We start from the raw sequence: 72,089 nt of genomic DNA on the forward strand, positions 1-72,089 counted from the left end.
CATCTGGAAAACTTCTGGAACCTAAGTAAAAGTTAACACGTAACCGCGTCAGATCCGTTGGCATTTATTAGCAAAAATAACTCTGCGATTCCTTTTCAAAATAGCAAATTTTGTCACAGCTCCAGCAAGTCAACTTCGACTTTTCAGTCAGACTAACCTTATTATAACCTTGAGATATACGTTGTCTTTTCGCCATCGTTACCGGGGAACCTTTTACATTCCACCACATTATCAGCAGATGTACCAGCAACTTCATTACCCTTTGACTTTAGCCTCTCCGAAAAGTCATTAAAGTTATTCATTGAAACCCTATCATGTACTCATCTTCATCCTGTAACAATAATTGCCATACCAACCATCGGGAATCATCAATCTCGAATCTCGCAGCGTTTTCACTTCAACGGTTATATATGTACATATAATGTCTATCTCCTAGACTTACATACTTGAATGTGAAGTTTCTGAAAAACACCCTAAACTGCGAACTAGTTCCCTGAATTTTGGAAAAATGCTTATAGAGCAGCAGAAACTGTAGACAACCGTAATAGTCAAAAGTTTGATGATAAAGAATAGTGTGTTGGCAAAGCTCAGAAAAAGAGAAGGTTTGGAACTGGAAAACGGATTGAGCAAAGTATGGAGGAGGCTGTGGACAAATTACCTTGACTAAATCTGCCTTCAAAGAATCCAAATGATTCAGTGTCTGCTGAAGTCTTTAGCAAATATCTTACTCCTTACTTTAAAACTCTTACAGACAATATTCTTCATCATCCTCGGATCTTAGATATTTTAAGATATCATCATATCTTTCATTATAAATATCCTCCATATTTCGAAAGATATTTTCATAACTATTCTTATCTGAAATCATTTATCTCCTCGCGTTATCTGTATCACATCGTAAAGAAAACTATTTTAGTTTCTAAATTTTGAAATCTTTGAGTTTAAAGTATGAATGTTTTTGATGTAGTGTTGGGAACTGAAGCATGAGTTAGTATAATATAATGACACTTGATCAACATGATTATATTACAGTAAGTCATGCTGAGTTTCTAATGGAACGTGATGATTCACAGACCAAAACGTCATCATGTGCCCTGTACATGACTCTTACATTCTACCTAACCTCTAAACATATCAAGAAACAATATTCTTGATGATTCGGTCTTTTTCGGGATATTCTGGTAATTTGACAAATCAAGATCGTGCCATTACGATTCCCTTCTTAGAACATTAACTATGTTCATTCCGAAATTCATATCTGCGAATTCTGGACCATTACAAGCGGTGCTTAATTGCAAGAAGAGGAAACGAAAGAATGAAGCTCCAAAATGGAAATAAGAGTATAAATCGCAGCAAATAAAATGGAGCATTAACTGTGGATGACAATGATTATAGAAGACAGAAGCAGGGACTTCGAAATATAAAAGAGGATATAAAACCTAACAACAAACCAGAAATTACAAACCGTATATATCGATGCATATAGCAAAATAAAGACACGGGAGAACTAAAAACACTATAAAACCAAGAGTATAGTAGAAGTAAATAGATTCTTCTGGCAGCAGATGAAAAAGAAGAATGACAGATATGAAAGTTAGGAATATATCAAGAATTAGAATTGGATGGAGCATATTGACGAATGTTTTAGAAATATGAATTGGGAAAGAAAGTATAGAATATGGGAGTGTGGAAACAAGGAAACGAAGGGGGTGAATTTATAGCAAAAAGTCCGACAGAGCAATCGGGACAGATTATCGCATCCAATCAAAGCGGATCCTAATTTCCTTAATTATCAAAGAATCAAATCTTATTAAAAAGATTTTTCTCCAAATCCCTTGAACTTTGGAAATCAATCTTGTCTACGTCAAAAGATATGACGAATCTACACTTACTTATTTCACTCTTTTGTGATAACTTCACTCGTACTCTTCACAAAATCAAATGGTTTTATCTATATTACTCAATGATGATAAAACTCAAACTTTCAGCTTACATGCGTCATGAAAACATACTTATTGTCAGCCATGACCATCCCAATCAAAATTTGGGACGAAATTTCTTTAACGGGTAGGTACTGTGACAACCCGGAAATTTCCGACCAAATTTAAACTTAATCTTTATATGATTTAATGTTTTCGACACGATAAGCAAAGTCTATAATGTTGAAATCTCAAAAACTGTGAACTGTGTTCATGTAATCAATTACCCTTTAACTGTGCTCAACGATTCACGAACATTTATGTGTGTATATACATACATACATACATATATATATATATATATATATATATATATATATATATATATATATATATATATATATATATATATATATATATATATAAGATATAGTTATATTAATTGAAAACGTTAACAAAGTATTAGATGTATAATATTTTACATGAACGTATTTGTTTCGATATATTTTTAATATATTTATCGACGAAAATTAAAAGATAATATCAAATGATTGAATTATCAGATACATTGTGATATGATTAGGGGTCTCGGTTGTGAGGTCCACGTTGATTTGAGAAATCATCCCTTTTTATCGGTATGCGGAATAAATGGTAAAATAATTTACAAGTAAGAACAAATGGGTCAATTAACGATAACTGGACAAAAGTTAGTGGAGGACTAAACTTCATAATGTCTAATTGATTTAGCTTCAAATGTACAAAAACATTTTTCGATATAATAGAATTTGATTAATAAAATGTCTTTGTTTAAATAACGTAATTTGAATATACAATAAGTTGTAATATTAATTATTAGAATTTAATATATAAATAACCTGCAACATATATTTAAAACATGTTGATATTATATATATATATATATTTATATATATATATATATATATATATATATATATATATATATATATATATATATATATATATATATATATATATATATATATATATATATATATATATATATATATATATATATATATAACTATTTTGTAAACAATAATAGCACTCGTTGATTGATTCGATTGATATTTAAGTAAATCTGATTGTTCGAGAAATTGAAATATAGTTGTTATAATAATATTATTACTTTCATTATTATTATTAAAATAAATATTAGTATTAATAATGTTATGATATAAATATGAAACTTGATATATATAAATTGTTATATTATTATTAATATTATTATTATCATTAATAATATTAATATTATTATAATTAGTATTATTATTAGTATTATGGATAATATTATTATTACCATTTTATAGTTAGTATCATTATTATTATCTAATATTATTATAATTATTACTAAAATAATCATTTTTAGTGTTATTATTAATATTTATTATTAGAAAATAATACACTTTATTGACATTAATAATATTATTATTATTATCATTTTTATTATTATTATTATTATTAGTATCATTATTATTTATTATTATTAATAATATAATTATTCTTATTATTAATATATTTAATAATCACTAGCATTAATATATAAAATATAAAATTAAGAAACTCGTACGAATTTGTTACAAGTATCAATCAAACTGTATTAATCTTTGTCTTTTGTCTCTAAATTTGTTATAACTCGTAATCAGATCACAATAACAACAAAATCTGTAGAAATTGTAATCAACCTTTATTTATTTATATTTATTTTCTCCTGTCCTTGATTGAGAAAAATCGACTAATTACAGTGTTAAGTTAATCATTCCACCTTCTACCATCAATTAACGAATACAACTGATACAAATTGTTCAATTGTGTTAAATTAAACATATTTTTAAAAAAAATCCAATATGCTCTGTACGCGTAATATTTTTGCCAAAGCTCGATTTCATAACCAATTCCAAAATCTAGAAATGCAGTCTTGTTAGTAATCTCTTACACAAACTATCTGTGAAGTTTCAAATTCCAATTCTTGATATCGAGTACGAATTTTTGAGTCAAAGTTTTGTTTCAAAAAGTCAAAAGAATCGTTCATCGCGAAATTCGAATTCGTGTTTGTGTTTCAAGGTAAATTGATGATTTCAATAGTTTCTATATATGATTTACAAACTATTTTATGTTGTAATCATAATCTATTGTGTACTCAAATTCAAAAACTATATTTTTAAAAAAATACCGTAAGCTGCTGTGCAGCTGTTTTAATTTTTTTTCGGTTTTAGATAATTTAAAGACTTATATAGATCGTTTATATATTGTTTGATAGTCCTAAAAACGTTTTGGTGAATGATTATTATGTTGGTTTAATCCCGGGTCGTTTTGGTTTTAAAGATGATGAAGAAGAAAAAAATAAATCGAATAATAATTGGTTATAAAGAATTAAGGGGCTATAATATCAGAAAAATAGAAGTGGCAGAATGGTTATGGGTGTTTGCGGGTGAGCGAGAGGTCGGGGGTTCGAGTCCGGTTCGTGGCAGTTTTCTTTTTAAGGCTCCTTTTGAGGTAGTTTTCATATCAAAATTAGTATCGTTATTATTATTATTATTATTATTATTATTATTATTATTATTATTATTATTATTATTATTATTATTATTATTATTATTATTATTATTATTATTATTATTATTATTATTGTTGTTGTTATTAGTTATTGTTATTATTGTTAAGAATATCATTATTATTACTATCATAATACAAGTATTATTATCATATTAATATCATTATATAAATATTAATATCATTGTTATTATTATTATTATTAGCATTAGTACTTGTATTATCATTTAAAATTATTAGTATTAACATTATTAGTATTATTATTGTAGTAGTATTACCGTTACTATTATTAGTATGATTACGAACATGTTAATAACATCTATATTATAAAGATAATAATAAAAGTTGTTGTGGTAAAATTCTAGAATATAGTTATGAAATTATATGAATACAGATGCTGTTATGAATATGACTATGAAATTAAGTTATAGGAACTATAGTTAAAAGTTAGGAATTAAACACGATATTTATGATAAATCTGATTATTATTACTAATACTGTTATTATTATCATTACTAAGATTATCATTATTAATAGTGTTATTATTATTATCATTATGATTATTACTAAAATTATTATTATTTTTTCATTAAAAACTATCATTATTATTATTATCAGTATTGTCTATACCATTATTATTAAAAATAATTACGTTTATGAAAGTAAAAGTTTTGAAGATATTATTAAGGTTATAAGTATATTTTAATCATATTAACAATATTTATATAAATATTCATATATAACAAGCTAGGTATTTTTATTAAAATACTAATCAAATATATATTAATATAACTATATAAATATTAAATATCTTGAATATATACACAAACTAAATACATATAATATATAATTTAAGATATAATATATAAACTTATTCGATTACAATTATGTGTATTAATAAATATCCAAATGATATAGGTTCGTGAATCCAAGGCCAACCCTACATTGTTCAGTATCATCGTATGAATATTTTTACTACAAAATATTGTATCGTGAGTTTCATTTGCTCCCTTTTTAAATGCTTTTGCAATATATATTTTTGGGACTGAGAATACATGCGCTGCTTTTATAAATGTTTTACGAAATAGACACAAGTAATCGAAACTACATTCTATGGTTGGATTATCGAATCGAATATGCCCCTTTTTAGCTTGGTAGCCTAAGAATTAGGGAAATGGCCCCTAATTGACACGAATCCTAAAGATAAATCTATGGATCTTGACATGTCCCATTCGGGTTACGAATGCTTTAGTACTTCGATTATCATGTCCGATGAGAGTCCCGGAATGATGGGGATATTCTATATGCATCCTGTTAGTTCGGTTATCAAGCGTTCACCATATGAATGATTTTTATCTCTATGCCGTGCGAAATTCCTGATATGAGATTATGTTTATGAGAAATGGAAATGAAAATCTTGTGGTCTATTAAATTATGGAAATGATTGATTACGATAAACTAATGAACTCACAACCTTTTGGTTGACACTTTTAAGCATGTTTATTCTCAGGTATGAAAGAAATCCTCCGATGTGCATTTGCTCATTTTAGAGATATTACTTGGAGTCATTCATGACATATTTCAAAAGACGTTGCATTCGAGTCGTTGAGTTCATCAAGATTATTACTAAGTCAATTATAGTTGGATATATTATGAAATGGTATGCATGCCGTCAACTTTCGATGTAATGAAAGTTTGTCTTTTAAAAACGAATGCAATGTTTGAAAAACGTATCATATAGAGGTCAGGTACCTCGTGATGTAACCAAATGTAATGTATTCATATAGATGGATTAGGACGGGTCTTTACAGAGGTGATGGAGATGCGCTTGTGGAAACAGAAGGAGAGGAAGTTTCTATATTAGTGGAATCAGTCGTGGGTGATGAAGAGGTAGTAGGCAAAGGTGAAGTATTAGGTGGTGATGCATGCATATTAGGTGGTGATGCATGAGTAGTGGGGTTAGGTGAGTTAAATAGAGGTTTAAGAATAGGACAAATAGAGGTTTAAGAATAGGACTAATTGGCATATGCTCATGAGTGCCACTAGTTGGGCTTGGTGGCCCATTAGGTGAGGATGAATGGGGTGCAGTGTAGTGACCCGAACTTTTTCATGTTTATATATATTAAATGAAATTGATATTTATATAATTAAGTATTTCCAACATGTTAAGCAATCAAACTTGCTAAGACTTGATTAATTGAAATAGGTTTCATATAGATAATTGACCACCCAAGTTGACCGGTGATTCACGAACGTTAATATTTGTAAAAACTATATGATGACATATATATGGATATATATATAGTTAACATGATATTATGATAAGTAAATATATCATTAAGTATATTAACAATGAACTACATATGTAAAAACAAGACTACTAACTGAAGGATTTCGAAACGAGACATACAGGTAACGATTATGGTCGTAACAACATTTAAATGTATATATATCATATTAAGATATATTAATACATCATTATATCATGATAATGTAACGATTTAATATCTCATTAGTTATAATAAACAATGGGTTAATAACATTTAACAAGATCGTTAACTTAAAGGTTTCAAAACAACACTTACATGTAACGACTAACGATGACTTAACGACTCAGTTAAAATGTATATACATGTAGTATTTTGATGTTATGCGAGGTGTATACGAAATAGTTATATTTTTACCACGAAATACTATTAAATACGATACAATTTTACACAAATTATTTATTTATTTATAGAGTGGATATACCTAAATCTTGCTACAACACTATAGGCAGTGTACCTAATCATACAGTAGTGTAGTTTTTAGTAAGTCCAGTTCATTCCGCAGGGAGCTAGCCAAGTTAAACGCTATATTTATTTTAAACTATATTTGTAAATATATATATATATATATATATATATATATATATATATATATATATATATATATATATATATAAAAGTAGTATTATTATTATAAAAGGGGGGTTTTTACCGTTTAATGACCGGTTTGTCGATTTTATGTCTTAAGTCGCAATTAAAACCTAATGTAAAATATTAAAAATAAATATAACTTAATTTAAAGCGTAAAGTAAATGACGATAATAAAAGTGCGATAAATTAAAGTGCGATAAATAAAATGATGATAAATAAAATTGTGATAAGATATAAAATAAAGGAATTATGCTTATTTAAACTTCCGTAATCATGATGTTCGACGTGTTGATTTTAGTTTATTACCATGGGTTAATTGTCCTTTGTCCTGGATTATTTGATATGTCCATCTGGTTTTTGTTCATAACAGTCCATCAGTCATAAATATAAAGTGCGAGTGTCCTCGTTAAATTATCCTTATACCCGAAGTTAAATATTCCAACTAATTAGGGACTTAAACTATAATAAGGTTTTAATACATTGTTAATGATTACACCAGGTTATCAACTGTGTGCAATCCAAGGTTTTAATACTTTATTAACAATTACACCAAGTGTCCTTGTATGTAATCCACACCTGTTTTAATGATTCCATTGCCTATTAATCCATCCCCGTGTCCGGTTAAATGAACGATTATTAGTATTTATAAATATCCCGCCCATCGTGTTCGATCGAGTGTAAATGGTTATTTATAGATACGTCAAATTGTAAATCTCTATATTAAATTAACGAACTATCATTCAGTTAAACAAATATAAAGCCCATTAATAGTCCATAGTCCAATTTTCACAAGTGTCGGTCTTTTGTCCAAACCCCAATTATGGTACAAAGCCCAATAACCCCGTCTTTAGTATTTAGTCCAACATCATGATTACTTTGATTTAAATAAGCATAATAATAAATTAGCTACTAGACATTAATTTAAAAAGGTTGAACATAACTTACAATGAGTATTAATAGCGTAGCGTTACACGGACAGAATTTCGACTTACAACCTTAAAACATTCGATAACATAACCTTATTATTATTAATCTTAAATTAAAATTAAAATTAAAATTATAAATATAAATATAAATTGAGAGTAAGAAGTAGAAAAAGGATGTGTTTTATCGATCAGAATGCGCGGCCTTTTATAGGCCCACGTTTCACTGTTGAGCTCCGCGAGTGCGGAGGTTTTCTTCATCAAAGCTCCACGAGTGCAGAGGTCTGGAATCCAGCTCATAGATTAAATCCAAAACGTGGGCTGCGTATAATTATAATATATAATAATATATATAATTAATTATATATTATATTATATTCTTATGCATAGTTGACTTGTAATTTTTGGTCCATTGCGTCGCGCGCTGAAAGTTGGTTCATGTCTCGGTTCCGGATTTTCGAACGCCTTTTCGTACGATTTAATATCTTGTACTTTGTGTTTCACGGCTTGTACTATTGTAATTTTTAGACGTTTCTCATCAATAATTTGAACCACTAGGATTGTACTTTGTACTTTTTAGCTTTTTGGTCATTTGCGTCTTCAATTCGTCGAATCTGTCTTTTGTCTTCACTCATTAATATTTAAACGAATATCACTTGTATATAGAACAATTGCAACTAAAATCTTGTCTTTCTTGAGGGATAATGCTATGAAATATATGTTCGTTTTTAGCATTATCAAATATTCCACACTTGAGCGTTACTTGTCCTCAAGCAATATAGAACTTGAATATAGCTTTACTAGAATCACTTCTTTATTCTTCACACTTTGTACATCAGTGATTTCTATACGGTGGTATGAACAATGGTAGTAACATTGTGGTTTATAGTCCCACACGACTATGAAAATTTAGATCCTTTAAGGAAATTGGATCTTTTATGAAAACATTTGATCTTTTTGAAAATTCAATCTAGCTTTTATCCTAGATAAGTTTTCCGGAATAACCCTTCACCGGTGTTTGCAAAATATTTGTGGGTTTAGTGGGTTTCAGATTTGAAAATTTTAGCTCAAAACTTGCAGTTTTGTGTCACCCACTTGCTAACCTTGTATTAGGAAAGCGACACATCCAGTATAATTGCTCCGTATATTACCTTTTGGTAAACTACCGTCCGGTTGTAAAGGAAAGTGTTGAACAAGTAACTGTTGAGGCAATGTCCCGTGACATGCTTTTGATTATGGTCTATAACATGTCGGATGCAATTACTATCCTTGGTAGGAGCAATAGTAAATATCACCCTATAGTTTTTCGTCTGGCACAAGGTCCTGTCTTTGACCATGCTATGCAACCACCGTTCTTACGGTTGACACCCGATTTGGTTCAGGTGACCTAATGAATTCCAGGTGAATTCCTAGGATTTTACGTTCAATGGTAATGAACGCATTAAAAATGGGTTTTCAGGAAGCAAATCGGTTTGTAATTTGATCAAAATATTTTCTCGTTCAAGCTCGAGTTTAGATATCATTGAAATTTCATGAGTTTGAATTCTCAATCTTTAAGGTCAATCTCAAGGATTGAGTAATATCAGTCTTAAAAGTTGATTTTTGATCTTTAAGGAGATTAACCTTTCTGGGAATCTGATTCATTAGTCTTATAAGCTGATTTGCACGGTTCCCCCCATTATACGAGACAGATCTTCTCATGGTTAGGATAAGTCTGACCACATGGCGACCCTGTTTGATGCTGAGGTCCGTGGATTTCCAACTAATTTTCGAGAAAACATTTCAAGGTTTTTTGTAGACTCTACAACTGGTCTGGACGACAATTTCCTGACCTAAATCAAGAAGCGCGTGTCTTTTTCTCTCAGAAGACTTTACTTCCTTTTAAATTCCATTTATATTACCATAAACTGGGTAAAACTGATTAATATCGTTCAAAACAAAAGTATCTTAAATTATTTGTGCAAAAATATGTGATATATGTTCTAAATAACTTGGTAAATTTTTCCCACACTTGGCTTTTATTTTCCTTTCTTTGCCTTTTTATTTTCCTCTATTCCATTTTAAATGAATTCTAACATTTTGGGTTGTTTCTCAATTTATGTCCTTTATGAGGTAACAATAATTTCAGTGTTAACACCTAGTTTTATCGTTTATAAATATGTATAAACATGATTTTGAGTTCATTTAGTTGAAAATTTTGAAAAATTTTACTAGAATTGGGTAGTCAGTATATAAGACTAGGGCTGTTCTTTATTATCAGAGAGCACTAGATTCTAATACAACTATTGCGTTACTAGTATTTTTAATGGTAACCAAGTGTTTAAATTTAAAATTTTAAAAATCCAAAAGAATTTAACCCCTTCCCACACTTAAGATCTTGCAATGCCCTCATTTCCAAGAAATCAGTACAATTTAAATTATTGAGGGTGATTAGCGTAGAAAAATGATTAAATTTTACCAAAGTTTCCAAACATATTGTTGTTTGTTTTGAATGATAAATGGTGCATATCATTTGTTCATTCATGTAGTTGTTATTTCACATATATTTTGCATCTTGTCGTCAAAATTAGTAGCTTTTGCTGAACTTAATGCCAGTCTTTGAAACTGCGCTGTTTTACCCTGTTTTGTACATGAGATAAACTACAAACATATATATACATATTTTTGAAGTTGGGTATATCACCCCACATTCAAAAATTATTAACAATCTAATAATAAAAGTTAGAAAATTATAAAAACTATTATAGTATCAAAAGAAATATTAAAAGTATAAAATTACAAGTTACCAAATAAATAAAAATTGGCATAAAAGAAAATTAGGGTTGATGAGGATGGTGCCAGTAGGGAATACATTCATAGCCGTATGTGCTGTAGAATGCTTGAGCTGGGTCATATGTAGGGTACGGTGGTCGGGTCTGTATAGTCCAGGGAGGAAATACGGGCATTGGAGTAGGAATGTAGTTTGTATTTATGTGTGCACAATGACTTATGATTTGGTTTTGATGATACTGCCAATCTTGAAATGCTCGTTGTCTAGCCATTTCATACTCATGTTGAGCCATAAAAATTTGCATTTCTGTCATCTGATTCCCTCCTCCCGCATTACCTTGCTGCTTATCTCTTTCGACCTGTGGATAATGGCCATCATATGGTGCTGTAGCGTTATGTCGTTTCTTTAAAACCTTAGCACCATGATATACTTTCAAACCAATTGTATCACGGGGTTCTGGTGCTGCAATTATTAATCCCCCTTGACTTCTATCGACACCGAGATACTCAACAATTAAAGTAACAAAGATACCACCTCTTATTATACTATTAGGTCGTATACTCCTAACCATAGCCGATAAATAATAACCCACACAATAAGGTATACTCACAGCGCTTGTGGGTCTCAAATACACATGAGATAAAATAAATCATTCTCATTTACTTTCTCTTTGTTCCTACCTCGCTGTGTAATCGAGTTTGCTAAGAACCTATGGATTACTCTTAGCTCAGCTCTATCAATATCAGTATAAGAGTTATTCCCCCCACGAAATCGGTTATGTCTAGTCATTCTACTCCATATTCTATTCATATCAAAATTTTCATCAACCCTCCTACCATTAACTATCAACCTTTGACAATCAGTAGATGCTAGTTCCTCAGGCGTATATATGCATAAAGCCTGAGCCATGTCTAGTAGAGACATATGGCGCATCACACCTCCTAATAAAAATCTAATAAAACTCCGATCGGTTAAGGTAGCTACCCGATCATTTATTTCAACACTACATAATAATTCCACACACCATTCTCTATATACACGCCTACGTATATTGAACAAACGTTCCCAATCATTAAAAGTAGAATTACCATACCTTTGTGTAAGTAATTCTCTGATTGGATCAGCCAATCCCACTGTTTCTAACGGTTCCCAATCTATTACTCTGGGTACTTCAACAACATTAGACTGAAGGGTGTGCAAGTTCCTCTGATATTTTGGATAATCTATCCAATGTCGGTCAAACCTTAAATTAGGATGTAAATCTGCCAATTCTATATTTGAATATGAAATGAATTGATGCGGTAGATTTTGTCTATATTGGTCGTTAATCTCCTGTTCTTCTGCATTCTCAGGAGGAGCATTGTGAGCCTGGGATGCGGATGAAGATTCACCCCTTTCAGTCTGCAAAACACATTAAACACAATTTTTGTGCATCCAAATATGCATTAGTGTTAGCAAAATCATAAATCAAAACAATCATAATGACATGTTTAATCCATATTAAACTTTATATGCATTTTCACAATATTAACAATTCTATACTTTTACAAATAAACATATATGAAAATGTATACAATGTTCCTTAGCTTTTATCTCAAATAACATGTCAAAATAACCATTATAGCAATTAAACGAGTTTCAAATGGCATTCATATTAATTAAATCGAGTTCATGTATTTTTGACTCAAAATGTCCATTTTAATATTCAAAAATCATGTTTAGGATCAAAGTTTTGATCATTTAGCAACCTAAACATGTTACACTACTCAATTTAGCATAAACTAACAACAAAATTCGGCCATAACCCGTTTATATCAAAAAACCCCAATTTTGCTCAAGAACACAAACCCTAGATTACTCAAAATTTGAAGTTTAAGGCTTCTAATCATGTTAAATAGCATCAATCTAGGTTATACAAACATAATACACAAACAATTTAAGCATAATTAAACTAGAAATCATCAAAATCAAATTAGGTATAAATTTATTCAAGAACACTAAAAATCCGAATTAAAGAGTATTTAGATGTAGAAATTACCAATCTCCTTGAGTAACTTCTTGGTAGGATCCTTCTCAACATGATTTTAGCAAAAAATTTGATGTTTAACGGTGAAAAATTTCGAATTTGAGAGCGTTTTTGTGGGTTTTTTCGCAGAAAATTGGGTGTGGGTGTGTTGGGGACTGGTCTGTTCGACCAGTTAACCCTTTCTGGGTTTTTCAAACTCCGCGAGTGCGGATGTGGGTCCCTTTCAAGTTCTGCGAGTGCGGATTTACTTTAAAAACAAAAAAACCATTAACTAATAAAACAAAAAATTAATAAATTTTAAAATTTTGTTTTCCTTTTTATTTAGGACGAGGTTGTTTCGGTACGTTTACCTAGTCCGTCCCTCGACAAAATTTTAAAATTTGTCATTTTAAAGCGTTTGTTTTAAAAGCAATGATTTTTGGGTTTTTTAATGTTTTTATTAAAAGCAAAGATTTTTGGGTTTTTTAATGTTTTTAGCATACTTCAGTTCAATAAGATTAAAAATAATGATAATAAAATTTCTCGTCCCTCCCTTGGGTAAAGCAATTTCGGTTCAACGACCTAGTCTTTAACTCACGATGAATTTTAGAAATCATATTTTTAACTTAATGAAATAAAGTAAATTTTTGTTTTGAAATTCACACCAAACTTAAATTTAAAATGCATAAAATTAAATATTCATATTAATATTAATTTTACAAACTTTTATTGAAAATATTAATTTTTAAAATATTTAAAAACTTAAAAAAAATTATAATATTAATTTAATATTAATATAAAAACAAGGTAAAAATTAAAATTAAAAATCTTTTTGGTCTTTTATCTCACTTTAATCAATCAAATATTATCAAAAATATACGCCCCTCTTTTGGGTAAAGTAATTTTGGCTATATTACCTAGTTTTACTCCTGACGAATTTCTAAAATACTTTGGATTGATTGATTAAAGATATTTATACCTTAAGAATAAATGGTAAATTTCGCAGTGATGTAATAAATTTTTGTATGATATCAATAATTTCGGTTTCGCATACCTAATTTTATTGAATATCAATTTAATACTTTATAGCGAACGATTCAGCGTTTATTATCAAAAGGTTAAAAGCAATAAAATAAAATAAAAACTGTACATACTTACCTATGAGAAAGAATTCTCAGAGACCTGCTTTAGCCGACTCATAGGAGAGTCGTGTGATTTGGTTTTCCATAGCTACATAAGCGTAACCTCGATTCTTCAATAAATTTTCTTCTAAACATATGAACGGTCCTTCTCTGCATAGAGTAACAAATTCGGTATTTGAATATGTTTGATTGTTCGAACATTTACCTTCGTGTGACCATTTTCCGCATTTATGACATCTTTCAAGGTGTCGTGCTCTTCTTTTTGTTGTGGATTTTGATTTTCCTTTACCAAAATGTGTCTTATGATGATCTTTCCTGAGTTCTTTTCTCACTTCGTCCATTTTTCTCTTATGAATGATACCAGTTCACTCAGAAGTGTGTCATTATTACGTTTAGTAATCATAGCTTGTAGCATTAGACCATGGTTCAGATCAAAGGAATTCTTCATCTTCTAAAACCTAAAAGAAATAAAAATTCAGAATGGAGGGAGAAGACTAGTTCTTTAGGGTCTGCTAGGGAAAGACCATTCGGATTCCATTCTAGGAAACTACACAAAAACAGAATATCTAACTCTAACAGAAATCAAATTACCCTAAAAAGATTCGAATCTTCCCACACTTAGTTAGCTGTGGTGTCAAAATTGTGATTAACTTCATCTTCAATTTCCATTGGATTATCTATGTAATGTTTAACTCTGTGACCATTAACTTTAAATTCAATCCCATTTGAATTTATTAATTCTACTGTTCCGTATGGGAAAACTCTTTTGACTATAAATGGTCCAGACCATCTTAATTTCAATTTTTCAGGAAATAGCTTGAATCGTGAATTGAAAAGAAGAACTCTGTCTCCTTCTTTAAATTCTTTTGAACTTCTAATTCTTTTATCATGCCATTTTTTCGTTCTTTCTTTATAGATTAACGAATTTTCATATGCTTCATGTCTTAATTCTTCTAATTCGTTTACTTGACTTAACCGTAGACGTCCGGCTTCATGTAAATCAAGATTACATGTCTTCAAAGCCCAAAATACTTTGTGCTCAATTTCTACTGGAAGGTGACATGTTTTTCCGTAAAGGAGTCTAAAAGGTGTGGTTCCAATTGGAGTTTTGTAGGCTGTTCTAAAAGCCCAGAGTGCATCCTCCAATTTCATGGACCATTCCTTTGGATTCGATCCTACGGTTTTCTCTAGAATACGTTTTAATTCTCGGTTGGTATTTTCAACTTGTCCACTTGTTTGTGGATGATAAGCAGTTGAGATTTTATGAGTTATTCCATATCTTTTGAGAACTTTCTCAAGTTGATTGTTACAAAAATGAGTACCCCGATCACTTATTAAAGCTTTCGGTGTTCCGAACCTAGCAAAAAGATGTTTTAAGAAGTTGACTACAACTCGTGCATAGTTAGTTGGGAGAGCTTGTGCTTCCGCCCATTTAGATACATAGTCAATGGCAACGAGAATATAGAGATTATTATGAGATTTTGGAAATGGACCCATAAAGTCAATACCCCAAACGTCAAATACTTCACATACTTAAATGACATTTTGTGGCATTTCATCATGTTGACTTATTTTTTCAGCCCTTTGACAAGCATCACAGGATTTACAAAGAAGGTGTTCGTCTTTAAAAATTGTAGGCCAATAGAACCCAGCATCGTAAACTTTTCTTGCTGTAAGTTGAGGCCCATAATGACCTCCTGTTGGTCTTGTGTGACAATGGTTTAAGATTTGACTAGCTTCATTTCCGAATACGCATCGGCGTATTATTCCATCAGGACAACTTTTAAACAAATGTGGATCTTCCCAGAAATAGTGTTTTATATCACTAAAGAATTTCTTTCGTTTTTGGTACGACAACCCTTTTTCAAGGAATCCACATACTAAGTAATTTGCATAGTCTGCAAACCATGGAATTTCATTATAATCAATTCTCAAAAGATCTTCATCAGGAAAGTTGTCTTGTATAGCCGATTCATTTAGAACTTCTAATTCAGGATTTTCAAGACGAGAAAGATGATCAGCTGCGAGATTTTCTGCTCCCTTTTTGTCTTGGATTTCAATATCGAATTCTTGTAAGAGTAAGATCCAACGGATTAATCTTGATTTGGCATCTTGTTTAGAAAATAAGTATCTAAGAGCAGAATGGTCAGTATAGACCACCGTTTTAGCTAGAACGAGATATGAACGAAATTTATCAAATGCAAAGACAATAGCAAGGAGTTCTTTTTCAGTAGTTGTTTAATTCGTTTATGCTCCTTGTAACGTCTTACTAGCGTAATAGATAGGTTGAAATCATTTTTCAATCCTTTGTCCTAAAACGGCTCCCATTGCAAAATCACTTGCATCGCACATAAGTTAAAATGGTAGATTCTAATTTGGAGTTATCATGATCGGCGCATTAGTGAGTTTTTCTTTAAGAATATTAAAAGATTTGATGCATTCATCTGAAAAGATGAATGGAGCATCCTTTTCTAGGAGTTTATTCATAGGAGTGGCAATTTTAGAAAAATCTTTTATGAAACGTCGGTAAAAACCGGCATGCCCTAGAAAAACTCCTAACTCCTCTAACATTGGTGAGATGTGGAAGTTTTGCAATTACAACTACTTTAGCTCTATCCACTTCAATTCCTTCCTTTGAAATTTTGTGTCCAAGAACGATGCCTTCTTTAACCATGAAATGGCATTTCTCCCAATTAAGTACTAGATTTGATTGCTCGCATCTAATAAGCATTCGTTCAAGATTAACTAGACATGTTTCAAAAGTATCACCGAAGACTGAAAATTCATCCATGAAAACTTCCATGCATTCCTCTATTATGTCGTGAAAGATCGCCATCATGCACCTTTGAAAGGTTGCAGGGGCGTTCCAAAGTCCAAATGGCATGCGTTTGTAAGCAAAAGTACCATAAGGGCACGTAAACGTGGTTTTCTCTTGGTCCTCGGGTGCTATTAGAATTTGAAAGTATCTGGAAAAACCATCAAGAAAACAATAGTAACTGTTCCCGGCCAACCTTTCTAACATTTGATCAATGAAAGATAGGGGAAAGTGATCTTTTCTGGTGGCGTCATTTAATTTTCTATAATCAATACAAACACGCCATCATGTTACAGTCCTAGTAGGAATAAGCTCATTTTTTTCATTTGTGATGACAGTCATGTCACCCTTCTTAGGTACGCATTGAACTGGGCTTACCCATAGACTATCAGAGATTGGATAAATTAAACCTGCATCTAGCAGTTTAATAATTTCTTTCTTAACAACATTTTTCATATTAGGATTTAGTCTTCGTTGGCGTTGCACATATGTTTTATGACCTTCTTCCATAAGGATTTTATGTGTGCAATACGAAGGACTTATGCCTTTAATATCATGAATCTTCCATGCAATAGCTGGTTTATGAGCTTTTAGCACAGAAATGAGTTGAGATTTTTCATTTTCCGTAAGAGAAGACGATATTATTACAGGTAATTCAGATTCACCATGTAAATAAGCATATTCCAAATGGTTTGGAAGTGGCTTTAACTCTAATGTCGGTGGTTCTTCTATCGATGATTTGTATCAATATCTGTCTTTCTCTTTTAACATTTGAATTTCTTCTGTTGTTGGTTCATATCCATTAGCCATGAGTGTAGCTAACATTTCAGCTTCATCAATTGGTTCAGTTCCTTCTCCTAAAGAACATTCTCCTATTCCTTGTAATTCTGGAAATTCTTCTAACAATTCTGCATGTGAATCTATAGTTTGAATATAATAACATGTATCATCTGCAGATTGCGGTTGTTGCATGGCTCTATCCACAAAAAAGGTAACACTCTCGTCCTCTATACTTAGGGTCAGTTTCTTACCGAACACGTCTATTATTGCTTTAGCCGTGTTTAAGAATGGTCTTCCTAATATAAGAGGAACTCAAGAATCTTCTTCCATGTCTAGAATAACAAAATCTACTGGAAATACTAAAGTACCAACCTTAACTAGCATGTTCTCCATTATCCCTCTAGGATATTTTACTGATCGATCAGCTAGTTGTATGCTTATTCGTGTTGGTTTCAATTCTCCAAGGTCTAGTTTAGTGTATAGTGAATACGAAATTAAATTTATACTAGCACCTAAGTCTGCCAATGCTTCTATTGAACTAAGACTACCCAGAAAACATGGAATTGTGAAACTTCCTAGATCTGATAATTTTTCTGGTATCTTATTCAATAGCACTACAGAACAATTAGCATTCATAGTAACAGCCGAAAGTTCTTCCATTTTCTTTCTATTTGTGATTAGATCTTTCAGAAATTTAGCATATCTTGGCATTCCTGAAATTACATCAATGAAAGGAAGATTAACATTTATCTGTTTAAACATATCCAAGAATTTGGATTGCTCGGCTTCAATTCTTTCTTTTCTCATTTTACTCGGGTAAGGAAGTGGTGGTTGGTATGGTTTAACATAAGGTTTAGCTTTAACTGTGTTATCTTCATTAACCTTTTCAACTACCGGTTCTGTTTCTTTATCTTGCTCAGGTTGTGGTTCTTGTGTAGTAGGAGTAGAATCATCAGAAATTACAGGTATTTCAGGTGGTTTAAGTGTAATACCACTTCTTGTGGTAATGGCTTTAGCTGTTTCATTCCGGGGGTTAGCATTTGTATCGCTAGGTAGACTTCCTAGTTTTCTTTCACCTATCAACCTTGCTAGGTTACTTACTTCTTGTTCCAGATTTTGAATAGAAGCTTGTTGATTTCTAAATGCTTGAGCATTTTGTTCATTAGTTTGTTTCTGAGATGTGAAAAATTGCGTTTGAGATTCAACTAGCTTCGACATCATGTCTTCTAAAATTGGCTTTTTATCATCGGTTTGTGGTGGTTTATTTTGAAAAATAGGTCTTTGCTAATTGTAAGTATTATTAGATACTTGTTGATTGCTAGGACCTTGTTGGTTGTTGTATGGAACATTTCGGTTATAATTCTGGTTTTGATTGTAGTTTGGTCTTGGCGGTTGATAATTATTTGGATAATTATTTCCATGCCTTTGGTTCATGTATGAAACATTCTCTCTTTGTTCCATTGTTTGTTCAATAGTGAGACAATCTTTTGTCAAATGTGGTCCTCCACACTACTCATAACTAATTCATATTGAGTGAATATCTTTAGTCATCTTTTCCATTCGTCTTTCGATAGCATCTATTTTTGCAGACATGGAATCAAAGTCATGGCTAGAATCGGCTCTAGCCGCTTTAGATGATCTAATGATATCTTTTTCTTGGTGCCACTCATGTGAGTGGGAAGCAGTGTTATCAATAATTTTGTAAGCTTCAGTTGCGGTTTTCTTCATAATGGAACCACCAGCTGCTATATCGATGTCTTTTCTTGTAGTGATGTCGCATCCTTGGTAGAATATTTGTACTATTTGATAAGTGTCTAAACCATGTTGAGGACATCCTCTCAATAACTTTCCAAATCTTGTCCACGCCTCATATAAAGTTTCATTTGGCTTTTGCGTGAACGTAATAATTTCTCCTTGAAGCCTTACGGCTTTAGATGCCGGATATAATTGTTTAAGAAATTTTTCAACTAAAACATCCCATGTATCAATCTCCCCTTCAGGTAACGATTCTAACCAATCTTTGGCTTCTCCCTTTAAAGTCCAGGGAAATAACATGAGATAGATCTGTTCATCCTCCACTTCTCAGATTTTAAATAGAGTACAGATCCTATTAAAGGTTCGAAGATGTTCGTTTGGATCTTCCTTCGGCGCACCACTAAATTGCCATTGATTAGTTACCATGTGTAGGATTTGTCCTTTAATTTCATAATCTGGCGCATTAATGTCTGGTTGAGTAATTGCATGACCTTGGCCAGTGCGTTTAGGTCTCATTCGGTCTTCCATACTTAGAGGTTCCAGATTTTCCATGATTGTATTTGTTGAATCTGAATCACTAGAGGATTCTGATTTAATAGTTTCTTCCTCGACAATTTCTGGATGAGTGATTTGTGATTCAGAAGGAATGATTAGTGGTTCAGGATCTCTGAATTGTCCCTGAATATCCTCCGGATTCTCAATTGTGAGGTCTGGTTCAAAAAATGGATTATCGGAAATTTGAATTGGAGTACTTGGTCGACTAGATGACGATTCTAAAGAACAATCAACGGCGACAATGTTGGCTAGATGTTTTGATCGAGTTACAGGAGATGAACGTATGAAAGGTGGTGAACGTTTTGCTCGGTGCATTCACTGAATATCCTATTAGTTATAAAAATAAAAATTATATAAGTTATCAAATTAATAGACTTTTCTGATTTTGCCCACGTTTTGAATAGCCAATAGATGCAGCAGGCAGCCAGGACCCTTTAAATCGGAAGCCCACAACTCGCCACTAACAAATCCAACTATTACTACGAACCAGAAAATTTTGGATGTCTATCAATTTAACCGCTTAAAATAATTTTTCGTTTTGAAATTGTTGAGAAGAAATAGAAAATTCTATGTCCTAAAAACTAGAGCGTCGAGAAATAAGAAAGAAAAAGAGCGCGTTGAAAAACGTCGAAAAATAAAAGGTCGAAAAATAAGCGTCGAAAAACAAACAGTCGAAAAATAAAAATAAGAAAATAAGCGTTGAAACTTAGTATTAAAAACTAAATATTAAAAGTTGCGTCTAAAGGTATTAAAGTTTAAAGGAATTCTATATCCAAAACGGAAATTTCTTAAAAAGTACTAAAATCTTAAAACGGCGTCGCAAAATTCTAAAGTACCTAAATCTTAATCTAAAGAAAAAGCACTTAAGGGATTTTATGGCAAAGCCTAAAAATCTAGAGCTACTATGGCAAAATACTAAGTTTAAAACTAGTTATGAACGATAAATATATAAATTACGATTAAACGATTAAAAATATACAAAATATAAAAATAGGTTTAAAGTTATAAAAATGCAATTTTACAAAAATATTATTTTTATATTATTATTTTATAAAAGTATTAATTTATATATTAATAAAACTAATTAAAACTTAATATTATAAATTAAATAATAAAACTAAAACTAATATTAAAAACTAATTAAATAATTAAACCCTAATTAGGGTTGATTAATAATAATAATTAATAATAATCCGTAATTAATGTTGTACGATGTTGAAACCTGGCGTGTCAGAATAGGCTCCGCGAGTGCGGATTTTTCTGCCCAGGAGCTTCGCGAGTGCGGAGTATGCAGGTTCAGAAGAGATGCAGGCCAGAAATCGCAGGTTCAGTTTTAATTTAATTTTTTTTATGTTTTACTTTTTTTGTTTGTTTTTAATTTATATAAAATATTTATATAAAATAAATTAAGAACTTATATTTTAAAAACTAAAATAGAAATAAAAATACTTTATAATTTTATATCTTTTAAACAAACTCTTAAAAATATATATATTTTGTTTTTCTTTTTATATTTTTGTATTTTTAACAAAATATTTTTACAAAATGAGAAATATTATATTTTTACAAAAATATCTTAAAAACTAATATATTTTGTTTATATATATATATATAGCGTTTCACTTCGGCATTTAAGAGGGTCCCCGCCAGGGGCGCCAAAAATACTTGATGTTATGCGAGGTGTATACGAAATAGTTATATTTTTACTACGAAATACTATTAAATACGATACAATTTTACACAAGTTATTTATTTATTTATAGAGTGGATATACCTAAACCTTGCTACAACACTATAGGCAGTGTACCTAATCGTACAGTAGTGTAGTTTTTTGTAAGTTCGGTTCGTTCCGCAGGGAGCTAGCCAAGTTAAACGCTATATTTATTTTAAACTATATTTGTAAAAGTGTATATATATATATATATATAAGTAGTATTATTATTATAAAAAGGGGGGTTTTTACCGTTTAATGACCGGTTTGTAGATTTTATGTCTTAAGTTGCAATTAAAACCTAATGTAAAATATTAAAAATAAATATAACTTAATTTAAAGCGTAAAGTAAATGACGATAATAAAAGTGCGATAAATTAAAGTGCGATAAATAAAATGACGATAAATAAAATTGCGATAAGATATAAAATAAAGGAATAATGCTTATTTAAACTTCCGTAATCATGATGTTCGACGTGATGATTTTAGTTTATTACCATGGGTTAATTGTCCTTTGTCCTGGATTATTTGATATGTCCATCTGGTTTTTGTCCATAACAGTCCATCAGTCATAAATATAAAGTGCGAGTGTCCTCGTCAAATTATCCTTATACCCGAAGTCATATATTTCAACTAATTGGGGACTTAAACTGTAATAAGGTTTTAATACATTGTTAATGATTACACCAGGTTATCGACTGTGTGCAATCCAAGGTTTTAATACTTTATTAACAATTACACCAAGTGTCCTTGTATGTAATCCACCCCTGTTTTAATGAGTCCATTGACTATTAATCCATCCCCGTGTCCGGTTAAATGAACGATTATTAGTATTTATAAATATCCCGCCCATCGTTTCCGATCGAGTGTAAATGGTTATTTATAGATACGTCAAATTGTAAATCTCTATATTAAATTAACGAACTATCATTCAGTTAAACAAATATAAAGCCCATTAATAGTCCATAGTCCAATTTCCACAAGTGTCGGTCTTTTGTCCAAACCCCAATTATGGTACAAAGCCCAATAACCCCGTCTTTAATATTTAGTCCAACATCATGATTTTTTTGATTTAAATAAGCATAATAATAACTTAGCTACTAGACATTAACTTAAAAAGGTTGAACATAACTTACAATGAGTATTAATAGCGTAGCGTTACACGGACAGAATTTCGACTTACAACCTTAAAACAATCGATAACATAACCTTATTATTATTAATCTTAAATTAAAATTAAAATTAAAATTATAAATATAAATATAAATTGAGAGTAAGAAGTAGAAAAAGGATGTGTTTTATCGATCAGAATGTACTCGTACAATACACAGCTTCTAAATGTATTTACTATTGGTATATACACTCCAATGATCAGCTCTTAGCAGCCCATGTGAGCCACCTAACCATGTGAGAACCATCATTTAACATCTAGCAAGAAATATCTTACAAAATTACAAACTAATGGAGCCTATATTGCTACTCCATATTCACGTGAATGTTAGGTACCACAAACACATTCACTTTGCAATTTTCTTGAATCAAGTTACTCTCTCTCAAGTGTTCTTCCTTTATTCTAAGTGTTCTTCATCATCTTCAACAAAATCTAGCTCAATCTAGTTCATAAATCCATACATAAACCAACTTATAAAACAACTACTCAAGAACACACCAACAACACTTCCAAGTTTGCTAGCTTACTTCCAATCTTGCAAATCCACTTTAAGTGATCATCCAACCTCAAGAAATATTTCTTAATTATATTAAGATATCTTTCTAATACAAGGTAATACTCATATTCAAACTTTGATTCAATTTCTATAACTTTAACAATATTATTTCGAGTGGAAATCTTTTTTGAACTTGTTTTCGTGTCATGATTCTACTTCAAGAAGTTTCAAGCCATCCAAGGATCCTTTGAAGCTAGATCTATTTTTATCATTTCCAGTAGGTTTATACACAAAACCTGAGGTAGTAATGATGTTCATAACATCATTCGATTCATATATATAAAGCTACCTTATTCGAAGGTTTAAACTTGTAATCACTAGAACATAGTTTAGTTAATTCTAAACTTGTTCGCAAAAAAAAGTTAATCCATCTAACTTGACTTATAAAATCAACTAAACACATGTTCTATATCTATATGATATGCTAACTTAATGATTTAAAACCTAAAAACACGAAAAACACCGTAAAATCGGATATACGCCGTCGTAGTAACACCGCGGGCTGTTTTGGGTTAGTTAATTAAAAACTATGATAAACTTTGATTTAAAAGTTGTTCTTCTGGGAAAATGATTTTCTTATGAACTTGAAACTATATCCAAAAATCATGGTTAAACTCAAAGTGGAAGTATGTTTTCCAAAATGGTCATCTAGACGTCGTTCTTTAGACTGAAATGACTACCTTTACAAAAATGACTTGTAACCTGTATTTATGACTATAAACTTATACTTTTTCTGTTTAGATTCATAAACTTATGTTCAATATGAAACCATAGCAACTTGAATCACTCAAAACGGATTTAAAACGAAGAAGTTATGGGTAAAAAAAGATTGGATAATTTTGCTTGTTGTAGCTACGTGAAAATTGGTAACAAATCTATATTAATCATATCCTAGCTAACTCATATTGTATTATACATGTATTCTAATATATTATGTAATCTTGGGATATCATAGACACGAATACAATGTTTTGACATATCATATCGACCCATCTATATATATATATATATATATATATATATATATATATATATATATATATATATATATATATATATATATATATATATATATATATATATATATATATATTTTGGAACAACTATAGACACTCTATATGCAGTAATGTTGGAGTTAGCTATACAGGGTTGAGGTTGATTCTAAAATATTATATATACTTTGAGTTGTGATCTAGCCTGAGGCTTGTATACACGAGGTCATGGATTGATTCGAGATAATATATATTGCTTTATTTTCTGTACATCTAACTGTGGACAACTAGTTGTAGGTTACTAACGAGGACAGCTGACTTAATAAACTTAAAACAGTAAAACATATTAAAAATGTTGTAAATATATTTTGAACATACCTTGATATATATGTACATATTTGTTATAGGTTCGTGAATCGACCAGTGGCCAAGTCTTACTTCCCGAAGAAGTAAAAATCTGTGAAAGTGAGTTATAGTCCCACTTTTAAAATCTAATATTTTTGGGATGAGAATACATGCAGTTTTATAAATGTTTTATGAAATAGACACAAGTAAATGAGACTACATTATATGGGTGAATGATCGAAGCTGAATATCCCCCTTTTTAGCTTGGTAGCCTAAGAATTTGGGAACAGACCCCCAAATTGACGCGAATCCTAAAGATAGATCTATCGGGCCCAACAAGCCCCATTCTGGAATTTGGAATTCTTTAGTACTTCGAAATTATCATGTTCGATGGGTGTCCCGGAATGATGGGGATATTCTATATGTGTCTGGTTAATGTCGGTTACCAGGTATTCACCATATGAATGATTTTTATCTCTATGTATGGGATGTATATTGAAATATGAAATCTTGTGGTCTATTATTATGATTTGATAAATATATAGGTTAAACCTATAAATCACTAACATTTTTGTTGACGTTTAAAGCATGTTTATTCTCAGGTGATTATTAAGAGCTTTCGCTGTTGCATGCTAAAATATGGGCAAGATTTGGTGTCAGCATGTTTGTATAATATTGTTTTAAAACTGCATTCGAGATTTACTTTGTTGTAACATATTAATATTGTAAACCAATTGATAATGCTAAAAACGAACATATATTTCATAGCATTATCTCTCAAGAAAGACAAGCTTTTAGTTGTAATTGTTCTATTTACAAGTAATATTCGTTTAAATAATAAAAGGTGAAGACAAAAGACAGACTCGACGATTTGAAGACGCAAACGACCAAAAAGCTAAAAAGTACAAAGTACAATCAAAGTAGTTCAAATTATTGATGAGAAACGTCTCAAAATTACAAGAGTACAAGACGCAAAACGTAAAGTACAAGATATTAAATAGTACGCAAGGACGTTCGAAAATCCGGAACCGAGACATGAACCAACTTTCAGTGCGCGACGCAACGGACCAAAAATTACAAGTCAAATATGTACAAGAATATAATATAATATATATATAATTATATAAATTATATATATATATATATATATTATATATATATATATATTAAAAAAATACAGTAGCCCACGTTTAAATCAAGAGATGAGCTGTAATCCATACCTCCGCACTCGCGGAACTTTTGTGAACAAAATATCCGCACTCGAGGAGGTCTACAGTGAAATGTGGGGCTATAAAAGTCGCGCATTCTGATCGAATTTTTTACATCTTTTTCTATTTCCTACTCTATATACATAATATATGTATAAATTATCACTCCAAATATTAATCTCAATTTGTAATTTTAATTTTAAGTTAGTAATAATAATAAGGTTAGGTTAGTCAAATGTTTTAAGGTTTTGTAAGTCGAAACTCTGTCCGTGTACCGCTACGCTAATAACACCCACTGTAAGTTATGTTTAATTTTTTTGTTAAATTAATGTCTCGTACTAAGTTATTATTATGCTTATTTAAATTGAAGTAATCATGATGTTGGGCTAAATATTAAAGACGGGGTAATTGGGCTTTGTACCATAATTGGGGTTTGGACAAAAGAACGACACTTGTGGAAATTAGACTATGGGCTATTAATGGGCTTTATATTTGTTTAATTAAATGATAGTTTGTTAATTTAATATAAAGATTTACAATTGGACGTACCTATAAATTGTAGTGACCCGAACTTTTCCATGTTTATATATATTAATTGAGATTGATATTTACATGATTAAATGTTTCCAACATGTTAAGCAATCAAACTTGTTAAGACTTGATTAATTGAAATATGTTTCATATAGACAATTGACCACCCAAGTTGACCGGTGATTCACGAACGTTAAAACTTGTAAAAACTATACAATGACATATATATGGTTATATATATAGTTAACATGTTTTTATTATAATTATGTATCTCATTAGGTATTTTAACAATGAGTTATATACATAAAAATGAGACTATTAATTTAAGAAACTCGAAAACGATATATATAACGATTATCGTTATAACAACGTCTTACTAGGTACATATGAATCATATTAAGATATTGATACACTTGGTTAATTATGTTAAATGATAAGTAAATATATTATTAAGTGTATTAACAATGAAATACATATGTAAAAATAAGACTACTAACTTAATGATTTCGAAACGAGACATATGTGTAACGATTATCGTTGTAACGACATTTAACTGTATATACATCATACTAAGATATATTATATATCATAATATCATGATAATATAATAATTTAACATCTCATTTGTTATAATAAACAATGGGTTAACAACATTCAACAAGATCGTTAACCTAAAGGTTTCAAAACAACATTTACATGTAACGACTAACGATGACTTAACGACTCAGTTAAAATGTATATACATGTAGTGTTTTAATATGTATTTATACACTTTTTAAAGACTTCAAGACACTTATCAAAATACTTCTACTTAACAAAAATGCTTACAATTACATCCTCGTTCAGTTTCATCAACAATTCTACTCGTATGCACCCGTATTCGTACTCGTACAATACACAGCTTTTAGATGTATGTACTATTGGTATATACACTCCAATGATCAGCTCTTAGCAGCCCATGTGAGTCACCTAACACATGTGGGAACCATCATTTGGCAACTAGCATGAAATATCTCATAAAATTACAAAAATATGAGTAATCATTCATGACTTATTTACATGAAAACAAAATTACATATATATCTAATCCATACACCAACGACCAAAAACACCTACAAACACTTTCATTCTTCAATTTTCTTCATCTAATTGATCTCTCTCAAGTTCTATCTTCAAGTTCTAAGTGTTCTTCATATATTTTACAAGTTCTAGTTACATAAAATCAAGAATACTTTCAAGTTTGCTAGCTCACTTCCAATCTTGTAAGGTGATCATCCAACCTCAAGAAATCTTTGTTTATTACAGTAGGTTATCATTCTAATACAAGGTAATAATCATATTTAAACTTTGGTTCAATTTCTATAACTATAACAATCTTATTTCAAGTGATGATCTTACTTGAACTTGTTTTCGTGTCATGATTCTGCTTCAAGAACTTCGAGCCATCCAAGGATCCGTTGAAGCTAGATCCATTTTTCTCTTTTCCAGTAGGTTTATCCAAGGAACTTAAGGTAGTAATGATGTTCATAACATCATTCGATTCATACATATAAAGCTATCTTATTCGAAGGTTTAAACTTGTAATCACTAGAACATAGTTTAGTTAATTCTAAACTTGTTCGCAAACAAAAGTTAATCCTTCTAACTTGACTTTTAAAATCAACTAAACACATGTTCTATATCTATATGATATGCTAACTTAATGATTTAAAACCTGGAAACACGAAAAATACCGTAAAACCGGATTTACGCCGTCGTAGTAACACCGCGGGCTGTTTTGGGTTAGTTAATTAAAAACTATGATAAACTTTGATTTAAAAGTTGTTATTCTGAGAAAATTATTTTTATTATGAACATGAAACTATATCCAAAAATTATGGTTAAACTCAAAGTGGAAGTATGTTTTCTAAAATGGTCATCTAGACGTCGTTCTTTCGACTGAAATGACTACCTTTACAAAAACGACTTGTAACTTATTTTTCTGACTATAAACCGATACTTTTTCTATTTAGATTCATAAAATAGAGTTCAATATGAAACCATAGCAATTTGATTCACTCAAAACGGATTTAAAATGAAGAAGTTATGGGTAAAACAAGATTGGATAATTTTTCTCATTTTAGCTACGTGAAAATTGGTAACAAATCTATTCCAACCATAACTTAATCAACTTGTATTGTATATTATGTAATCTTGAGATACCATAGACACGTATACAATGTTTCGACCTATCATGTCGACACATCTATATATATTTCGGAACAACTATAGACACTCTATATGTGAATGTTGGAGTTAGCTATACAGGGTTGAGGTTGATTCCAAAATATATATAGTTTGAGTTGTGATCAATACTGAGATACGTATACACTGGGTCGTGGATTGATTCAAGATAATATTTATCGATTTATTTCTGTACATCTAATTGTGGACAACTAGTTGTAGGTTACTAACGAGGACAGCTGACTTAATAAACTTAAAACATCAAAATATATTAAAAGTGTTGTAAATATATTTTGAACATACTTTGATATATATGTATATATTGTTATAGGTTCGTGAATCAACCAGTGGCCAAGTCTTACTTCCCGACGAAGTAAAAATCTGTGAAAGTGAGTTATATTCCCACTTTTAAAATCTAATATTTTTGGGATGAGAATACATGCAGGTTTTATAAATGATTTACAAAATAGACACAAGTACGTGAAACTACATTCTATGGTTGAATTATCGAAATCGAATATGCCCCTTTTTATTAAGTCTGGTAATCTAAGAATTAGGGAACAGACACCCTAATTGACGCGAATCCTAAAGATAGATCTATCGGGCCCAACAAGCCCCATCCAAAGTACCGGATGCTTTAGTACTTCGAAATTTATATCATATCCGAAGGGTGTCCCGGAATGATGGGGATATTCTTATATATGCATCTTGTTAATGTCGGTTACCAGGTGTTCACCATATGAATGACTTTTATCTCTATGTATGGGATGTGTATTGAAATATGAAATCTTGTGGTCTATTATTATGATTTGATATATATAGGTTAAACCTATAACTCACCAACATTTTTGTTGACGTTTTAAGCATGTTTATTCTCAGGTGATTATTAAGAGCTTCCGCTGTCGTATACTTAAATAAGGACGAGATTTGGAGTCCATGGTTGTATGATATTGTGTAAAAACTGCATTCAAGAAACTTATTTTGTTGTAACATATTTGTATTGTAAACCATTATGTAATGGTCGTGTGTAAACATGATATTTTAGATTATCATTATTTGATAATCTACGTAAAGCTTTTTAAACCTTTATTGATGAAATAAAGGTTATGGTTTGTTTTAAAATGAATGCAGTCTTTGAAAAACGTCTCATATAGAGGTCAAAACCTCGCAATGAAATCAATTAATATGGAACGTTTTTAATCAATAAGAACGGGACATTTCAGTTGGTATCCGAGCGTTGGTCTTAGAGAACCAGGATTTTGCATTAGTGTGTCTTATCGAGTTTGTTAGGATGCATTAGTGAGTCTGGACTTCGACCGTGTTTACTTGAAAAATGATTGCTTAACAAATTTTGTTGGAAACTATATATTTTTAACATGTGAATATTATGTGATATATTAATCTCTTAACGTGTTTGATATTATGTGATAGATGTCTACCTTTAGAACAAGTCCCATTGACTCACCTAATAATAATGAAGAGTCAAATGTAAATTGGAATGATTCGTGGACTGATTCACAAGTTCCCGAAGAGAAACCGGAAGAAGAGTCAGAACCGGAAGAAGAATCGGAACCGGAAGAAGAATCGGAACCGGATGAAGAAGTAGAACCGGTGGGGGAAATAATAAAACGGTTAAGTAAAAGAAAATCCTCAACCAACCGACCAAGGTTAATTATGGTCAATGGTGTTTCCGCCAAGGAAGCAAAATATTGGGAGGATTACCAATTCTCCGATGAATCGGATTCCGACGAGAATTCCGATAATGTTATAGAAATTACCCCAACTGAATTTAAAAAGGCAAAAGAAAATAATAAGGGAAAGGGCATAAAAATGGAGAAATCTAATTCCAACCCCAATGAACTTTATATGTATCGTCAACCCCCGAAGTCCTTAAGTTGTAACAATGACCCGGGAACCTCTAAACCATCAGGTTTTTCTAAACCGTTGTGGAAAACGACAGTTAGTATTAGGGGAACATCTTATATCCCTAGAAACTTGGCAAAACGAACCAAAACCAAAAAAGAAGAAACGAGCGAGTCGGAATAAGATAGTTGTATTCGTGTGGTGTAATATATGTAATATAGTGTTCTTATGCTTTATGATATATGTAAAAATTGCTTGTATTAATAAGTATTTTTTTATGAATCTAACTCTTGTCTATTTTACAGTTTAAAAAAAACACAAAATGGATAGACAACCCAATATTTTAAGAGACCTACCCGGAGACATGATTGATGAAATCTTGTCTAGAGTCGGCCAGAATTCCTCGGCACAACTATTTAAGGCGAGATCAGTTTGTAAGACATTCGAAGAACGTTCCAAGAATGTCTTGGTTTATAAGAGACTTTCGTTTGAAAGATGGGGGATATCACATTGGGAAACCCATAAGTTACGATGTGTTTACTTTGACGCATATATTGCGGGGAACCCAAATGCTATTTTACGCAACGGGTTAAGAAATTATTTTGACTCAATAAATCCGAATATTGGACTTCGTGATTTAGAAAAAGCGGCTAACATGCAACATAAAGAAGCATGTTATGCTTACGGATTAGTAATGTTCGCTTCTCACCAAAGTGAGAACAAGAACATCGGGCTACAACTATTAAACAAAACGTTTCCACAAGTGACGGAGTCGGTAATTGGGGTAAGAAATGAGGTTTTTAGATTATTACGGGACTGTTGGATATTACGTAACCCTCGTCCCTTTGACGACGTTACAACACGCTGTCTTATCAACGGCCATAACGGTTATGTTCCACAAGACCAAGGATGGGAAGTAGTCCTAGTAAAACCAGAATGCATGACTTGTTTCTGGACGTATGAATTACGTGTCTTTATTGCCTTTGCTGAACGACTTGTGTACTAGCTAGAATTATCTTCACAACTATCTTGTATCAAAGTTATTGTGTGCTATATTTCATGCTTTATGTAAAATAAGCGGTATTGTAAGTTTTTAAAATATTGTATAAAAGTTTGAACGCGAAATATTATTATAATCAGTTTTTCATATAGAATTGTAGTAGTTGAATTGTATATTAGCTACTAAGTATGAACTTAACGGGTAGGTACTACCCGAATTTAAACTTATAAAATGCTAATATGAAGAAAAAGCTTTTATAAATGAGTTCATATTATGCTACGAAATACTATTAACTACTCTTAATATTCTGTATGATTAACTTGTTCCATTTGACTATTTTGAAGGAAATGGCACCGACTACTCGACACACCGTGAATATGAATGAAGAGGAATTCCGTACTTTTCTAGCTTCAAACATAGCCGCAGTACAGGCTGCGCTACATACCAACAATAACCTTGGATCTGGCAGTACAGGAAATCGTGTAGGATGCACCTACAAAGAATTCACTGCCTGCAAACCTTTGGAATTTGATGGAACTGAAGGACCGATCGGATTGAAACGGTGGACCGAGAAGGTCGAATCGGTGTTTGCCATAAGTAAGTGTACTGAAGAGGACAAAGTGAAGTACGCTACGCATACCTTCACAGGTTCTGCGTTAATATGGTGGAATACCTATCTAGAGCAAGTGGGACAAGATGATGCGTACGCACTACCGTGGTCAGCATTCAAGCACTTGATGAACGAGAAGTACCGTCCCATAACCGAGGTCAATAAGCTCAAGATAGAACTTAGAGGGTTACGAACCCAATGATTTGATATTACCACGTACGAAAGACGATTCACAGAATTGTGCCTATTGTGTCCGGGAGCATTCGAAGATGAGGAAGAGAAGATCGACGCGTTTGTGAAAGGATTACCGGAAAGAATCCAAGAAGATATAAGTTCACACGAGCCCGCCTCCATACAACAGGCATGTAGAATGGCTCACAAACTAGTGAACCAGATTGAAGAAAGAATTAAAGAACAGACTGCTGAAGAGGCCAATGTGAAGCAAGTCAAAAGAAAGTGGGAGGAAAACGGTGATAAGAATCACCAATACAACAACAACAGCAATTACAACAATAATCGCAACAATTATCCCAACAATCGCAACATCAATCGCAACTACAACAAACGGCCCAACAACAACAACAACAATAACAACAACAACAACAACAACTACAACAATCATCCCAACAACAATAATAACCGCAACAACAACAATAATCAGAAGCAGCTATGCCAAAGGTGTGAAAAGTATCACTCAGGGTTCTGCACCAAATTTTGCAACAAGTGTAAAAGAAATGGTCATAGCGCGGTGAAGTGTGAGGTCTACGGACCAGGGGTTAATAGAACGAAAGGAACAAATGGTGTCGGAACGAGTAATGGCGGAGCAAGTAGTGTCGGAGCAAGTTATGCCAATGTAGTTTGTTATAAATGTGGAAAACCGGGCCACATTATTAGAAATTGCCCGAACCAGGAGAACACGAATGGACAAGGCCGCGGAAGAGTTTTCAATATTAATGCGGCAGAGGCACAGGAAGACCCGGAGCTTGTTACGGGTACGTTTCTTATTGACAATAAATCTGCTTACGTTTTATTTGATTCGGGTGCGGATAGAAGCTATATGAGTAGAGATTTTTGTGCTAAATTAAGTTGTCCATTGACGCCTTTGGATAGTAAATTTTTACTCGAATTAGCAAATGGTAAATTAATTTCAGCAGATAATATATGTCGGAATCGAGAAATTAAACTGGTTAGCGAAACATTTAAGATTGATTTGATACCAGTAGAGTTAGGGAGTTTTGATGTGATAATCGGTATGGACTGGTTGAAAGAAGTGAAAGCAGAGATCGTCTGTTACAAAAATGCAATTCGCATTATACGAGAAAAAGGAAAACCCTTAATGGTGTACGGAGAAAAGGGCAACACGAAGCTACATCTTATTAGTAATTTGAAGGCACAAAAACTAATAAGAAAAGGTTGCTATGCTGTTCTAGCACACGTCGAGAAAGTACAAACTGAAGAAAAGAGCATCAATGATGTTCCCATTGCAAAAGAATTTCCTGATGTATTTCCGAAAGAATTACCGGGATTACCCCCACATCGATCTGTTGAATTTCAAATAGATCTTGTACCAGGAGCTGCACCAATAGCTCGTGCTCCTTACAGACTCGCACCCAGCGAGATGAAAGAACTGCAAAGACAATTACAAGAACTTTTAGAGCGTGGTTTCATACGACCAAGCACATCACCGTGGGGAGCTCCTGTTTTGTTTGTTAAGAAGAAAGATGGTACATTCAGGTTGTGTATCGACTACCGAGAGTTGAACAAACTTACCATCAAGAACCGCTACCCACTACCGAGAATCGACGACTTATTTGATCAACTACAAGGCTCGTCTGTTTATTCAAAGATTGACTTACGTTCCGGGTATCATCAAATGCGGGTGAAAGAAGATGATATTCCAAAGACTGCTTTCAGAACACGTTACGGTCATTACGAGTTTATGGTCATGCCGTTTGGTTTAACTAATGCACCAGCTGTGTTCATGGACCTTATGAACCGAGTGTGTGGACCATACCTTGACAAGTTTGTCATTGTTTTCATTGATGACATACTTATTTACTCAAAGAATGACCAAGAACACGGTGAACATTTGAGAAAGGTGTTAGAAGTATTGAGGAAGGAAGAATTGTACGCTAAGTTTTCAAAGTGTGCATTTTGGTTGGAAGAAGTCCAATTCCTCGGTCACATAGTGAACAAAGAAGGTATTAAGGTGGATCCGGCAAAGATAGAAACTGTTGAAAAGTGGGAAACCCCGAAAACTCCGAAACACATACGCCAGTTTTTAGGACTAGCTGGTTACTACAGAAGGTTCATCCAAGATTTTTCCAGAATAGCAAAACCCTTGACTACATTAACGCATAAAGGGAAGAAATTTGAATGGAATGATGAACAAGAGAAAGCGTTTCAGTTATTGAAGAAAAAGCTAACTACGGCACCTATATTGTCATTGCCTGAAGGGAATGATGATTTTGTGATTTATTGTGACGCATCAAAGTAAGGTCTCGGTTGTGTATTAATGCAACGAACGAAGGTGATTGCTTATGCGTCTAGACAATTGAAGATTCACGAACAAAATTATACGACGCATGATTTGGAATTAGGAGCGGTTGTTTTTGCATTAAAGACTTGGAGGCACTACTTATATGGGGTCAAAAGTATTATATATACCGACCACAAAAGTCTTCAACACATATTTAATCAGAAACAACTGAATATGAGGCAGCGTAGGTGGATTGAATTGTTGAATGATTACGACTTTGAGATTCGTTACCACCCGGGGAAGGCAAATGTGGTAGCCGATGCCTTGAGCAGGAAGGACAGAGAACCCATTCGAGTAAAATCTATGAATATAATGATTCATAATAACCTTACTACTCAAATAAAGGAGGCGCAACAAGGAGTTTTAAAAGAGGGAAATTTAAAGGATGAAATACCCAAAGGATCGGAGAAGCATCTTAATATTCGGGAAGACGGAACCCGGTATAGGGCTGAAAGGATTTAGGTACCAAAATTTGGAGATATGAGAGAAATGGTACTTAGAGAAGCTCATAAAACCAGATACTCAATACATCCTGGAACGGGGAAGATGTACAAGGATCTCAAGAAACATTTTTGGTGGCCGGGTATGAAAGCCGATGTTGCTAAATACGTAGGAGAATGTTTGACGTGTTCTAAGGTCAAAGCTGAGCATCAGAAACCATCAGGTCTACTTCAACAACCCGAAATCCCGGAATGGAAATGGGAAAACATTACCATGGATTTCATCACTAAATTGCCAAGGACTGCAAGTGGTTTTGATACTATTTGGGTAATAGTTGATCGTCTCACCAAATCAGCACACTTCCTGCCAATAATAGAAGATGACAAGATGGAGAAGTTAGCACGACTGTATTTGAAGGAAGTCGTCTCCAGACACGGAATACCAATCTCTATTATCTCTGATAGGGATGGCAGATTTATTTCAAGATTCTGGCAGACATTACAGCAAGCATTAGGAACTCGTCTAGACATGAGTACTGCCTATCATCCACAAACTGATGGGCAGGGCGAAAGGACGATACAAATGCTTGAAGACATGCTACGAGCATGTGTTATTGATTTCGGAAACAGTTGGGATCGACATCTACTGTTAGCAGAATTTTCCTACAACAACAGCTACCATTCAAGCATTGAGATGGCGCCGTTTGAAGCACTTTATGGTAGAAAGTGCAGGTCTCCAATTTGTTGGAGTGAAGTGGGGGATAGACAGATTACGGGTCCGGAGATTATACAAGAAACTACCGAGAAGATCATCCAAATTCAACAACGGTTGAAAACCGCCCAAAGTCGACAAAAGAGCTACGCTGACATTAAAAGAAAAGATATAGAATTTGAAATTGGAGAGATGGTCATGCTTAAAGTTGCACCTTGGAAAGGCGTTGTTCGATTTGGTAAACGAGGGAAATTAAATCCAAGGTATATTGGACCATTCAAGATTATTGATCGTGTCGGACCAGTAGCTTACCGACTTGAGTTACCTCAACAACTCGCGGCTGTACATAACACTTTCCACGTCTCGAATTTGAAGAAATGTTTTGCTAAAGAAGATCTCACTATTCCGTTAGATGAAATCCAAATCAACGAAAAACTTCAATTCATCGAAGAACCCGTCGAAATAATGGATCGTGAGGTTAAAAGACTTAAGCAAAACAAGATACCAATTATTAAGGTTCGATGGAATGCTCGTAGAGGACCTGAGTTCACCTGGGAGCGTGAAGATCAGATGAAGAAGAAACACCCGCATCTATTTCTAGAAGATTCGTCAACACCTTCAACAGCTTAAAATTTCGGGACGAAATTTATTTAACGGGTAGGTACTGTAGTGACCCGAACTTTTCCATGTTTATATATATTAATTGAGATTGATATTTACATGATTAAATGTTTCCAACATGTTAAGCAATCAAACTTGTTAAGACTTGATTAATTGAAATATGTTTCATATAGACAATTGACCACCCAAGTTGACCGGTGATTCACGAACGTTAAAACTTGTAAAAACTATACAATGACATATATATGGTTATATATATAGTTAACATGTTTTTATTATAAGTATGTATCTCATTAGGTATTTTAACAATGAGTTATATACATAAAAATGAGACTATTAATTTAAGAAACTCGAAAACGATATATATAACGATTATCGTTATAACAACGTCTTACTAGGTACATATGAATCATATTAAGATATTGATACACTTGGTTAATTATGTTAAATGATAAGTAAATATATTATTAAGTGTATTAACAATTAAATACATATGTAAAAATAAGACTACTAACTTAATGATTTCGAAACGAGACATATATGTAACGATTATCGTTGTAACGACATTTAACTGTATATACATCATACTAAGATATATTATATATCATAATATCATGATAATATAATAATTTAACATCTCATTTGTTATAATAAACAATGGGTTAACAACATTCAACAAGATCATTAACCTAAAGGTTTCAAAACAACATTTACATGTAACGACTAACGATGACTTAACGACTCAGTTAAAATGTATATACATGTAGTGTTTTAATATGTATTCATACACTTTTGAAAGACTTCAAGACACTTATCAAAATACTTCTACTTAACAAAAATGCTTACAATTACATCCTCGTTCAGTTTCATCAACAATTCTACTCGTATGCACCCGTATTCGTACTCGTACAATACACAGCTTTTAGATGTATGTACTATTGGTATATACACTCCAATGATCAGCTCTTAGCAGCCCATGTGAGTCACCTAACACATGTGGGAACCATCATTTGGCAACTAGCATGAAATATCTCATAAAATTACAAAAATATGAGTAATCATTCATGACTTATTTACATGAAAACAAAATTACATATCCTTTATATCTAATCCATACACCAACGACCAAAAACACCTAAAAACACTTTCATTCTTCAATTTTCTTCATCTAATTGATCTCTCTCAAGTTCTATCTTCAAGTTCTAAGTGTTCTTCATATATTTTACAAGTTCTAGTTACATAAAATCAAGAATACTTTCAAGTTTGCTAGCTCACTTCCAATCTTGTAAGGTGATCATCCAACCTCAAGAAATCTTTATTTCTTACAGTAGGTTATCATTCTAATACAAGGTAATAATCATATTCAAACTTTGGTTCAATTTCTATAACTATAACAATCTTATTTCAAGTGATGATCTTACTTGAACTTGTTTTCGTGTCATGATTCTGCTTCAAGAACTTCGAGCCATCCAAGGATCCGTTGAAGCTAGATCTATTTTTCTCTTTTCCAGTAGGTTTATCCAAGGAACTTAAGGTAGTAATGATGTTCATAACATCATTCGATTCATACATATAAAGCTATCTTATTCGAAGGTTTAAACTTGTAATCACTAGAACATAGTTTAGTTAATTCTAAACTTGTTCGCAAACAAAAGTTAATCCTTCTAACTTGACTTTTAAAATCAACTAAACACATGTTCTATATCTATATGATATGCTAACTTAATGATTTAAAACCTGGAAACACGAAAAACACCGTAAAACCGGATTTACGCCGTCGTAGTAACACCGCGGGCTGTTTTGGGTTAGTTAATTAAAAACTATGATAAACTTTGATTTAAAAGTTGTTATTCTGAGAAAATGATTTTTATTATGGACATGAAACTATATCCAAAAATTATGGTTAAACTCAAAGTGGAAGTATGTTTTCTAAAATGGTCATCTAGACGTCGTTCTTTCGACTGAAATGACTACCTTTACAAAAACGACTTGTAACTTATTTTTCCGACTATAAACCTATACTTTTTCTATTTAAATTCATAAAATAGAGTTCAATATGAAACCATAGCAATTTGATTCACTCAAAACGGATTTAAAATGAAGAAGTTATGGGTAAAACAAGATTGGATAATTTTTCTCATTTTAGCTACGTGAAAATTGGTAACAAATCTATTCCAACCATAACTTAATCAACTTGTATTGTATATTATGTAATCTTGAGATACCATAGACACGTATACAATGTTTCGACCTATCATGTCGACACATCTATATATATTTCGGAACAACCATAGACACTCTATATGTGAATGTTGGAGTTAGCTATACAGGGTTGAGGTTGATTCCAAAATATATATAGTTTGAGTTGTGATCAATACTGAGATACGTATACACTGGGTCGTGGATTGATTCAAGATAATATTTATCGATTTATTTCTGTACATCTAATTGTGGACAACTAGTTGTAGGTTACTAACGAGGACAGCTGACTTAATAAACTTAAAACATCAATATATATTAAAAGTGTTGTAAATATATTTTGAACATACTTTGATATATATGTATATATTGTTATAGGTTCGTGAATCAACCAGTGGCCAAGTCTTACTTCCCGACGAAGTAAAAATCTGTGAAAGTGAGTTATAGTCCCACTTTTAAAATCTAATATTTTTGGGATGAGAATACATGCAGGTTTTATAAATGATTTACAAAATAGACACAAGTACGTGAAACTACATTCTATGGTTGAATTATCGAAATCGAATATGCCCCTTTTTATTAAGTCTGGTAATCTAAGAATTAGGGAACATACACCCTAATTGACACGAATCCTAAAGATAGATCTATCGGGCCCAACAAGCCCCATCCAAAGTACCGGATGCTTTAGTACTTCGAAATTTATATCATATCCGAAGGGTGTCCCGGAATGATGGGGATATTCTTATATATGCATCTTGTTAATGTCGGTTACCAGGTGTTCACCATATGAATGACTTTTATCTCTATGTATGGGATGTGTATTGAAATATGAAATCTTGTGGTCTATTATTATGTTTTGATATATATAGGTTAAACCTATAACTCACCAACATTTTTGTTGACGTTTTAAGCATGTTTATTCTCAGGTGATTATTAAGAGCTTCCGCTGTCGCATACTTAAATAAGGACGAGATTTGGAGTCCATGGTTGTATGATATTGTGTAAAAACTGCATTCAAGAAACTTATTTTGTTGTAACATATTTGTATTGTAAACCATTATGTAATGGTCGTGTGTAAACAGGATATTTTAGATTATCATTATTTGATAATCTACGTAAAGCTTTTTAAACCTTTATTGATGAAATAAAGGTTATGGTTTGTTTTAAAATGAATGCAGTCTTTGAAAAACGTCTCATATAGAGGTCAAAACCTCGCAACGAAATCAATTAATATGGAACGTTTTTAATCAATAAGAACGGGACATTTCATAAATAACCATATACACTCGATCGGACACGATGAGCGGGATATTTATAAGTACTAATAATCGTTCATTTAACCGGACACGGGAATGAATTAATAGTAATGGACTTATTAAAACAGGGGTGAATTATATACAAGGACACTTGGTGTAATTATAGTTTAAGTCTCTAATTAGTTGGAATATTTGACTTCGGATATAAGGATAATTTGACGAGGACACTCGCACTTTATATTTATGACTGATGGACTGTTATGGACAAAAACCAGACGGACATATTGAATAATTCAGGACAAAGGACAATTGACCCATGATAATAAACTAAAATCAACACGTCAAACATCATGATTACGGAAGTTTAAATAAGCATAATTTATATATTTCATATTTAATTGCACTTTTATTATCGCACTTTAATTTATTGTCATTTTATTTATCGTACCTTTTAATTATCGCAAATTTTATTTTATCGCACTTTTATTTATCGCAATTTCATTATCGTTATTTACTTTACGCTTTAAATTAAGTCTTTTATATATTTAATATTTTACATTAGGTTTTAACTGCAACTTAAGTTTTTAAATCGACAAACCAGTCATTAAACGGTAAAAACCACCTTTTATAATAATAATTGTAATATATATATTTATTTACAAATATAGTTTTAAAAATATAGCGTTAAACTTGGCGAGTTCCCTGTGGACGAACCGGACTTACTAAAAACTACACTACTGTACGATTAGGTACACTGTCTATAAGTGTTGTAGCAAGGTTTAGGTATATCCACTCTATAAATAAATAAATAACTTGTGTAAAATTGTATCATATTTAATAGTATTTTGTTGTAAAAATATAACTATTTCGTATACACCTCTATGCACATCAAGTATTTTTGGCACCGCTGCTGGGGAACAACACTTAACGCCGAAGCGAGACCCTATTATTAAAAAAAAAAATTAGTTTTTACGTTATTTTTGTAAAAATATATTTACATAAGTTTTAAATATCAAAAATATAAAAACATAAAAACTATATATCTTTAAGTCTCTAAAAAAAAGTATTTTTAATTATAAAATACTAATAAGTAATTTTTATTTAAAATATAAGTTTTAGTTATATTATAAAACATTTTCTATAAAATAAAAACAGAAAATTAAAAAACAAAACATAAAAAGTAAAAAAAATATATAAAACCTCTGAACCTGCATTAAAATCGACCTGCACCTCATCTGAATCTGTTGCATCCGCACTCGCGTTACTTTTTGCCAGTTAGCATCCGCACTCTCGGAGGTATCTGACAGGTCACACATTGCAGCATTAATTACGAAATTAGGGTTATTTAATTAATTATTATTATTAATTAGGGTTTAATTAAAATATTAATTAGTTTTAGTTAATTAAATTTGTATTTTTAGGTTTTAATTAGTTTTATTACTTATAAAATTAATACTTTTATAAAATATTAATTTAAAAATAATATTTTTATAAAAATTGTATTTTTACAACTTTAAGTTTTATTTTTAAAATTTCGTACCTTTTTAATCGTTTATTCGTAATATTTATATTTTTCGTTCGTAATTAGTTTTAAGTCATAGTTTTTGTCATAGTTATTTTTATTCCTAGATTTTTAGGCTTTGCCGTAAAATTCCTTAAGTGCTTTTTCTTTAGACTAAGATTTAAGTGCTTTAGAATTTTACGACGCCATTTTAAAATTTTAGTACCTTTTTAAGTTATTGCCATTTGGGATATAGTATTTCTTTTAAGCTTTAATATCTTTAGACGCAACTTTTAATTTTTAGTTTTTAAACTTTTAAGTTTCGACGCGCTACTTTCTTATTTTTATTTTTTCTACCTTTTATTTTTCGATGTTTTTCGACGCGCTCTTTTTCTTTCTTATTTCTCGATGCTCTAGTTTTTAGGACATAGAATTTTCTATTTCTTTTCTAAAATTTCTTTAAATTTCAACGAAAAAATATTTTAAGTGGTTAAATTGATAGATATCAAAAATTTTCTGCTTCGTAGTAATAGTTGGATTTGTTAGTAGCTGAGTTGTGAGCTTCCGATTTAAAGGGTTCTGGCTCCCTGCTACATCTTTTGGCTATTCGAAACGTGGGCAAAAGCAGAAAAGTCTATTAATTTGATAACTTATATAATTTTTATCTTTTATAACTAATAGGATATTCAGTGAATGCACCGAGCAAAACGTTCACCACCTTTTATACGTTCACCACCTATAACTCGATCAAGACATCTAGCAAATATTGTCGACGTTGATTTTTCTTTAGAATCGTCATCCAGTCAACCAAATACTCCGATTCAAATTTCCGATAATCCATTTTTTGAACCCGACCTCACAATTGAGAATCTGGAGGATATTCAGGGACAATTCAGAGATCCTGAAGCACTAATCTTTCCTCCAGAACCACCAATCATTCAAACAGAGATTGTCGAGGAACAACCCATTAAATCAGAATCCTATAGTGATTCAGATTCAACAAATTCAATCATGGAAAATCTGGAACCTCTAAGTATGGAAGACCGAATGCGAGCTAAATGCACTGGCCAAGGTCATGCAATTACTCAACCCGACATTAATGCGTCAGATTATGAAATCAAAGGACAAATTCTACACATGGTAACTAATCAATGCCATGGTGCACCGAAGGAAGATCCAAACGAACATCTTCATACTTTTAATAGGATCTGTACTTTATTTAAAATAAGAGAAGTGGAGGATGAACAGATATATCTCATGTTATTTCCCTGGACTTTAAAGGGAGAAGCCAAAGATTGGTTAGAATCGTTACCTGAAGGAGCGATTGATACATGGGATGTTTTAGTTGAAAAATTTCTTAAACAATTCTTTCCGGCATCTAAAGCCGTAAGACTTCAAGGAGAAATTGTTACGTTCACACAAAAGCCAAATGAAACTCTATATGAGGCGTGGACCAGATTTGGAAAGTTATTGAGAGGATGTCCGCAACATGGTTTAGATACTTATCAAATAGTACAAATATTCTACCAAGGATGCGACATTGCTACACGAAAAGACATCGACATAACAGCTGGTGGTTCCATTATGAAAAAAACCGCAACCGAAGCTTACAAAATTATTGATAACACTGCTTCCCACTCACATGAGTGGCACCAAGAAAAAGATATCGTTAGATCATCTAAAGCAACTAGAGCCGATTCTAGCCATGACTTTGATTCCATTTCTGCAAAGATAGATGCTGTCGAGAGATGAATGGAAAAGATGACTAAAGATATCCACTCAATACGAATTAGTTGTGAGCAGTATGGAGGACCACATTTAACAAAAGATTGTCTCAGTATTGAACAAACAATGGAACAAAGAGAGAATGTTTCATACATGAACTAAAGGCCTGGAAATAATTATCAGAATAATTATCAACCCCCAAGACCGATCTACAATCAAAACCAGAATTATAATCGAAATGTTCCATACAACAACCAACAAGGTCCTAGCAATCAGCAAGTATCTAATAATACTCACAATCAGCAAAGGCCTATTTTTCAAAACAAACCACCACAAACGGATGATAAAAAGCCAAATTTAGAAGACATGATGTCGAAGCTAGTTGAATCTCAAACTCGGTTTTTCACATCTCAGAAACTAAGCAATGAACAAAATGCTCAAGCATTTAGAAATCAACAAGCTTCTATTCAAAATCTTGAACAAGAAGTAAGCAACCTAGTAAGGTTGATAGGTGAAAGAAAACCGGGAAGTCTACCTAGTGATACAAATGCTAACCCTCGGAATGAAACAGCTAAAGCCATTACCACAAGAAGTGGTATCACACTTAAACCACCTGAAATGCCTGTAATTTCTGATGACGCTATTCCTACTCCACAAGAACCACAACCTGATCAAGATAAGGAAACAGAACCGGTAGTTGAAAAGGTTAATGAAGATAACACAGTTAAGGCAAAACCTTATGTTAAACCATACCAACCACCACTTCCTTACCCAAGTAAAATGAGAAAAGAAAGACTTGAAGCCGAGCAATCTAAATTCTTGGATATGTTTAAACAAATAAATGTCAATCTTCCTTTCATTGATGTGATTTCAGGAATGCCTAGATATGCTAAATTCTTGAAAGATCTAATCACAAATAGAAAGAAAATGGAAGAACTCTAGGCTGTTACAATGAATGCTAATTGTTCTGCAGTGCTATTGAATAAGATAGCAGAAAAAATTTCAGATCCAGGAAGTTTCACAATTCCATGTTTTCTGGGTAGTCTTAGTTCAATAGAAGCATTGGCAGACTTAGGTGCTAGTATAAATCTAATGCCGTATTCACTATACACTAAACTAGACCTTGAAGAATTGAAACCAACACGAATAAGCATACAACTAGCTGATCGATCAGTAAAATATCCTGGAGGGATAATGGAGAACATGTTAGTTAAAATTGGTACTTTAGTATTTCCAGTAGATTTTGTTATTCTGGATATGGAAGAAGAATCTCGAGTTCCTCTCATATTAGGAAGACCATTCTTAAACACGACCAAAGCAATAATAGACGTGTTCGGTAAGAAATTGACCTTAAGTATAGAGGACGAGAGTGTTACCTTTTCAGTTGATAGAGCCATGCAACAACCGCAATCTACAGATGATACATGCTATTATATTCAAACTATAGATTCACATGCAGAATTGTTAGAAGAATTTCCAGAACTACAAGGAACAGGAGAATGTTCTTTAGGAGAAGGAACTGAACCAATTGATGAAACTGAAATGTTAGCTACACTTATGGCTAATGGATATGAACCAACAACAGAAGAAATTCAAATGCTAAAAGAAGAAGACAGATATCGATATAAATCATCGATAGAAGAACCACCGACATTAGAGTTAAAGCCACTTCCAAACCATTTGGAATATGCTTATTTACATGGTGAATCTGAATTACCTGTAATAATATCGTCTTCTCTTACTGAAAATGAAAAATCTCAACTCATTTCTGTGCTAAAAGCTCATAAACCAGCTATTGCATGGAAGATTCATGACATTAAAGGAATAAGTCCTTCGTATTGCACACATAAAATCCTTATGGAAGAAGGCCATAAAACGTATGTGCAACGCCAATAAAGACTAAATCCTAATATGCAAGATGTTGTTAAGAAAGAAATTATTAAACTGCTAGATGCAGGTTTAATTTATCCAATCTCTGATAGTCTATGGGTAAGCCCAGTTCAATGCGTACCTAAGAAGGGTGGCATGACTGTCATCACAAATGAGAAAAATGAGCTTATTCCTACTAGGACTGTAACAGAATGGCGTGTTTGTATTGATTATAGAAAATTAAATGACGCCACCAGAAAAGATCACTTTCCCTTACCTTTCATTGATCAAATGTTGGAAAGATTAGCTGGGAATAGTTACTATTATTTTCTTGATGGTTTTTCCGGATATTTTCAAATTCCAATAGCACCCGAGGACCAAGAGAAAACCACATTCACGTACCCTTATGGTACTTTTGCTTACAAACGCATGCCATTTGGACTTTGCAACGCCCCTGCAACCTTTCAAAGGTGCATGATGGCGATTTTTCACGACATGATAGAAGAATGCATGGAAGTTTTCATGGATGACTTTTCAGTCTTCAGTGATATATTTGAAACATGTCTAGTTAATCTTGAACGAATGCTTATTAGATGCGAACAATCAAATCTAGTTCTTAATTGGAAAAAATGCCATTTCATGGTTAAAGAAGGCATCGTTCTTGGACATAAAATCTCAAAGGAAGGAATTGAAGTGGATAGAGCTAAAGTAGATGTAATTGCTAAACTTCCACATCCCACCAATGTTAGAGGAGTTAGGAGTTTTCTAGGGCATGCTGGTTTTTACCGACGTTTCATAAAAGATTTTTCTAAAATTGCCACTCCTATGAATAAACTCCTAGGAAAGGAGGCTCCATTCATCTTTTCAGATGAATGTATCAAATCTTTTAATATTCTTAAAGAAAAACTCACTAATGCGCCGATCATGATAACTCCAAATTAGAATATACCGTTTAAACTTATGTGCGATGCAAGTGATTTTACAATGGGAGCCGTTTTAGGACAAAGGATTGAAAAACGATTTCAACCTATTTATTATGCTAGTAAGACATTGCAAGAAGCACAAACAAATTATACAACTACTGAAAAAGAACTCCTTGCTATTGTCTTTGCTTTTGACAAATTTCGTTCATATCTCGTTCTAGCAAAAACGGTGGTCTATACTGACCATTCTGCTCTTAGATACTTATTTTCGAAACAAGATGCTAAACCACGATTAATTCGTTGGATCTTACTCTTACAAGAGTTCGATATTGAAATCCGAGACAAAAAGGGAGCAGAAAATCTCGCCGCTGATCATCTTTCTCGTCTTGAAAATCCCGAATTAGAAGTTCTAAATGAATCGGCCATACAAGACAACTTTCCTGATGAATATCTATTGAAGATAGATTATAATGAAATTCCATAGTTTGCAGACTATGCAAACTACTTAGTATGTGGATTCCTTGAAAAAGGGTTGTCGTACCAAAAATGAAAGAAATTCTTTAGTGATATAGAACACTATTTCTGAGAAGATCTACATTTGTTTAAAAGTTGTCCTGATGGAATAATACGCTGATGTGTATTCGGGGATGAAGCCAGTCAAATCTTAAACCATTGTCACACAGGACCAACAGGAGGGCATTATGGGCCTCAGCTCACAGCAAGTAAAGTTTACGATGCTGGATTCTATTGGCCTACAATTTTCAAAGACGCACACCTTCTTTGAAAATCCTGTGATGCTTGTCAAAGGGCCGGAAAAATAAGTCAACGTGATGAAATGCCACAAAATGTCATTCAAGTATGTGAAGTATTTGAAGTTTGGGGTATTGACTTTATGTGTCCATTTCCAAAATCTCATAATAATCTCTACATTCTCGTTGCCATTGATTATGTATCTAAATGGGCAGAAGCACAAGCTCTCCCGACTAACGATGCACGAGTTGTAGTCAACTTTTTAAAACGTCTTTTTGCCAGGTTTGGAGCACCGAAAGCTTTAATAAGTGATCGGGGTACTCATTTTTGTAATAATCAACTTGAGAAAGTTCTCAAAAGATATGGAGTAACTCATAAAATCTCAACCGCTTATCATCCACAAACAAGTGGACAAGTTGAAAATACCAACCGAGCTTTAAAACGTATTCTAGAGAAAACCATAGGATCAAATCCGAAGGAATGGTCCATGAAATTGGAGGATGCACTCTGGGCTTTTAGAACAGCCTACAAAACTCTAATTGGAACCACACCTTTTAGACTCGTTTATGAAAAAAGCATGTGATCTTCCAGTAGAAATTGAACACAAAGCATTTTTGGCTTTGAAGACATGTAATCTTGATTTACATGAAGCTGGACGTCTACGGTTAAGTCAATTAAACGAATTAGAAGAATTAAGACATGAAGCATATGAAAATTCGTTGATGTATAAAGAAAGAATGAAGAAATGGCATGATAAAAGAATCAGAAGTTCAAAAGATTTTAAAGAAGGAGACAGAGTTCTTCTTTTCAATTCACGATTCAAGCTATTTCCTGGAAAATTGAAATCAAGATGGTCTGGACCATTCATAGTCAAAAGAGTTTTCCCATATGGAACAGTAGAGTTAATAAATTCAAATGGGATTGAATTTAAGGTTAATGGTCACAGAGTTAAACATTACATAGATAATCCAATGGAAGTTGAAGATGAAATTAATCACAATTTCGACACCACAGCTAACTAAGTGTGGGAAAGTTCGAATCTTTTTAGGGTAATATATATTTATGTTAGAGTTAGATATTCTATTTTTGTGTAGCTTTTGAGAATGGAATCCGAATGGTCTTTCCCTAGCAGACCCTAAAGAACTAGTCTTCTCCCCCCATTCTGAATTTTTATTTTTTTTAGGTTTTACGAGATGAAGAATTCCTTTGATCTGAACCATGGTCTAATGCTACACGCTTTGATTACTAAACGTAATAATGACACACTTCCGAGTGACCTGGTGTCAGTAATAATAAGTAGATGTGACAAAGTAAGAAAAGAACTCAGAAAAGATCATCATAAGATACATTTTGGTAAAGGAAAATCAAAATCCGCAACAAAAAGAAGAGCACAACACCTTGAAAGATGTTACAAATACGGAAAATGGTCACACGAAGGTAAATGTTCAAATAATCAAACATATTCAAATACCGAATTTGTTACTCTATGCAGAGAAGGACCATTCATATGTTTAGAAGAAAAGATATTGAAGATTCGAGGTTATGCATACGTAGCTATGGAGAACCAAATCACACGACTCTCCTATGAGTCGACTAAAGCAGGTCTCTGAGAATTCTTTCTCACAGGTAAGTATGTACAGTTTTTATTTTTATTGCTTTTAACCTTTTGATAATAAACGCTGAATCGTTCGCTATAAAATATTAAATTGGTATTCAATAAAATTAGGTATGTGTAATTGAAATTTACCGTTTATTCTTAAGGTATAAATATCTTTAATCAATCAACCCAAAATATTTTAAAAATTCGTCAGGAGTAAAACTAGGTAATATAGTCGAAATTACTTTACCGAAAAGAGGGGCGTATATTTTTGACAATATTTGATTGATTAAAGTGGGATAAAAGACCAAAAAGATTTTTAATTTTATTTTTACTTTGTTTTTAAAATTAATATTAAATTATTATTGTAAATTTTTTAAAATCAATATATTTAAGTTTGTAAATATTTGAAAAATTAATATTTTTAATAAATTTGTATGTATAAAAATATTAATAATATGAATTTTTAATTTTATTCATTTTAAATTTAAGTTTGGTGTGAATTTAAAAACAAAAATTTACTTTATTTCGTTAAGTTAAAAATTTAATATTTAAAATTCATCGTGAGTTGAAAACTAGGTCATTGATGAAAGGACCCGTCCTAATCCATCTGGACGAAGTCACCAACATCTGGTTCCATTGCGATGATCGACTCCAAATAATGTCTTTAAAATGAGCAAATGCACAGCGGAATGTTTCTTTAATACCTGAGAATAAACATGCTTTCAAGTGTCAACCAAAAGGTTGGTGAATTCATTAGTTTATCATAACAATCATTTCAATATTTTAATAGACCACAAGATTTCATTTCCAATTCTCACAAATATACGTCCCATACATAGAGACCAAAATATCATTCATATGGATTGAACACCTGGTAACTGACATTCACAATATGCATATAAGAATATCCCTATCATTCCGGGATCCTCCTTCGGACATGATATAAATTTTGAAGTACTAAAGCATCCGGTACTTTGGATGGGGCTTGTTGGGCCCGATAAATCTATCTTTAGAGTTAGCGTCAATTAGGGTGTCTGTTCCCTAATTCTTAGATTACCAGACTTAATAAAAAGGGGCATATTCGATTTAATAATTCAACTATAGAATGTAGTTTCGATTACTTGTGTCTATTTCGTAAAATAGTTATAAAAGCAGCGCATGTATCCTCAGCCCAAAAATATAAAGGGTAAAAAAGCAAATGAAACTCACGCATATAAATATTGTAAAACAGTTAATAAAGCATTTGCATGTATTCTCAGTCCAAAAATGTAATGAGTAAAAAGGGAGTAAATGAACTAACCTATTGTATTTTGTAGTAAAAATACATAAGACGACATTGAATAGGTATAGAGTTGGCCTCGGATTCACGAACCTATATCAAGTATGTATATTAACACATATAATATTCAATTAAATATATATTTTGATATTAGAAATATACTTGTGATTTAATATTAATAATTACGTAAAATATATTTATTTTATATATTTTATTATTTTATCATAATAATATATTATATATTTTATTAAAATATTTTGAATAAATATCTGGTATTAATGTTTTTAAGTAATCATAATTTTTAATATGATAATACCTTTAATAAATTTGAGTTATATTGAAACGTAAATGAACAAAAAGTATTTTATTAGTAAAAGTAGTATACTTATTATATATACCTCTATATATCTAATGTTTGTATCTAACTTATAATATCTATCTTTTTAGTTTAACATCATAAGAATTTAGTTATATTTTACATACGAAATACATTTAAAATTTAAGTTATAATTATTAAAGTTAATAATAATAATAATGATATTAGTAGTAATAATAATAATAATAATAATAATAATAATAATAATATTAATAATAATGATGATGATAATAATAATAATAATAATAATAATAATAATAATAATAATAATAATAATAATAATAATAATAATAATAATAATAATAATAATAATAATAATAATAATAATAATGATAATAATAATGATATTATGAACAATAAGTATACTACCTTAAAAGCTTTTTCCGAAAACAAATGCCTCAGACAAGGCTCGAACTCGCGACCTCTCCATAACCCGACATAACCCCAACCATTCATCCATCATAACGTTCCTGATTTACATCAGGTTCTAATTTTTTTTTATCCTTATCGTATTTCCTGTTTTCCCCTATTCTTCTTCAAAAAAAAAAAAAAAAAAATCACAGTTTGGGTTCGAACTCAAGACTTCTAGTTCCCATAACAAACGCCTAACCATCCCTCTGTTTATTATTTCTTTTGTTTTTATCACGGATTAAAATATATAACCAGATTATCTGTTTTCTTCTCACATCATATACCTTACAACAATTTCACAGCATCATCATCATCTTTGTTCTTCATAATTATCATCTTATTATTATCAACATGTAATCAATATCATAATCACTAATATCATAATCATACCCCTTCCATCGATTAACATCAATTTCTCATCATCATCAATATAAACATCTTCCATAATCACAAACATAATCGTGATCATCATTATTAATTGCATGACTAATCGTCACCCTTATCGTTATCATTATGAACATCATTATCATAATACACAATATTATCATTCATTATCAATCTCGCTGTTCTTAACCATATCAGACACGAAAATACGGCGAGTAGCAACAGTATCCTCATACGTGAAATTACGATCATAATCATTTTTATTGAAATTGGGTTTCAGCCCAAAAGAATTTGAAATATTAGAACACAGCCCAACAGATAAATGAATAATTTTTAAGACAACCCACTTGCAAGGTAAAATGGACTACGGCCCATACCAGTGAATACATGAACGTTTAAAAGGGTTTGATGGAATATTCATTCGTCGTATTTGTTTAATCACAAGTGGATTTATAATTGTCGGCCATGATACAAAGTGGGAATTATTTATTTATAGCTGGTAACAGAAGTGGAATCAGAAAAACAAAAGAAAAACGCAGACCACATCCTCCCATCATTATTATCTAATATCATATTATCATCTTATTTTATCACCTTTATCATTGTTAATAGTTATCATCATCAACTTGTCGTCTTCAACCCGTAACCTCATCATTTCATGGAGTACTAAACGAGCAGACATAACAATCACCTTTTGAAGGTTACAGATGGTTGTTGAAGCATCGATGATGGTGGTTTTAGATTCTTTGAGTTTATGTATATCGAACAACGAGTAGCAGTAAGCAAGGGAGATTTTATGTGATCTTGGACTGCAGCCATGTTGAATTCATGATGGTAAATAGGAACATGAAGTATCAATTTATTTGTGTTGGAGATGATGATTTTGGTTCACATAGTTGGTCAGGAACAAGTGTAGTGTTAATGTTTTTAGAGTGGTGATCGTGGGTTGTAAATGGTGATTGTGGGTTGAGGATTTCATTGGTGTTTGAGGGTTATACGAAGAGAGGGATAAGTGAATGATTGTCCAAGAGGTTCATAAAAAAAGAGAGGATTGATTTTGCTTTGTTCCAACTAAAGTCGACAAAGAAAAAGAAAAAAAAATCACACAGGAAGAAGATAAAAAGGGATAACGACTTGTAACCATTCTTGTACCTGATTGTCTGATCGAATTTGTTTGTATTATGAATTGAATTAGACGTGTAACAACATCTGACAGGAAGGACAATAAAGAAAATAAATAAGTAAAGTGAAATTAATGGAAATCCGATTTCAGTTATATTCAATGTATATATCTAACATATTTGTTTTAATCTGATTTGGAAGTCCTAATAATGTGTAGATATTTATATAACTCTGCATATCGAATTTTCTTATATGTCTGTGTTTATATCCGATGTTATATGTATCTATTATATCTATATGTTTTTTTTTATAGATTATAAATTAATCTTATTAATTATAATAATAACACTCTTAGTAAATAATAGTAATACCAATATAATAGTAATAATAATAATATTATAATAATGATGATTATTACAAAAATGTATAACAATAATATAACAACAATACTAATTATAATAATACTAATATTATTGATAATTGATAATAACAATAATAATATAATGACTTATACTTATCAAACTTATATGTTTATATATACTAACGTTAATGTTACAAATATTAATCTTAATATTAATGACAATATTAATGAAAGTAACGATAATAATATAACTTTAATATTTTAACTTGTACTTAAATTTTATTATTAGTATTATATAGTAATATATTAAATATTTAATGTTTATACATTTAATATATTTTACAATATAATATACAACTTATATTGAGTAGTAACTTGTTATATATATACATATATATCACAAATGTACAAATAATAAGTATAAATAAATATCACATATATATGCCTATAAGTTCAGAATAATATTATGTATATATTTATATATAAATACTTATTTATTTATTATTTTATATGTTTAATTCCAATTAATTTATTTTATTAACTCAAAGTATCCTATATATACAGTTTTATTTATTTATATATATTTACATTTTTTTTACTCATAACTGTTCGTGAATCGTCGGAAATAGTCAAGGTCAAATACATTCATGAAAAAAAATAGTTCAAACATTTTGAGATTCTGTTTAATAGACATTGCTTATCGTGTCGGAATCATATAAGGTTAAGTTTAAATTTGATCGGAAATTTCCGGGTCGTCACAGTACCTACCCGTTAAAGAAATTTCGTCCCGAAATTTGAGTGAGGTGGTCATGGGTAACAATAAAAATGTTTTCATGATGAATATGAGTTGATAAATAGAGTTTTATTACCATAGAGTAATTTAGATGGAAAAATTTGATTGCTCGAAGAGTACGAGTGAAGCTATCGTAAAAGAGTGAAATGAGAAAAATAAAATTTTCGTCATATCTTTTGATGTAGGTTCGATTGATTTTCGGAAATCAAGGGATTTAAAGAAAATCTTTGAAATCTAAAGGATTTGATTCTTCAGCGAGTAAGGAAAATTAAGATCTCTAAAATTAAATACGGTGATCCGCCTCGATTACTCTGTCTGATATTTCCATTATGAATTAAGCTCTTCCATTCCCTTATTCTCACCATTTCTATACCATCCCCAAATTTAAAAGATTATGAAAATGCTTAATCCAATTCTAAACCCTGATATTTTCCTAATTATCATTTCTGTCATCCTTCTTTTAAATCTTCCACCAGAAAATTCGTTTACTTTTAATATAAGCTTGGGGTGATACTATTCCTAATTATACTATTCGTATTAATGTCCATGGTTTGTAACCTCCGTGTTGTTATTGAGCTTTATATTTTCTCTTATATTTTGGAGCTCTTTGCCTTTTGATTATCCTCTCGACCTCTAGTAGAGTGAGTAACGGTCCAGAATTCGTAAGTATGGAGTTTCGAATGAACTTAATGTTCTAAACAAGAAAGAACGTAATAGCACGATTTGATTTGTTAAATTACCAGAAGTTACGGAAAAAGATAGAACTATCAAGAAAATATGTTCTTGATATGTTTAGAGATTAGATATAATGTAAGAGTCGTGTAACATGGCACATGATGATGTTATGATCTGTGAATCACCATGTTCCAATAGAAACTCAGCATGACTTACTGTAATATAATCACGTTGATCAAGTGTCATTATATTATACTAACTCATGCATTAGTTTCCAACACTACTTCAAAATCATTCATAATTTAAATTCACAGGTTCGCAGAATATAGAAACTAAAACAGTTTCTTTTTATGATATAATACGGATAGCGCAGAGAGATAATTAATATCGAACGAGAATATTTATGAAGATATCTTCAGAAAAATTGAGGATATTAATAGAGAAATGTACGATGATATCCTAGGATTTCAGAATCAAATTGTGATGAAGAAATTCATTCACGATGATTTAGAGTGGTTAAGGGGTAAGGTATTCGCTAAAGATTTCATCAGAAACAGAATCATCTGGATTCTTTATGTACAAGTTTAGTCCTTGTAATTTGTTCAGAGTCTCCTTCATGGTTTGCTCAATCCAATTTCCAGTTCCAACTTTTCTGAGCTTTGCCAACATACTATGCTTTATCTTTATACCTTCGACGGTTAAGGTCGTGTACAGTTTTTGCTACTGTATTCAGCTTTTTTTCAGAGTTTGGAGTATTGATTTATAGACTGGGTGCTTTTCAAAATTTCAGAGTGGAAGATCATAATTCTAAGAGATAAGGATTATATGTATACTTATAACTATTGACGTAGACATGCTGCGAGATTTCAAAATACTGATTGCTAATTCCCGGTAGTTGGTATAACAATTCTTGTTACAATATGTGAATGAGTACATGATGAGACTTTAATAGATAAATATAGTGATTTGTCAGAGAGATTTATACCAAAGAGCGACGAGGTTGCTGGTACATCTGCTGGTAATATGGTGGAATATAAAAGATTCCCCGGTAACATTAAAAGAGCACGCATATATGTCAAGATTATAATAAGATTGCTTCGAACGAAAAGTTGATGTTGACTTGTTGGAGCTATGACAAAATTTGCTACTTTGAAAGGGATTTCCAAGTTATTTTCGGTAATAATAACACTAAGGAATTAGCATAGTTACGTGTTAAACATTTACTCAGGTTCCGAGTGTTTTCAGGTGCATGACAATATGCGTCAATCTTTTCTTCCGTGGATGAGGTGTGGTTGGTTTATCCTCTCGTTTGAGGTGTTTTCAAGATTTACGAAAGGTTCAAACGCAGATTGTAATCGTCAAGATACAAATGAGGTTTAAGATGAGATCAAGTGGCGAACTTGAAGAATTGTTTAGTTTCATATGTTATAATCAATATTTTAATTCATTTTAATTTGTCCAATGTTGGCAGTCCACAGTTGATAGTCCACAGTTAGCAATTCAATAATTCATATATAATATTCGAATTAATTAATAAGTATCGTGACCCGTTTACATGTCTCAAACTCGATCACAACTCAAAGTATATATATTATTTGAGAATCAACCTCAACCCTGTATAGCGAACTCGATCATTACAGCATATAGAGTGTCTATGGTTATTATAAATAATATATATAGATGCGTCGATATGATATGTCAAAACCTTCTATACGTGTCCCGATATTTAAAGTGCATAAAATAAATAACAGAAATTAAATGACGATAAATAAAATTGCGATAATTAAACTGCGATAAATAAAATGTAATCAGTTAGCTAGGAACAGTTAACTGGAAACAGTTAGCGTGGATTCTTAACAAATTTTTTTTCATAGTTAATTTGTTTGTTTCTATCAAATTTTTATTTTGTCAAATGTGTTCTTCATTATGCCACTTGTTGGATTCTGATAGATTAAAATCCAAATATGAAATTGAATGAAAATGGTTATTCTTTGGTAAATCAGATTCGTATATCTGTGGATGTAAGTAGGATGGTAATTGACCGTTGAATCAGATTCGAAGAATGTACAGTGTAACTTATTAATGTGGAATCTAAATATTCCTCGGGTATTACCTACCCATTAAAATATTTTCACCATTAACAGTTTGTACAATAAAACTTTTAATTACAATCTTTATGAAAACATATATACATATATTTTCTTCGGACGTAATCATGGATTTAATGAGTCAATGTGATATTAAACTCATCAGATTTACGGCTAGAACTAGAGTACATAATCTCTAAACATTAGAGATTATATAATTGCCATGAAGGACGAAGATAGTTTATGTAGAACGATTCATAGAACGATGATTATGCTTGAGGTATAGATTGCGAGGTTGAGACATGTAATGATGTTGTTGTGTTATTGGTACTGGTTTATGCTGCTGGTGCTGCTGATGGTGGTACTGTTGCTGTCAGTCCTACAAGTGTTGTTGGTGCTGAGGTTGTTGATGATGTTGGTGTAGTAAGTATAGCTTATAGATCACGCACCATTCTTGTCAGGGTTTCTATCCTACCCTCTATCATTTCTATCCATCCACTCATCTAATTCGATAGATCTTGATTATCAATTCGAAGTTCCCTAACTTCTTCTAATATTCCCCTTCGATTGGTATTCGGAAGTAGAGGTTGAATATTTCTGAGATTGCAGTAATGTGACCTTCGAGGTGGAAAACTTTAGTAAGAAGGGTGAATACAGTGTTGCGCATAGGTTCACCGGTGAGTACATATTTTTCTCCGATGTTAGGAGGTAAGTTTGGTTCACAGTAGATCTCGCCTTCTTCATTTCTCCATCGAGTGAGTAAGTCTCGGACCCATCCCCATCTCTTCCAGAAAGAAAAATAACTAAATGGTTGAGGCACTTTTGGTTCATTGACTTCGGAGTCTGCTTCAATATACATCTCGAAATCACTTCCGGAACTAATGGAATCCAAGCTAGGTGTAGGATCCATCGCTCACGATCAGTTAAAGGGTTTTGATATGAAATGATTTTCGAATATCGAATGATATTCTAATTATATATAGAATCTCTATACATACTTCCAAAGATCCCGTGAATTACGGAGAAAATTAAGGAAACGTGTCAGATAAAGTCTACAGTGACAGATACGCTAAGATATGGATTAGTAGATATGCTAAGATATGAATTTTTGTCTATACACTATTCATGCAGTTAATGCAGTAAAATGTGTCTAGACTAAGAATGATAAGCAGGTAATTTCCTAAGGATGATAAACAGATGATTTTCGACAAAAATGATAAGCAAAATTTTTGACATGCAGACACGGTCGAAGTCCAGACTCACTAATGCATCCTAACGACTATCAGTTAGACACACTAATGCAAGACCCGGTTCGCTAAGACCACCGATCTGATACCAACTGAAAGGACCCGTCCTAATCCATCTGGACGAAGTCACCAACATCTGGTTCTATTGCAATGATCGACTCCAAATAATGTCTTTAAAATGAGCAAATGCACAGCGGAATGTTTCTTTAATACCTGAGAATAAACATGCTTTCAAGTGTCAACCAAAAGGTTGGTGAGTTCATTAGTTTATCATAACAATCATTTCAATATTTTAATAGACCACAAGATTTCATTTCCAATTCTCACAAATATACGTCCCATACATAGAGACCAAAATATCATTCATATGGATTGAACACCTGGTAACCGACATTCACAATATGCATATAAGAATATCCCCATTATTCCGGGATCCTCCTTCAGACATGATATAAATTTCGAAGTACTAAAGCATCCGGTACTTTGGATGGGGCTTGTTGGGCCCGATAGATCTATCTTTAGAGTTCGCGTCAATTAGGGTGTCTGTTCCCTAATTCTTAGATTACCAGACTTAATAAAAAGGGGCATATTCGATTTAATAATTCAACCATAGAATGTAGTTTCGATTACTTGTGTCTATTTCGTAAAACAGTTATAAAAGCAGCGCATGTATTCTCAGCCCAAAAATATAAAGGGTAAAAAGGCAAATGAAACTCACGCATATAAATATTGTAAAACAGTTAATAAAGCATTTGCATGTATTCTCAGCCCAAAAATATAATGAGTAAAAAGGGAGTAAATGAACTCACCTATTGTATTTTGTAGTAAAAATACATAAGACGACATTGAATAGGTATAGAATTGGCCTCGGATTCACGAACCTATATCAAGTATGTATATTAACACATATAATATTCAATTAAATATATATTTTGATATTAGAAATATACTTGTGATTTAATATTAATAATTACTTAAAATATATTTATTTTATATATTTTATTATTTTATCATAATAATATATTATAATATATTATATACTTTATTAAAATATTTTGAATAAATATCTAGTATTAATGTTTTTAAGTACTCATAATTTTTAATATGATAATACCTTTAATAAATTTGAGTTATATTGAAACGTAAATGAACAAAAAGTATTTTATTTGTAAAAGTAGTATACTTATTATATATACCTCTATATATCTAATGTTTGTATCTAACTTATAATATCTATCTTTTTAGTTTAACATCATAAGAATTTAGTTATATTTTACATACGAAATACATTTAAAATTTAAGTTATAATTAGTAATGTTAATAATAATAATAATGATATTAGTGGTAGTAATAATAATAATAATAATAATAATAATAATAATAATAATAATAATAATAATAATAATAATAATAATAATAATAATAATAATAATGATATTATGAACAATAAGTATACTACCTTAAAAGCTTTTTCCAAAAACAAATGCCTCAGACAAGGCTCGAACTCGCGACCTCTCCTTAACTCGGCATAACCCCAACCATTCATCCATCATAACGTTCCTGATTTACATCAGGTTCTAATTTTTTTTATCCTTGTCGTATTTCCTGTTTTCCCCTATTCTTCTTCAAAAAAAAAAAAAATATCACAGTTTGGGTTCGAACTCAAGACCTCTAGTTCCCATAACAAACGCCTAACCATCCCTCTGTTTATTCATTTCTTTTGTTTTTATCACGGATTAAAATATATAACCAGATTATCTGTTTTCTTCTCACATCATATACCTTACAACAATTTCACAGCATCATCATCATCTTTGTTCTTCATAATTATCATCTTATTATTATCAACATGTAATCAATATCATAATCACTAATATCATAATCATACCCCTTCCATCGATTAACATCAATTTCTCATCATCATCAATATAAACATCTTCCATAATCACAAACATAATCGTGATCATCATTATCAATTGCATGACTAATCGTCACCCTTATCGTTATCATTATGAACATCATCATCATAATACACAATATTATCATTCATTATCAATCTCGCTGTTCTTAACCATATCAGACACGAAAATACGGCGAGTAGCAACAGTATCCTCATACGTGAAATTACGATCATAATCATTTTTATTGAAATTGGGTTTCGGCCCAAAAGAATTTGAAAGATTAGAACACAGCCCAACAGATAAATGAATAATTTTTAAGACAACCCACTTACAAGGTAAAATGGACTACGGCCCATACCAGTGAATACATGAACGTTTAAAAGGGTTTGATGGAAGCTTCAGCCGTCGTATTTGTTTAATCACAAGTGGATTTATAATTGTCGGCCATGATACAAAGTGGGAATTATTTATTTATAGCTGGTAACAGAAGTGGAATCAGAAAAACAAAAGAAAAATGCAGACCACATCCTCCCATCATTATTATCTAATATCATATTATCATCTTATTTTATCACCTTTATCATTGTTAACAGTTATCATCATCAACTTATCGTCTTCAACCCGTAACCTCATCATTTCATGGAGTACTAAACGAGCAGACATAACAATCACCTTTTGAAGGTTACAGATGGTTGTTGAAGCATCGATGATGGTGGTTTTAGATTCTTTGAGTTTATGTATATCGAACAATGAGTAGCAGTAAGCAAGGGAGATTTTAGGTGATCTTGGACTGCAGCCATGTTGAATTCACGATGGTAAATAGGAACGAGAAGTATCAATTTATTTGTGTTGGAGATGATGATTTTGGTTCACATAGTTGGTCAGGAACAAGTGTAGCGTCAATGTTTTTAGAGTGGTGATCGTGGGTTGTAAATGGTGATTGTGGGTTGAGGATTTCATTGGTGTTTGAGGGTTATATGAAGAGAGAGATAAGTGAATGATTGTCCAAGAGGTTCATAAAAAAAGAGAGGATTGATTTTGCTTTGTTCCAACTAAAGTCGACAAAGAAAAAGAAAAAAAAATCACACATGAAGAAGATAAAAAGGGATAACGACTTGTAACCATTCTTGTACCTGATTGTCTGATCGAATTTGTTTGTATTATGAATTGAATTAGACGTGTAACAACATCTGACAGGAAGGACAATAAAGAAAATAAAATAAGTAAAGTGAAATCAATGGAAATCTGATTTCAGTTATATTCGATGTATATATCTAACATATTTGTTTGTATCTGATTTGGAAGTCCTAATAATGTGTAGATATTTATATAACTCTGCATATCGAATTTTCTTATATGTCTGTGTTTATACCCGATGTTATATGTATCTATTATATCTATATGTTTATTTATTTTAATTTTTTTATAGATTATAAATTAATCTTATTAATTATAATAATAATACTCTTAGTAAATAATAGTAATACCAATATAATAGTAATAATAATAATATTATAATAATGATGATTATTACAAAAATGTATAACAATAATATAACAATAATACTAATTATAATAATACTATTATTATTGATAATTGATAATAACAATAATAATATAATGACTTATACTTATCAAACTTATAAGTTTATATATACTAATGTTAATGTTACAAATATTAATCTTAATATTAATAACAATATTAATGAAAGTAACGATAATAATATAACTTTAATATTTTAACTTGTACTTAAATTTTATTATTAGTATTATATAGTAATATATTAAATATTTAATGTTGATACATTTAATATATTTTACAATATAATATACAACTTATATTGAGTAGTAACTTCTTATATATATATCACAAATGTACAAATAATAAGTATTAATAAGTATCACATATATATGCTTATAAGTTCAAAATAATATTATGTATATATTTATATATAAATACTTATTTGTTTATTATTTTATATGTTTAATTCCAATTAATTTATTTTATTAACTCAAAGTATCCTATATATACACTTTTATTTATTTATATATATTTACATTTTTTTTACTCATAACTGTTCGTGAATCGTCGGAAATAGTCAAGGTCAAATACATTCATGAAAAAAAAATAGTTCAAACATTTTGAGATTCTGTTTAATAGACATTGCTTATCGTGTCGGAATCATATAAGGTTAAGTTTAAATTTGATCGGAAATTTCTGGGTCGTCACAGTTGAACCGAAATTGCTCTACCTAAGGGAGGGACGAGAAATTTTATTATCATTATTTTTAATCTTATTGATTTAAAGTATGTCAAAAACATTAAAAAAATCCAAAAATCCTTGCTTTTAAAACAACGCTTTAAAATGACGAGTTTTTAAAAATTTTGTCGAGGGACGGACTAGGTCAACGTACCGAAACAACCTCGTCCTAAATAAAAAGGAAAACAAAATTTTAAATTAATCAAGTAATTGTTTTATTAATAAAGGTTTTATATATATATTAAAAAAAGGGGAAAACCAGCACTCGCGGTACTTTGTGAAATGTCCCGTTCTTATTGATTAAAAATGTTCCATATTAATTGATTTCGTTGCGAGGTTTTGACCTCTATATGAGACGTTTTTCAAAGACTGCATTCATTTTTAAAACAAACCATAACCTTTATTTCATAAATAAAGGTTTAAAAAGCTTTACGTAGATTATCAAATAATGATAATATAAAATATCCTGTTTACACACGATCATTACATAATGGTTTACGATACAAATATGTTACATCGAAATCAGTTTCTTGAATGCAGTTTTTACACAATATCATACAAACATGGACTCCAAATCTTGTCCTTATTTTAGTATGCAACAGCGGAAGCTCTTAGTATTCACCTGAGAATAAACATGCTTTAAACGTCAACAAAAATGTTGGTGAGTTATAGGTTTAACCTATATATATCAAATCATAACAATAGACCACAAGATTTCATAGTTCAATACACATCCCATACATAGAGATAAAAATCATTCATATGGTGAACACCTGGTAACCGACATTAACAAGATGCATATTTAAGAATATCCCCATCATTCCGGGACACCCTTCGGATATGATATAAATTTCGAAGTACTAAAGCATCCGGTACTTTGGATGGGGTTTGTTAGGCCCAATAGATCTATCTTTAGGATTCGCGTCAATTAGGGTGTCTGTTCCCTAATTCTTAGATTACCAGACTTAATAAAAAGGGGCATATTCGATTTCGATAATTCAAGCATAGAATGTAGTTTCACGTACTTGTGTCTATTTTGTAAATCATTTATAAAACCTGCATGTATTCTCATCCCAAAAATATTAGATTTTAAAAGTGGGACTATAACTCACTTTCACAGATTTTTACTTCGTCGGGAAGTAAGACTTGGCCACTGGTTGATTCACGAACCTATAAAAATATATACATATATATCAAAGTATGTTCAAAATATATTTACAATACTTTTAATATATTTTGATGTTTTAAGTTTATTAAGTCAGCTGTCCTCGTTAGTAACCTACAACTAGTTGTCCACAGTTAGATGTACATAAATAAATCGACAAATATTATCTTGAATCAATCCACGACCCAGTGTATACGTATCTCAGTATCGATCACAACTCAAACTATATATATTTTGGAATCAACCTCAACCCTGTATAGCTAACTCCAACATTCACATATAGAGTGTCTATGGTTGTTCCGAAATATATATAGATGTGTCGACATGATAGGTCGAAACAATGTATACGTATCTATGGTATCTCAAGATTACATAATATACAATACAAGTTGATTAAGTTATGGTTGGAATAGATTTGTTACCAATTTTCACGTAGCTAAAATGAGAAAAATTATCCAATCTTGTTTTACCCATAACTTCTTCATTTTAAATCCGTTTTGAGTGAATCAAATTGATATGGTTTCATATTGAACTCTATTTTATGAATCTAAACAGAAAAAGTATAGGTTTATAGTCGGAAAAATAAGTTACAAGTCGTTTTTGTAAAGGTAGTCATTTCAGTCGAAAGAACGACGTCTAGATGACCATTTTAGAGAACATACTTCCACTTTGAGTTTAACCATAATTTTTGGATATAGTTTCATGTTCATAATAAAAATCATTTTCCAAGAATAACAACTTTTAAATCAAAGTTTATCATAGTTTTTAATTAACTAACCCAAAACAGCCCGCGGTGTTACTACGACGGCGTAAATCCGGTTTTACGGCGTTTTTCGTGTTTCCAGGTTTTAAATCATTAAGTTAGCATATCATATAGATATATAACATGTGTTTAGTTGATTTTAAAATTCAAGTTAGAAGGATTAACTTTTATTTGCGAACAAGTTTAGAATTAACTAAACTATGTTCTAGTGATTACAAGTTTAAACCTTCGAATAAGATAGCTTTATATGTATGAATCGAATGATGTTATGAACATCATTACTACCTAAAGTTCCTTGGATAAACCTACTGGAAATGAGAAAAATAGATCTAGCTTCAAAGGATCCTTAGATGGCTTGAAAGTTCTTGAAGCAGAATCATGACACGAAAACAATTTCAAGTAAGATTTCCACTCGAAATATGATTGTTATAGTTATAGAAATTGAATTAAAGTTTGAATATGATTATTACCTTGTATTAGAAAGATAACCTACTGTAAGTAACAAAGGTTTCTTGATCTTGGACGATTACTTGGAATGGATTTAGAAAACTTGGAAGTAAACTTGCAATCTTGGAAGTATTCTTGATTTTATGAAACTAGAATTTTTGGAATTTATGAAGAACACTTAGAACTTGAAGATAGAACTTGAGAGAGATCAATTAGATGAAGAAAATTGAAGAATGAAAGTGTTTGTAGGTGTTTTTGGTCGTTGGTGTATGGATTAGATATAAAGGATATGTAATTTGGTTTTCATGTAAATAAGTCATGAATGATTACTCATATTTTTGTAGTTTTATGAGATATTTTATGGTAGTTGCCAAATGATGGTTCCCACATGTGTTAGGTGACTCACATGGGATGCTAAGAGCTGATCATTGGAGTGTATATACCAATAGTACATACATCTAAAAGCTGTGTATTGTACTAGTACGAATACGGGTGCATACGAGTAGAATTGTTGATGAAACTGAACGAGGATGTAATTGTAAGCATTTTTGTTAAGTAGAAGTATTTTGATAAGTGTCTTGAAGTCTTTCAAAAGTGTATGAATACATATTAAAATACTACATGTATATACATTTTAACTGAGTCGTTAAGTCATCGTTAGTCGTTACATGTAAATGTTGTTTTGAAACCTTTAGGTTAACGATCTTGTTGAATGTTGTTAACCCAATGTTTATAATATCAAAAGAGATTTTAAATTATTATATTATCATGATATTATGATGTACGAATATATCTTAATATGATATATATACATTAAATGTCGTTACAACGATAATCGTTACATATATGTCTCGTTTCAAAATCATTAAGTTAGTAGTCTTGTTTTTACATATGTAGTTCATTGTTAATATACTTAATGATATGTTTACTTATCATAATATCATGTTAACTATATATGTAACCATATATATGTCATCATACAGTTTTTACAAGTTTTAACGTTCGTGAATCACCGGTCAACTTGGGTGGTCAATTGTCTATATGAAACCTATTTCAATTAATCAAGTCTTAACAAGTTTGATTGCTTAACATGTTGGAAACATTTAATCATGTAAATAACAATTTCATTTAATATATATATAAACATGGAAAATTTCGGGTCACTACAGTATCTACCCGTTAAATAAATTTCGTCCCGAAATTTTAAGCAGTTGGAGGTGTTGACGTATCTTCTGGAAATAAATGCGGGTATTTCTTCTTCATCTGATCTTCACACTCCCAGGTGAACTCGGGTCCTCTACGAGCATTCCATCGAACCTTAACAATCGGTATCTTGTTTTGTTTAAGTCTCTTAACCTCACGATCCATTATTTCAACGGGTTCTTCAATGAATTGAAGTTTTTCATTGATTTGGATTTCGTCCAACGGAATAGTGAGATCTTCTTTAGCAAAACATTTCTTCAAATTTGAGACGTGGAAAGTGTTATGTACAGCCGCGAGTTGTTGAGGTAGCTCCAGTTGGTAAGCTACTGGTCCGACACGATCTATAATCTTGAATGGTCCAATATACCTTGGATTTAATTTCCCTCATTTACCAAATCGAACAACGCCTTTCCAAGGTGAAACCTTAAGCATGACCATTTCTCCAATTTCAAACTCTATATCTTTTCTTTTACTGTCCGCGTAGCTCTTTTGTCGACTCTGGGCGGTTTTCAATCTTTGTTGAATTTGGATGATTTTCTCGGTAGTTTCTTGTATTATCTCCGGACCCGTAATCTGTCTATCCCCCACTTAACTCCAACAAATCGGAGACCTGCACTTTCTACCATAAAGTGCTTCAAACGGCGCCATCTCAATGCTTGAATGGTAGCTGTTGTTGTAGGAAAATTCTGCTAACGGTAGATGTCGATCCCAACTATTTCTAAAATCAATAACACATGCTCGTAGCATGTCTTCAAGCGTTTGTATCGTCCTTTCGCTCTGCCCATCAGTTTGTGGATGATAGGCAGTACTCATATCTAGACGAGTTCCTAATGCTTGCTGTAATGTCTACCAGAATCTTGAAATAAATCTGCCATCCCGATCCGAGATAATAGAGATTGGTATTCCGTGTCTGGAGACGACTTCCTTCAAATACAGTCGTGCAAACTTCTCCATCTTGTCATCTTCTCTTATTGGCAGGAAGTGTGCTGATTTGGTGAGACGATCAACTATTACCCAAATAGTATCAAAACCACTTGCAGTCCTTGGCAATTTAGTGATGAAATCTATGGTAATGTTTTCCCATTTCCATTCCGGGATTTCGGGTTGTTGAAGTAGACCTGATGGTTTCTGATGCTCAGCTTTGACCTTAGAACATGTCAAACATTCTCCTACGTATTTAGCAACATCTGCTTTCATACCCGGCCACCAAAAATGTTTCTTGAGATCCTTGTACATCTTCCCCGTTCCAGGATGTATTGAGTATCTGGTTTTATGAGCTTCTCTAAGTACCATTTCTCTCATATCTTTAAATTTTGGTACCCAAATCCTTTCAGCCCTATACCGGGTTCCGTCTTCCCGAATATTAAGATGCTTCTCCAATCCTTTGGGTATTTCATCCTTTAAATTTCCCTCTTTTAAAACTCTTTGTTGCGCCTCCTTTATTTGAGTAGTAAAGTTATTGTGAACCATTATATTCATAGATTTTACTCGAATGGGTTCTCTGTCCTTCCTGCTCAATGCGTCGGCTACCACATTTGCCTACCCTGGGTGGTAACGAATCTCAAAGTCGTAATCATTCAACAATTCAATCCACCTACGCTGCCTCATATTCAGTTGTTTCTGATTAAATATGTGTTGAAGAATTTTGTGGTCGGTATATATAATACTTTTGACCCCATATAAGTAGTGCCTCCAAGTCTTTAATGCAAAAACAACCGCGCCTAATTCCAAATCATGCGTCGTATAATTTTGTTCGTGAATCTTCAATTGTCTAGACGCATAAGCAATCACCTTTGTTCGTTGCATTAATACACAACCGAGACCTTACTTTGATGCGTCACAATAAATCACAAAATCATCATTCCCTTCAGGCAATGACAATATAGGTGCCGTAGTTAGCTTTTTCTTCAATAACTGGAACGCTTTCTCTTGTTCATCCTTCCATTCAAATTTCTTCCCTTTATGCATTAATGCAGTCAAGGGTTTTGCTATTCTGGAAAAGTCTTGGATGAACCTTTTGTAGTAACCAGCTAGTCCTAAAAACTGGCGTATGTGTTTCGGAGTTTTCGGGGTTTCCCACTTTTCAATAGTTTCTATCTTTGCCGGATCCACCTTAATACCTTCTTTGTTCACTATGTGACCGAGGAATTGAACTTCATCCAACCAAAATGCACACTTTGAAAACTTAGCATACAATTCTTCCTTCCTCAATACTTCTAACACCTTTCTCAAATGTTCACCGTGTTCTTGGTCATTCTTTGAGTAAATAAGTATGTCATCAATGAAAACAATGACAAACTTGTCAAGGTATGGTCCACACACTCGGTTCATAAGGTCCATGAACACAGCTGGTGCATTAGTTAAACCAAACGGCATGACCATAAACTCGTAATGACCGTAACGTGTTCTGAAAGAAGTCTTTGGAATATCATCTTCTTTCACCCGCATTTGATGATACCCAGAACGTAAGTCAATCTTTGAATAAACAGACGAGCCTTGTAGTTGATCAAATAAGTCGTCGATTCTCGGTAGTGGGTAGCGGTTCTTAATGGTAAGTTTGTTCAACTCTCGGTGGTCGATACACAACCTGAATGTACCATCTTTCTTCTTGACAAACAAAACAGGAGCTCCCCACGGTGATGTGCTTGGTCGAATGAAACCACGTTCTAAAAGTTCTTGTAATTGACTTTGCAGTTTTTTCATCTCACTGGGTGCGAGTCTGTAAGGAGCACGAGCTATTGGTGCAGCTCCTGGTACAAGATCTATTTGAAATTCAACGGATTGATATGGGGGTAATCCCGGTAATTCTTTCGAAAATACATCGGGAAATTCTTTTGCGACGGGAACATCATTGATGCTCTTTTCTTCAGTTTGTACTTTCTCGACGTGTGCTAGAACAGCATAGCAACCTTTTCTTATTAGTTTTTGTGCCTTCAAATTACTAATAAGATGTAGCTTCATGTTGCCCTTTTCTCCGTACACCATTAAGGGTTTTCCTTTTTCTCGTATAATGCGAATTGCATTTTTGTAACAAACGATCTCTGCTTTCACTTCTTTCAACCAGTCCATACCGATTATCACATCAAAACTCCCTAACTCTACTGGTATCAAGTCAATCTTAAATGTTTCACTAACCAATTTAATTTCTCGATTCCGACATATATTATCTGCTGAAATTAATTTACCATTTGCTAATTCGAGTAAAAATTTACTATCCAAAGGCATCAATGGGCAACTTAATTTAGCACAAAAATCCCTACTCATATAGCTTCTATCCGCACCCGAATCAAATAAAACGTAAGCAGATTTATTGTCAATAAGAAACGTACCCGTAACAAGCTCCGGGTCTTCCTGTGCCTCTGCCGCATTAATATTGAAAACTCTTCCGCGAACTTGTCCATTTGTGTTCTCCTGGTTCGGGCAATTTCTAATAATGTGGCCCAGTTTTCCACATTTATAACAAACTACATTGGCATAACTTGCTCCGACACTACTTGCTCCGCCATTACTCGTTCCGACACCATTTGTTCCTTTCGTTCTGTTAACCCCTGGTCCGTAGACCTCACACTTCGCCACGCTATGACCATTTCTTTTACACTTGTTGAAAAATTTGGTGCAGAACCCCGAGTGATACTTTTCACACCTTTGGCATAGCTGCTTCTGATTGTTGTTGTTGTTGCGGTTGTTATTGTTGTTGGGATGATTGTTGTAGTTGCTGTTGTTGTTGTTGTTGTTGTTGTTGTTGTTGTTGTTGTTGTTGTTGTTGTTGTTGTTGTTGTTGTTGTTGGGCCGTTTGTTGTAGTTACGATTGATGTTGCGATTGATGGGATAGTTGTTGCGATTATTGTTGTAATTGCTATTGTTGTTGTATTGGTGATTCTTATCACCGTTTTCCTCCCACTTTCTTTTGACTTGCTTCACATTGGCCTCTTCAGCAGTCTGTTCTTTAATTCTTTCTTCAATCTGGTTCACTAGTTTGTGAGGCATTCTACATGCCTGTTGTATGGAGGCGGGCTCGTGTGAACTTATATCTTCTTGGATTCTTTCCGGTAATCCTTTCACAAACGCGTCGATCTTCTTTTCCTCATCTTTGAATGCTCCCGGACATAATAAGCACAATTCTGTGAATCGTCTTTCGTATGTGGTAATATCAAATCCTTGGGTTCATAACCCTCTAAGTTCTGTCTTGAGCTTATTGACCTCGGTTCTGGGACGGTACTTCTCGTTCATCAAGTGCTTGAATGCTGACCACGGTAGTGCGTAAGCATCATCTTGTCCCACTTGCTCTAAATAGGTATTCCACCATGTTAACGCAGAACCTGTGAAGGTATGCGTAGCGTACTTCACTTTTTCCTCTTCAGTACACTTACTTATGGTAAACACCGATTCGACCTTCTCGGTCCACCGTTTCAATCCGATCGGTCCTTCGGTTCCATCAAATTCCAAAGGTTTGCAAGCAGTGAATTCTTTGTAGGTGCATCCTACACGATTTCATGTACTGCTAGATCCAGGGTTATTGTTGGTATATAGCGCAGCCTGTACTGCGGCTATGTTTGAAGCTAGAAAAGTACGGAATTCCTCTTCATTCATATTCACGGTGTGTCGAGTAGTCGGTGCCATTTCCTTCAAAATAGTCAAATGGAACAAGTTAATCATACAGAATATTAAGAGTAGTTAATAGTATTTCGTAGCATAATATGAACTCATTTATAAAAGCTTTTTCTTCATATTAGCATTTTATAAGTTTAAATTCGGGTAGTACCTACCCATTAAGTTCATACTTAGTAGCTAATATACAATTCAACTACTACAATTCTATATGAAAAACTGATTATAATAATATTTCGCGTTCAAACTTTTATACATGAAAGGACCCGTCCTAATCCACCTGGACGAAGTCATCAACATTTGGTCCCATTGCGATGATCGGCTCCAAGTAATGTCCTTATATTGAGCAAATGCACAGCGGAAGACTTAATTCGTACCTGAGAATAAACATGCTTTAAAGTGTCAACCAAAAGGTTGGTGAGTTCATAGGTTTATCATAACAATCATTTCAATATGTTAATAGACCACAAGATTTTATAATCATAAACATAATACACTTGCAAGTGTATGTAAAGCATTCTAAGTGGTTGAGCACTTGGTAACCATACTTAACATTTAATCAACGTCGCATATTCCCTTTATTATGAAATCTCACTACACCGTACCAAGTGTAGTCACCAAAACGAAGTACTGTGCAACCGTTGAATACTGGTCGTCCAGTCCGGTTGGGGTTGTCAGGCCCGATAGATCTATCAACAGGATTCGCGTTTACAATACCCATGTAAATAGTAGTTACCAAGCTACAGGGAAATATGCCAGTGGTACAACTCAACGTAGAATATATTTTGAAGTACTTGTGTCTATTTTGTAAACATTTATAAAAGCAGCGCATGTATTCTCAGCCCAAAAATATATATTGCAAAAGCAATTAAAAAGGGAGCAAATGAAACTCACTTTTGCCTTGAAGGTATTTAATTCGACTTGGTCTCCGATAGATATCACGAACCTAACCATATATATAATATATCAACATATTTTCTTTTTAAGTAATCGTTACATATATATATACTTTTAATACTTTTAATATTTTCTTAGTCCGTAGTTAGCAGTCCGATGTTAGTGGTCTACAATTAGTTGCTTAAATAAAATAAATAAAGACCCCATCGTATTCGTATTGATCAGAATTAATCTCGACCCATGGTACCATGTTGTCAAATGACGTGTTGCGTACATAAAGTACCGTGTTGTCAAATGACGTGTTGCGTACAATCATGAGGTCTTATGATTAATCTTCTCGTGTTGTTTACGGGTGGTCCTGAAATATATAAAATCAAATCATAAGTAATTATATATAAAATATCATATTAATTAGAAAAGATATGATTAATTTACTTTTTCTCCAAATATTTTTGTAGCTAAACTAGCTTCGGATACCCAATCTTGTTTTAGTCGTAGTTTCTTCATTACAACTCCGTTTTTGTTGGTTCAACTTGCCACTTCCTTGGATCGAGTCAAATTTTAAGAATATGAACTCAAAATACCTTAGTTTGTATTCAAAATCATAGGTTATAGGTCAAACTTTGGTGAAATTTATGAAAGTGACCATTTTCCATCATAAAAACAACATTTAATGATCATTTTTCTAAAAATACTTACACTTAGAGTGAAACCATGAAATTTTTATGTGTTAACATATTCATAAGAAATATCATTTTTCCAGAACATGAACTTCCAATTCAAAGTTCAAGATGGTTTTTAATTATCCAACCCAAAACAGCCCCTGGTTGCACTCCGACGACGTAGATTCAGTTTTTAAGATGTTCTTTGTAAAACCAAGTTATATCTTGTTAGGTTAGCATATCATTATGATATATTACAGGTCTTGAAGTGTTTTAAAAGTCAAGTTAGAAGGATCTATTTAGTTTGCGAACAAGTTTGAAATCATTCAAACTATGTTCTTGTTGTTAAAATTTTATACCACAAAATAAGATAGCTATATGAATATGAATTGAATAAGATTATGAACAAGGTTACTACCTCAAGTTACTTGGACAAAGTTACTGCAAAAGATAAGAAATAATCTTGGAATCAAAGAGTGGTGGAGTTAGATCAAAAGGTTGAAAGTAAACTTCTTCAAATGGGTGGTTATTTTGATATGTTCTTGAAAGAGTTTTCTTATGGTGTTTAAGGCTTGTAATTAAAGCTAAATGATGGGGAAAATGCTTGGAGATGATCAAGTATGAAGTTAGGAGTATTTTGAGAGAGAAATGAGGGTGTAGGTATGAGAAAATGGAGTGAAGAAATGGTGTTCATTTATAAAAACGTTTTTAGTTTATAAAGAAAGAAAAGGATTCCTAATTTTGTTTTCTTACTAATAATTCATACTACTTGACAAATTCTAGTTACCTCATATCTAGGGCAGTAATAATGTTGATTAGGATGTTGATTTGATGTGTATATACCAATAGTAAATACATATAGAAGCTGGGTATGATACGGGTACATATACCCTAGATATACGTATAGAAATCTTGAGGAAACGGAGCGAGAATTCAAATATAGCTATCTTT

This window comes from Rutidosis leptorrhynchoides, chromosome 1 (assembly GCF_046630445.1).
Source record: "Rutidosis leptorrhynchoides isolate AG116_Rl617_1_P2 chromosome 1, CSIRO_AGI_Rlap_v1, whole genome shotgun sequence".
NCBI classification, from domain to species: Eukaryota; Viridiplantae; Streptophyta; class Magnoliopsida; order Asterales; family Asteraceae; genus Rutidosis; species Rutidosis leptorrhynchoides.